Here is a 70,826-nt window from a genome sequence, read left to right as displayed (position 1 = left end):
CTAGGAAGGAAGGCACAGAGCCCCAGTGCTCCAGAGACTGATGAGAGGCAGCCCTGGACATTCCATGGGCAGCCAGACCTGTCAGGTAGCCCCTGGGAGGCCAAGCCAGCCAGACCTGTTCCATGTGTGATAATTGATAAAAGATTCGTGTCAATCATAAAAGTAGCTGGGTTTGTATAAACCAGAATACTCAGGTCTGAAATGAAGCATGGACATTAGACAGAGAAAATACATATGATTAAATAATTTTGTTTAAATCCCCCTATTATGAATATTATGATTTTTTTATTAAATTGTATCTGATACCAGTTTGTAAAACGGGGGTTTCCCACGGCCTGAAAGATATTGCAAAATCAGATTTCCTGCATTTGTATAATCAATTGCAGCCTAAAAGATTTTGCACTACCAGATTTCCTGCCTTGGAAATTGCAATCAATTGCAACTTAGCTGTTAAGACAAGACCCCCATGTCTACTGTTCCTTATCTACCAAGACCACATGGCTGCTTGGCAAACTGTCCCGAGACTACAAGGAAAACCATCCTATAAAAAGGAGCTGCAAACCAAGCTGCAAACCAGTGGGCGCTGACCCCTCACGTTCCCCAGCGCTGCTTGCTCCGTCTACACCAAATAAAGCAATGTAAATTTTGCTAAATATCGAGACTTTGTTTCTCATTTATAATAATTTGGTGCTGAAACCTGGGACATCCTTGGAGCCTTGAGAGGCACTTTGTCCTGGTTTACAGTACAAGATACATATTCTATAACCATCTGAGAAGGGTGATCATCCTTATCTCTGTGGAAAGTATCTTCTGTTAATGGGCCTTTGAGTCCTACTGTGTAACTGATGAGATTACATCATCCCATTGGGAGATGCTCCAGCCAGGAGGATGAGCCTAGCCTTTCCTACCTAGATATAAACTGAGGTTTAGAACGCCAAAGGCAGCCTTTTTCCACTGGATTCCAGAGGAAGAACCAGGCTTTTATCCCCATCATTGCTGGACCCTTTGGAGGAAAACTGCACCAGCACCCTGACTGACAGGGTATCAGGTTGTATTCCGACTCTGTCAGTGGTTTTATTTTTATTATTGCATGTATTTTTTTTTCCTTTTTTTCTCTTCCCTATTAAAAATTGTATTACTGACTTGAAGTCTCACTGGTTTTGCTGTTCAAACCAGTACACACTGTGATTTCGGGGAGGCACCCCGCTCCCACGGCCCTGGTTCCTCAGTGGTTCTCAGGACCCATGGACGTACCTCACGATATAGGCTGAGCAAGGAAAAAAACTCCCCAGAAGACCACGGCAAAATCACCTGTCATTCTTGTGCACGCAGACCCAGACAGGAGCGTCGAAGCCATAAGTGACTGTCTGGTTTGGTGGAGGTGACTGTGTGCTTGCTGAATGAGATGTGGATTTTTCCATGAAGCAAGAGTGGAGTCCTTCTGACCGTGGTTCTGGTTTCCTGCGAGGGGCCCGGCTGGTGAAGGGATGAAGTGAGTGCTGCTTTTCCCATCCTAACCCAGGTAGAGGCCAGGTTCTTTTCCTGTCACTATCTGTGGGGTTTCCTGAACTGGAGATCACCCACAACAGGACATTTAGGTGGTTTAGAGTTCAAGTTTTCCCAGCTCCAGCACCGAAGAAGAATTAGGAAGCCGTTTTCTGTGGTTTCCAAGGTTGTTTATTCTTTCTTATCTAAGAAATTCTTTAACTAACAGAGGTCTGTGTAGTAGCTTGATCCAAGGCACACTCTCCATGCCCTTGGGGCAGGACGTATCTTTTATACTATAAATTACATACCTAATGTTTACAATTACTGTCCAACACATGACACCTTTATTACACTGTCCAACTTTGTCCCAAACCAATCCAGTAATGCCATCCTGACTCAGAAGGTGGATGACATGAAGAAGAAGAAGAAAAGACATACCATGCCCAAAGTCCTCCATCTTAGCTTTAAAGCCCCTAATATAAACATTTCTAAAAATTCACTTTTCTGCCTTCTAACAATCTAATTTATACTCTACTTAATTTATGTGACTTGTAATTCTTCCTGCAATGTTGGTAATTTTTTCCAGGGACTAAAATCCAGTCCCCAGGGGTCTTGGGCACTATACCAAGCTCTCTGAGCCCCCTGCCTGGTGAGTCTCGAGGCATCCAGGGAAGCCAGAGGAACACTCTGGACTCCCACATTTTTCCCCCCACTATTTGCTGTTTGCACCAAAAACTCCTCTTTTGCAACCCTGTTCATGGCTCGCTGAATGCACTGAATGTTGCACGGCAGAATGAGCAGAAGAATTACAAGTCCTACTAATATGTAAAACCCTACTCTTAAAAGTTCTTTCCACAATGGCGAAAGATTTAAAAAGTCAAACACACCATCCAACCATGATCCACTGACTTCTCCATGTTTTGTCACACCCTCTTGCAACTGTCTTACGTTCTCATTAATTGATTTGGAATGATCTGACAAGTTCATGCGGCACATTCCTTCAAATTCTTCACACCCATGTCTGTGAGTCAGCAATAGATAATCAATTGCTGCTCTGTTTTGAAGAGTGGATATTCTCATACTGTTGACATCAGTTCAATGCAAGAGAAACAGCTTGCTCTCTTCTCTCTATGTTTTAACTTTCTTAAGATTTTCAAATCAGATGTTAACAATGAAAGTCTTCCAACGCTGCATGGACCTCCTTTGATGTTTGCAGGTATAGCAGGCCAAATTCTGTCCCCACAAATTAAAAGTGTCCCTTGTGGCAATTGCGCAGGAACTTGGAAGGATGGTTTGTCTGAAACCTTAGTATAATTACACCACGATGAAGCATTTTTATACACATCATGATTCAGAGTAACATATATTGTTTTGTTCTCTGTCACTCCCAAAGAATTAAATTCGATAGAGAAATCCATTCTTGCTGAACCAAAAATTTACAATTCTTCTGGTTCAAAGGAGCCACAGGGAGAAATTGAACCCATACATGCCATCTGTCCACAGGAGTTGACACACCCTGTAACACCTTTGGAAGGATGTTCTCTGGAACTGGCCATTCTTTCACTGGCAATTCCACCAAATGTTCAAAATGGCTTTTTCGGCCTGGAGTGTGTCAAAGAAACTGTGTCTAGACCTGCTGCATAAGCTAAATTTTCCCAAACATTCTCCCTTGGCTGCATCATGGGTAAATCTGCCCCATCACTTAACACAATTGACAAAAAAATTGAACACAAAATTATCTGAATATACATTTTCATTTTCATTTCTTGAGTTCTTTATGTGTTGCTCGAAGAGGAGTTCATGATCTTTGTCTCTGACTCTGTCTGTGAACTCGCCTCTTCACTTCCAGGGTTGGCATCTGCTTGCTTTTGAGCCCGATAAGGCTTCATGCATCTTGCTGGCAACCCACTTCTGTCCTCTCTCTGTGGAGACACAAGCAAAACCCTTTCCCCAAGTGATTAATTTGAAAGGCCCTTCAATTTGACCTGTCTCCAGGTTTCTGATTAAAACCAAAGGAGTCTCCTTCAGCTTTGCCCTTGTATTGTTAGTAAAGTGTCTTATAATCGGTGGAGTTGGCTCTGAAAAAGAACCATTCAAAAAATTCAATATATATAAAGCTTTATTCAATTGCATGTGAGGCGTAGCCTCTGCCTCCCCTATTTTTTGTTTATCTAAAAGTGTTTTTAGGGTATGATGTATCTTTTCTATAATTGCCTGACCTGTGGAAGAGTGGGGAATGCCAAAGGTATGTCTGACACCCCACGTTTTTTAGAAATTTGTCCAGAACCTTTCCAATATATGTTGGACCATTATCTGTTTTGACTTCCTGCAGTACTCCTAAAGATGCAAATGCTTGTAAAAAATGTCTTCATGCATGCTGTGCTATTTCTCCTGTATGTAGTGATGGAAAAATTGCCCCTGAAAAGATTTCAACTGGAACATGATTATTTTTCAGTTTCCCAAAAGATGGATATTTTGTAACATCTGTTTGCCATAATTGAAGACTTTGCAGTCCTCTCAGGTTGACTGCTCCCATAGAAACTGGTGGCTGTACCATTTGACAATCTGGACAGGACTGAATAATTTCTTTTGCCTGGCTTTTCAAAATGTGAAAGGATTCCATCAATGCTTGTGCATTTTGATGGAAAAATGCATGGCTTAATTTCGCCTGCTCAAAGATATCTGGTAAAGTTTGCAAAACTGACATGGTTAATTTATCTGCTTGTGCATTTCCTTCTGCTAAAAATCCTGGGAGTGATGAGTGTGCTCTAATGTGTGTGATGAAATATCTATGTGTTCTGCTTTCCAGCAGTGTTTTCATACATGATAAACATGAATACAGAATTTCATTGTTTGTCTCCCTCAGAAGTGATCCTTCTAATCTTTTAACTACCTTAGCTACATATGCTGAATCTGTGTTCAAATTGAGAGGCTGCTGAAACAATTCCAAAACTCTGACCATTGCTGCTAATTCTACAATCTGTGGTGAACCTTGCACTATTTTCACATCTGACTCCCATTTTCCTATAGCTGAATTTTGCCATGTAATTACTGATTTGTGAGTCTTTCCTGAACCATCAGTGAATACTGTGATTCCATCCAACGGTTCCTCTCTTATTTTTGGTTTCTCTCTAAAACTTAATTTTGCTTTTAACATCTTGTGACTTGGATAATGAATTGTACAAACACCTGTATAATCTAACAATGCAACTGCTAAATCTTGTGATTTTTGATTTGCCCAGTCAAAGTACTGCTTTTTGAGAGGTAGATACATTATTGAAAAATCTCTGCCTGCCATTGTCATCAACCTTGTCCTCCCTTTTATTATGATCTGAGACATCATTTCCAGGTTTGTGAGAATCGTTTTCAGGGACCCGTAAGATAAAAAAAATCCACTCTATGATTAAAAGAGGGTCTCTCTGAGACTCGTCTCATTGAAAAATCAAACCATATAGCTGTGTCTCTTCTCAAAACACCGCTAAACAAAAAGGTAGTAAATCTACATAATGATGTGCCTGTCTTTGTTGTATGATTTCTGCAACTCTCTCCCGAGCTTTCTGTGCTTCTGGTGTGAGAGTTCTGGGAGATTTGATACTATTGTCTTCTCTCAAAAGATTGAACAAAGATGAAAGATCCTCAGTTTTGATTCCTAAAATTGGTCTCATCCATTTTATCTCTCCAAGAAATTGTTGTAGATCTTGTAAATTGTTGATTGTTGAGCTGATTTCTATTTTCTGAGGCTTTATTGTCTGCTCCATGATTTTCCATCCGATGTATTTCCAAGGTGCAATCTCTTGAATCTTTGAAGTGCTGATTTCCAGTCCAGCCTTTTGCACTTCTGTAATCACACAGTCACGAGCTTCTTGTAGCTTTTGTTGTGTCGATGCCGCAATGAGCAAATCCATGTAATGAATGATCCTCACTTCAGGATACTTTTCCTTGCTGGAGCCAAAGCTTGCGCCATGTACCACTGGCAAATTGTTGGCGAATTCTTGAGGCCTTGTGGTTAAACCACCCAATGATATATTTTCTAAGGTTCTTCTCTGTTTAAACTTGGAACAGAGAATGCCATTCAATGAGCATCATCTGGATGAAGTGGTATGCTAAAGAAACAATCCTTGAGATCAATGATCACAAGCGGCCAATCTCTCTGAATCATCGTGAGAGAAGGAAGTCCTTGTTGAAGTGGTCCCATTTCTTTCATGATTTCATTCAGCTTCCTGAGATCATGACACAGTCTCCATGAACCAAAAGTCTTCTTCCGAATGACAAACACTGGAAAATTCCAGGGACTATTTGTTGGCTTGATATGTCCTTTTTGCAACTATTCTTTGACTAAACTCTTCAAAGCACTCAATTTCTTCTTCTCCAAGACCCACTGATCCACCCAAACAGGTTTATCAGTCTTCCATGTCAAATTCAGTGTTGTGAGTGCCACAGTGAGCCCCACTAAAAATCTACTTTCAGACTCACGCCCTATTGTGCCAAAAGGTCTCTTCCCCATACTGTAAATGGCTTTTGCACAATGAAAGGATGAGTAATAGCTGGTTTTCCTCCTGGCCCTGAGATTACTATTGCATTCTCACTTTGCAGACATACGGCGCTTCCTCCTATGCCTGTGATTCGACCCAAAGGTACTACCAAATTCCATTCTCTTGGCCAGAAAATATATGAAACAAGTGTGATGTCTGCTCCTGTATCAAGCACTCCTGTGATAACTAGTTTTTTGTCATTATGTGTCAACTCACAAGTAATAATTGGTTTGTGACCTATGTGTTTCAGCCATGTAGTGTGAACTTCTACATGATCATTATAATAAGGATGATCTTGGCCTAATGCTGTCATAACTTGATGTTCCAGTGGGTGAGGTGGCAAAGCAATTGCTTTTGCTGAGTATTCTCTGGAATAGTTAATGGTGGCTGAAGAGCTCTAGCTAAAACTGTCAGATCTTCATTATACTCTGCTGAAATGACTGATAAATGATCAGACCAAAAATACTATTTCTGTCTCTACCTATTATCAAAAAGTCTTGCCTTTTCTGAGAAGATCCTCTGACTCCTGTAGGTATCGATCTCTGCTCTCCACTCAGGAAGCATATTATTTTGGAAGCTGCCAGGATGCATTGTGCTCTGGGTGGTAATAATTCTCGGCCACAGGGGACACCTGCAAGCGTCTTGCAGAGGGAGTCTGATTGACGTTCCCTAACAATTGTGCCGTCTGTGCTGTTGTTGTTCCCTGTGTTATTGCCATTACTTCTGTCATCGCACATTGACGACCCGCACTCTTTTCGAAGTTTCCTGGAATGGGTAATGGTTTTTCATCAACATCTGTCTGAGAGTAACACTCACTTGCAAGATGCTTTCGTCTCCTGCATCTTGGACAAAGCTCTGATGGCTTGCCAGTCTTTGCAAGCTGAGGACAATTTTTTTAAAATGTCCAAAACCCCCACAATTGTAGCATTGTCCTTCAGGGGAGTTATTTTTCTTTTTAAAATTCACAAGAACCTGCTCAAAGTTTTCATTTTGTGCTTGAAGTACTCGTTCCATTTATTCTTGTATTCTTGAAGCTATATGCTGTGGAGTGCCTACTTTATTCCAGGCTTCAACCATTTCTGATAAAGAGGGCTGACCAGGAATTGCACTAATAACTCTTTTGCATTCTTGATTGGCATTTGCAAATGCAAGACTCTTTAACAAATGTGGTTTGGCTGCTTCATCAGTGACTTGCCTGTTCACGGCTTGTGTGAGTCTGTCTGTGAATAAAGAGAAGGGTTCAGACACGCCCTGTCTGATGTCTGTATCAATTGTGTCCTGCATGCCTGCTAGTGCAATTTGCAGAATTGCCGTGCATGCAGCTTCTTTGATATCTGTTAACACTTCTCATGGAAGTCTCGCTTGCTGAGCTGGATTGTTTTTCGGAGGATCACCTGCTAATTCTGCCAAGGTGAGAGCTGCATTCGGCCCACCTTGATATCTGGTTCTCAGTTCTTGCAGAGCCCTCCTCCATCTGTTGTCCCAGATGAGTTCCTCTGTGTCTGTGAGAATCAGAGAAACAAGAGACTTGAGATCGTACGGAGTTAACTCATATATATTAAAAGTACCTTTCAAAAGCTGTTTGAAATATGAAGATCCCAGTCCATTGTCCCTGATTGCCTTAATTAAATATTTCACTACTTCATGATTCAACCTTTCTCACCTTGGATTTTGCCCTTGGACATCATAATTGACTGGCATGGCGATGTCACCTGTTCCAGTCACAGGACATTATCTTTTGCTAGATTCAGCCTTATATGTGCCCAATCTATTAATGTCTGCGCTGCAGGTGGCTGTGCTTCCATGGAAATTGGCCTGTAAAGAGGAGCCATCTGATGTGTTTGTGTCCACGCTGCAGCTTTATTCACGGGCCTCACTGGTACCTGCACTCTTTGTTGTGTTGTTCCTGGTCCTGGCTGAGGAACGAGCATCTGTGACTCAAGAGTCGCCTGAAGAGTCTGTAGAAAATCTGCCCTCATCTTTGGACGACATTCCAGAGTTGTTCCCATCTGCTGTAAAAAAGCCTAAAAAACATCTTTTGGTATTGTAACCAATTGTCCTTGATTTGCACTGGCATCTGCTGTCCACGCCAGAATCCCCTCCGACACTGTAATATATAATGTATCATCCCGTTGCTCATGAGGAACTTCCTGTATTTTCTTTTTAAAAGACGATTTTTTATAAGAAATCGGAAAAAAGTCTTGTAATGTTAGGGTTCCGCCACTAGATGGAGCTGCTGCCTACGTTTGTAACAATCTACTTTTCTGTTGCCGTTGCCATGGCAACCGAGGCTCGACCAAGTCTGTGTCCATGGAAATACCTTTTGCTTGGGCACGCCCCGGCTCCACTCGCAGAGCCCCGGGGGTGTGGCCACTCCTGTCCCGACCGCGCCTCCTCTCTGCCCAGAAGACGCTGCCCTGCTCTTGGACATGCCTCCTCTCCTATCGTAATCACTATCGCTGTCACTGAATTCATGCCCTTCCGAGCTTGATTGGCTCTCATCTGAGCGGTTTCTTTGTTTTTACCACGCCCTATACGGCGTCTCTCCGTATCTGGGTTCCCGGTCCCTATCGCTGACACTTCCGAGTTTCGAGTCTCCCGCGCATGCTCGCCGCGTTTCGCACGCACCGCGCAAGCGCTATCCACTGCCTGTGTTACTATCACCGCGCATGTGCCGCTCCCTGTCGCGCCCGCCGTTACCGGGGCCGGGGCCGGGGTCTCCATCCCCGTCGCTGCACTTGGGGCCGGGACCGCCGCTGCCGCGCTCGCCGCGGTCTGGGCCGCCCTTCCCGCCGCCTCCGGGACCGGGACCGCTCTGCCCCCCGCCGCTGCCAATCCGCGCGTCTCGGTCGGCGCCGCGGACGGCTGCGTCCCGCCTACCTCGGCAATGCCGCGCACCGAGCCCGCTCCGCTCCCCGCTGTTTCCGCGGTATTATCTGCCTTTCTCGCGCTTCCCGCCTCCCCCCTTGTCCCCCCTGCCTCCCCGGGAGTCGTCTGCAGCTCCCTCCCGCTTTCTGGGGACAAGGTTTCTGAAGGGCTAAAGAAAAGAAAGTCTAGGTGCTCTAACACGCTGGGAAATATTTCTAACTTAATTTTTCCCGGCTTTGGATAAAGTACTGTGGGTAATTCAGGGAAAATGGGTGATTCTGGAGATTCTAGTAATTCAGGGCATATACCTTGACCTTCCTCAGGCCCTTCATCTATATTAATTGCACCTTGCTGGTAGCAAGGTTCGTCCACTGGCTGATAACCAGTAACGGTCTGCTGCTGGCTAGACCATTGTTGTTCCACTTGCTGATGGCAAGACGGTAAAAAACCTCGCTCCCCCAGCTGATGGCTAGGTGAGGACCTTAGATTGCCCTCTGACAAATGGATAAGCCCGCATTTCTGCGAGATAGGACTTTTAGCATTATCCTGGCAGGAGACAAAAGCTTTATTGCCTCCCTGTCTCTTAGAGTTGCTAAGTGAAACAAAGAACGATTGATTTCCTGCCAAAAACCTGGCTCAAATAACAAATTTATTTCAGCATGTGGATACCTTAGTCTGACCCACAAAAGTAAATTCTTAAGTTCTTTATCTGAGATGGGGATGGGATGAGCAGATGCCACACCTTTTAAGGTGGATAAAAGGCTTATTTGTTCCTGACTGAGTCCACCCCCCATAGTTTCTGAATTTTGACCTGTCTTACCCAAAGGCAAGTCTTCAAAGTCGAGCTGGACGGTTTTTCCTGATCTCTGGCCAGTCGGGCACAGGGGTGAGGAGTTCCCGGGTTTCCTCCCTTCCGAGTCGAATCTGGAGCTGGCTTTCTCTCAGCAGAGGTCAAAATTTCTGCAGTCTTCTCCAGTGGTGTGCCTCTCTCTGTTATTCAGGGTGTGTGGTCACATTTGTGAGCCATGCCCACCCAGGGACGCCAGATGTCACTGTCTGTGGGGTTTCCTGAACTGGAGATCACCCACAACAGGACATTTAGGTGGTTTAGAGTTCAAGTTTTCCCAGTTCCAGCACCGAAGAAGAATTAGGAAGCCGTTTTCTGTGGTTTCCAAGGTTGTTTATTCTTTCTTATCTAAGAAATTCTTTAACTAACAGAGGTCTGTGTAGTAGCTTGATCCAAGGCACACTCTCCATGCCCTTGGGGCAGGACGTATCTTTTATACTATAAATTACATACCTAATGTTTACAATTACTGTCCAACACATGACACCTTTATTACACTGTCCAACTTTGTCCCAAACCAATCCAGTAATGCCATCCTGACTCAGAAGGTGGATGACATGAAGAAGAAGAAGAAAAGACATACCATGCCCAAAGTCCTCCATCTTAGCTTTAAAGCCCCTAATATAAACATTTCTAAAAACTCACTTTTCTGCCTTCTAACAATCTAATTTATACTCTACTTAATTTTTGTGACTTGTAATTCTTCCTGCAATGTTGGTAATTTTTTCCAGGGACTAAAATCCAGTCCCCAGGGGTCTTGGGCACTATACCAAGCCCTCTGAGCCCCCTGCCTGGAGGGTCTGGAGGCATCCAGGGAAGCCAGGGGAAGACTCTGGACTCCCACATTTTTCCATCCCATCTCAGGCAGAGGTGGGACTTGGGGGGGAAAAAGGGGGGAGAGCAACACAGGAGTCAGAGGGGCAGAGGGAAAAAGCTGCTTTTTCCCATCCCAAGCCCAGGTAGAGGCAGAATTCCTTCCCATCCTGACCCATGGAGAGGCAGAATACAAGGGGGAGCACAAATACCTCAAAACACTCCTTTGAGGTAAAAATAGGACAAAGAAAGAGTAAGGTTTTAAGTCCAAACTACCCATGAAGGGGTCAAAGTTCTTAAATTTAAAAAACAAAAAAAACCCGACCAGTAGGTTGCCAGAAATACCACCGGGCAGCCCTTTGGGAATGACGTTGAGACACAAGGGAATTATACAAATGAAAAAGTAAAGAAAAATTGATTCAATATTTGTTTAATAAAGTGGACCAAAGAAATGATCCGTAGAGATAATCTGTATTGGGCCATGTTCAGATCGTTTGAGGGGTGGATTTGTCGAGCATTAAACACATATGTTGCTTGTAAAGAACCATTTATGAGAGAGGAATGTGACTGTGCTGCTCTGTGGACAGAACAGCATAAACCATTCTCGGGATGTGCGTTCAAGGAAAAAGAGGATGAGGATAACAAAAAAGGTTACCTGGGAATTCCTTGATAATCTCCCACCTCCATATAAATACAAAAAATACAGGAGACACCCCCCCACCCTCCCACCCCCCCCCCACCCCCCCCCCACCCCCCCCCCAATGTCTCTGCTCCCTCCCCTTCTGGTACTCCAATAGCTCAAAGGACTCCCTGGAGTCAAAGAAATACCAGGAGCGATAGGATCAGCAGAGAGGAGGGAGATAATGACACAAAGGCTCCCCTTTACCCCCTGAGGGAAGTCCCATTAGCGGGACAACAGACTGAATTAACTGGATTTGTAAATGTTCCCTTGAACACAGGGGAGGTAAGAAACTAAAAAAAAGAGATGGGAAAACTATTGGAAGATCCTACAGGGGTATCTGAGAGACTAGATCAATTCCTCAGACTAAGTAGGTATAATTGGATGGAATTACAATCTATATTAAATATCCAATTCACCAGGGAAGAAAGGGGGAGGGAAACCACCCTGTTAGCGTGGAAACACATAATCACAGGATAATTATATGCAGGTGCATTTATTGAAAAGCTCTGGGAGCTGGGCTACAAACCCAAATCTGACTCCGACATGGATTTGAGATGAACATGATTTTATACCCTTTTAATTATGTAACTGTATATTAATTATTAAACTCATATTGTTGTATACATTGATCTTATCCAAGCATGAATTATTGTACTTTTCATCAGGTCCCCCAAACACCTTTTCTTGTGATTCTTATTACAATTAAACAACAACTATATTCAACTACCATACAGTCGTATCATTTATCATATGTTGATTACGCAGGTGCAGTTTCACCTGATCTAATTTGTTCCCAGGGCCTAGTTCCCATTCCCAGGCCTACCAGACCCAACCTTTCTTACCATCACCTGAATCTATACAATTCCCATGATTTTGGAAACATTTTTAACCCTATGCTATCATTTCCCCCCTTTGAAAGTATTTTTACTTCACTATAATAAGTGCAAATGCTTTCACTTGATACAGTCCTCTTGGCTTCCGAGTTTTTACTTGATGTTCGTCTTCAAATCCATGGTTGTTGTAACCATGGTCATGGATGTTGTCACAAACCGAGGAACCTGAAGATGATGGGTGTGGATTTCTGTCCTGTGTCAGTGTCTTCATTATCTTTCAGTTCCAGGATATCCTTTTCTGTATTTCTCTTTTCAGGATTCTGTAGACTAACCAAATCACTAAGAACATAATTAGTAAGATTACCAAATTCTCAATGATAGACCTAACCCATGAACTCACATTCCATCCTAACCCTTTGAAGATTTTGTCTAACCAGCTCGTAGTCAAGTCCTTTTGTTCTTCTGTGCCTAATACCTTATTTGTTTCAACTGATTGATATAATATTCTACATCTGCAGTTATGTTTGGGATGTGGATTCAGCAATGATCAATTTGTCCATTTAAAAATCCGCATGCCCCATGCTCTTTAAGGAGTAACGTATCTAAGGCCAATCGGTTTTGTAAAGTCATTTTTGTGGTTGCTTGTAAGTGAACATTTAGTTCTTCAAATCCTTCCTGGGTGACTCTTTCTAGTGTATCTACTTGACCTGTAAGTTTATATAACATTTCTCTATTTTGGTAGTTTGTTATAGGACCGAATAAAGACTCTAGGGCCCACCCAAATTCCACTCCACTGGAGGGTTCTTGCCAAGTTTCATCCTGATCTGGAACTTCTCATCTTGTTCTTATCTGCAGAAGTTCATGTTTTCCTTTAAATGGGGATTTTTTCCAAACTGGACATAAAGTAGGCAGGCCCAGGTAATTTCTTTTACTTTCCCAAATCTACAGGCAGATGTGTTGTCCAGGTACCATCACTTGTTGCCCATACAAATTGTCCTGGACTTTGGATTGTGCTCTTGCCACATCCCACTATTATCTTATAATTCACTTTACTTCGTTTGTGTTTGATCCCTCTGCAGGCACAACCAATTTGCAAGGCTACTGCTAGTGGTGGCATTTGTTTTACCTTTATGTTGTCAGAAGTGCAATCATAAGTTTTATTACATGCCCACCAACTCACTATTTCTGCCTTTATTCTACTGCTAATGGCAGTGTTCATCACTGCTGGATCTGTTTCATTCTCAGGTCCTTCCCATTTTAATGCACCAAGGGGTATTTGCCGTATATTGAAATTTCTGAAGTATACTCATGGACCACACACTGTCCCAGGGTTCTGTTTGACCTTTCCAATCTTTTTCCTCACACTTCCATACAAGAGTGGTCTCTGTGATATTCTCTTTAATCTTTTTGTAGCGTGGCAAGAAGCATTCCCAGTTTGCAAGGTTTTGATCTTCAACCCACTATTCTATGATTTGTCCTACCTTTCCATGACTTGAAATACAGTCCTGTTTTCTCAAAGGCCTCGTCCATTCCCCTATTACTTTCCAGGTCTCCTTGATTATTTGCCTCGACTGTGGTACTTGTTTACATGCATTGTTTTGTTCTTTTGTACTTCAGATAATTTTGATGTTAGGATTCCCCAGCTTATTAGGTCTCCCGCTGCCTTCGGTATTGGTGTTTTGCATTGTGGCAAAGTCTTTGACTAATCCAATCATTACATTCTCAGCCCAAATTGCATTGGAAACTTTTATCACCTGAGTTTCTGCCTGGACCTCCCTCTTCATTCTGGAATGAAGAGTGGTCAGTTGATCCTTTTGCATTCCATATCCCAAAGTAACATTAATTCCAGCTGGTGACATTAATATTAATAACCATAAAATGAGCATTGGCACAATTCCTGACATCATTTAAAACAATTAAACACATCTTATCTGCAGCTTTGTTGGTCCTACAGCTTGTGCAGTCCACAGTCCAGGACAGACTTTCTTCACTCAGGTATAGTGTATCCAGGGATCCACTCCAGCCACCTTGACTGCTGTAAAAGTGGTCAACAGCACCTGGTAGGGTCCACTCCACCTTTCTTTTAATGGTTCTTCGTCCCAAGTCTTAATGTACATGTCGTCTCCTAGATTGATGTCATGAACTGGATTCTCAAAGAGTCAGTGGCCTATTCCACATGAGGGCACTCGAAAGCTGAGCTAAAGTTTTCCCAAGAGACAGAACATAATTATGCACTTCCTGCTTCCCTGTGACATATACATTTGGATTAGGTTCGGGAGATTCATATGGTTTCCCATACAATATCTCATAAGGACTGACTAACATCCCACTTCTAGGCTTTATCCAAATCCTCAGCATTGCTATGGGTAAAGTTTGTGGCCATGGCAGTTTGGCTTCTTGGCATATTTTACTGATTTGCCTCTTTAATGTCTGATTCATCCTCTCTACCTGTCCACTTGACTGGGGTCTCCATGGTGTGTGGATGTCCCAGGTTATTCCTAGCAACCTACTCACCTCTTTTACCACTGTGGCTATAAAATGTGGGCCCCTATCTGATGATATCCCTATAGGCACCCCAAATCTGGGAATGATCTCTTGTAGTAACCATTCAGCTGTTTCTTTTGCTTGGTTTGAGTGACAGGGAAGGGCTTCTGGCCATCCAGAAAATGTGTCAACCCCCATTAAGAGATATTATCGAGTATCCTTGAGGTTCTCGTAACTCTACAAAATCTACCTGCCAATAGTCTCCTGGTTCTATCCCTACCTGAATTCTTCCTAGCTGTGTCTGTTGTCTAGCCACTGGGTTGTTTCTCAAGCAAATCTCACATTTTGTCATTACTGATTTTGCCATTGTTAACATTCATACTGAGATTAAATTTTGTTTTAGCAATTTCACCAGTGCTTCTGCACCCCAATGACATTCACTACGTTTAACTTGTAAAATTTCTCATATTATTAAGGGGGGGGGGGGGGGGGGGGGGGGGGGGGAATACCACTGTTTGCCCTTGTGTAGTTACATACCACCCTTCTGAATTCTTTTGTGCATTCAGCAAACGTCCCAGTCTCTTGTCTTCTGAATATTTTGGTTTTGGAGGCAAATTGAATTGAGATACATTAAGTTTTAAAGGTATCAATGCCATTGCTGTTTGCACCTTTTGAGCAACCTGTCAGGCTGCCCAGTCTGCCTTTCGATTTCCCTCACAAATTTTAGAACCTCTTGACTGGTGTGCTTTACAGTGTATAATTGCCATTTGCTCAGGTTTTTGCACTACTTTTATTAGTTGCAGGATTGTGTCTTGATGTTTAATGTGCATACCCTGAGAAGACAGCAGTCCTCTTTCTTTCCACAGTGCTCCATGCACATGTACTACTCCAAAAGCATATTTTGAGTCAGTCCATATGTTCTCTTTTTTCCCTTCACTCAATTCTAGTGCTCTGGTTAAGGCAATCAGTTCTGCCCTTTGGGCAGATGTGTTTGGTGGTAATGCTTCTGCCTCAACTACTGTACTGATTGTTGTTACCGCATATCCAGCGTATCTGATTCAGTTCCCCATGAAGCTGCTTCCATCTGTGAATAACTCCCACTCTGGTTGCACTAATGGGACATCTTTTAGGTCTTCTACACAGTCATGCTCTAATGGGCCTTCTTCAGTTGTGGTACCTAGGAACCAGGCTAGATTCAAAAAGTTAGTTGTCTTTAATGTGACATCATCCTGCTTGGTCAGGATTACCTGGAATTTTATCATCCTGCTTGGAGATAGCCAGTGTCCCCCCCCTTTTGCTCTAAAACAGTGGTTACCGTGTGTGGCACATAGACATCTATGTGTCTTCCCATCGTGAGTTTCCTGGTTTCTTGTATCAACATTACAGTGGTTGCAACTGCCCGCAGACATGAAGGCCATCCGGCACTTACATTGTCAAGTTGTTTGGAAAAATAGCCCACCAGCCTTTTCCAGCTTCCCAAACATTGAGTCAGGACTCCCAGTGCCAGGTGAAGCCTTTCATGTACAAACAGCTGAAAGCCTTTAAACAGATCAGGTAACCCTAATGCTGGAGCAATTGTCAGTGCTTCTTTCAATTTTACCAAGGCCTCTTTCTGTGGTTTGCCCCAAGTGAAGGGCTGTGTCTTTTGAGCTTCATACAGGGGTTTGGCAATTAGCTCATAGTCCTTGATCCACAGACTACACCACTCTGCCATTCCAAGGAAGATTCGCAGCTCGTGAAGATTCTGGGGCTCTGGAATAGCACAAATAGCTTGGATATGGTTAGTACCTAGTTTTCTCTGTCCTTGTGAGATTTCACATCCCAGGTAAATTACAGTCTGTTGGGCAATTTGTGCCTTTTCTCTAGACACTTGGTACCCTCCCATTCCCAGTGAATTCAAAATCTCAATTGTTCCCTTCATGCAGGTTGCCTTTTCTTCTATTGCTATCAGTATATCATCAACATACTGCAACAAAAGGTATTGGTCTTTCAGTACTTGCCCCTCTTTGGTCCAGATCTCTAGTTCCTTTGCCAGTTGGTTTCTGAATAGGGTCGGACTGTTCTTAAATCCTTGGGGTAGTCATGTCCAGGTGAGCTGGGTTTTTCTTCCATTTCCTGGATTTTCCCACTCAAAGGCAAACAGTTTCCTACTTTCTTTGTCAAGGGTATGCAGAAGAAAGCATCTTTTAGATCAATTATAGTAAACCATTTATATATCTCTTTTACAGATGTCAACAATGTGTACTGGATAAATGTCTAGTTATTTTATTTATTGCCCTTAGATCCTGTACTAGCCTATAATCCCCATTGGGTTTCTTTACTGGGAATATTGGTGTATTATATTCTGATTCACATTCTTCTAGAGTTTGATATTATAGAATTTATCAATAGTCTTTGCTATTCCTTGCCGTGCTTCTGTTTTTATAGGATACTGTTTGACCTGTACGGCTTTTGCAATATGCTGTTTGCAATGGGCACTGATTCAAGCCCAACCCTTGCATGACTGACCCTCTGCCGCCCTTGCCAAACCCACCCCTCCCCATAGTTCTGCCTCAGCTGCTTCTAGCACCTCCCCTTGAATTTCCTTGTACTATTGCCAAGAGATTCTGCTCCTGCTGCTTGTTAACCTCTTTTTCTCTATTGTTATAAACGTCCAAGCTACCTCAAGCAACCTGTCCAAACTTCTTAACTCACCCCCCCCACCCCCCATCTCTGCAACTCCCTCCCAATGTCATCCCATGATTGGCCAAGAAAGACAAGAGCAAGCTGAATTTTCACCTGTTCTGCATCTACCTGGAGGTCAGTATATTTCCTGGCTGCTTCCCCAAGTCCTTCCAGAAAGGCAGCTGGAGACTCCCCCCTTTCTTGCCTGATCTCATATAATTTGGACCAATTCACAGTCCCAGGCATGGCACCCTGAACCCCCCCACCTACATCCACCCTCGATATTTCCTCAGCCCCATCATATCCACTCCAGGTGGGCTACTAGGATGCCACAATGGGTCCACAGTAGGAAAGTTATAATCCAAAGTCCCATTGCAAATTTCTTCTCTCACCCTTTCCCTGGCTGCACTAACTACTATTTCCTTTTGGTAGAGGCCATTAGAGTATCTAATATAACTTGGATGTCATCCCAGTCCAGATTTTGAGTTTTCAGAATAATTTTCACTACTCTGGCCACTTTATCAGGGTTTTCTCTGTAAGTCCAAGCTGACTGCTTCCAAATTACTAAATCTCCTGGGGAAAAGAGTACATTTACAAAAAACGGTCTGTCCACTCCCGCTCATTGTCTCAAAGGGGCAACTACAGTTCTCTTTTGTTTGTCTGATGTTAATAAACCCTCTCTTGTTTTAGACCAAGCCGGGGCTAATTTTAATCATGTCCAACGAGCAATAGGGGTTAGTGGTTTATCTTCATCGCTCCCACTACTATCTACTCCTTTTGCACCCTCCCCATATCTCTGTATTACAGTTACATCTTGGTCACTTTCTGGGGAAGGAGGGGCAGGTGAAGACAGCAAAGAGGGTACAGGAAGATAGGAGCAGGTGAAGGAGGCGTTGGAGGGAGAGGAGGGTATCCCTGAGCAGGAGTAGGTGAGGGAGGAGGGTATCCCTGAGCAGGAGTAGGTGAGGGAGGAGGGTATCCCTGAGCACGAGTAGGTGAGGGAGGAGGGTATCTTTTGGCAGGGGGGTGTAAGTGGGTCAGGTGAAATAGGGTCAGGTGAGGTAGGGTCAGATTCCCTTGATGCCGTGAGGGCTACCAGCAATTCACCATCTATATCATTTTTCCAATATAAACTTTCATCCAATGCCAGGTGTTCTAAACAACGCTTCCCTTGGACACAACCCATGCAATTATTGTTTTCAGGTATTTTAACAATCATTAACCCACACTGAGCCAGCCACTCTGGTTTTTCCTGCAAACAGGAAAACAAATCAATGTACAGAACTTCATCCAATCTCCTCTCCTGTTTACAAAACATCAATAACTGTGAAATCATGTCATATTGCAAAGAACCGTTTTTCAGCCACGTTTTCCTTTTTTTTTCTCTCTTTTTTTAACCTTTTTTAATTTTTTATTTTATATGCAAGACATATTTTGGCCACCAAGTGTTGCAATAATCAATCAACTTACCTTACGTAACTCGTGCCCAAAATTACCTTCCTTCCAATGTGCTATTAAGCACCCCAAAGGATAAGTGTGTAGTATGGGGGCATTGCCGCCCAAAATCCATTTGAACTTCTCCATGTTACAGCTATAATAGACCCCTGATGCTGAACCTGCAATGCTTTTGCGATTGACTGACAGACGGTGCCTAGGCAATACCAGGAATTCCTTAGCCCAACAACACACAGCTTTCGCTGCGTCTAACTGGCAGGCAACCAGACCAGATTAAAAGAACCTTACCTTTCTCCAGGGGACGTTGTCAGCGGTGGGGGGTCCTGGTGCCGATGGGCTCCCCGAGAATCCCTTGGTGCCGGCTGGAGCGTGATCAGGTCATGGGGTCATCAGCAGCACTCACAAGGTCCCATCTGGGTCACCAAAATGTTAGCGTGGAAACATATAATCACAGGATGATTATATGCAGGTGCTTTTATTGAAGAGCTCTGGGAACTGGGCTACAAACCCAAATCTGACCCCAACATGGATTTGAGATGAACATGATTTTATACCCTTTTAATTATGTAACTATATATTAATTATTAAACTCATATTGTTCTATTGTATACATTGATCTTATCCAAGCATGAATTACTCTAATTTTCATCAGGTCCTCCAAACACCTTTTCTCATGATTCTTATTACAATTAAACAATAACTATATTCAACTACCAAACAATCGTATCATTTATCATACGGTGATTACACAGGTGCAGTTTCACCTGATCTAATTTGTTCCCAGGGCCTAGTTCCCATTCCCAGGGCCTAGTTCCCCAGGCCTACCTTACCATCCACTAAATTTATACAATTCCCATGATTTTAGAAACATTTTAACCCTATGCTATCACCTTCAAGGTGGTTTTAAGCAGCCCATTGCACCGTTCCACTTTCCCAGCCGCTGGTGCGTGATAAGGAATGTGGTACACCCACTCGATGCCGTGTTCTCTGGCCCAGGTGCTTATGAGGCTGTTCTTGAAATGAGTCCCATTGTCTGACTCAATTCTCTCAGGGGTACCATGTCTCCAAAGGACTTGTTTTTCCAGGCCCAGGATGCTGTTGCGGGCAGTGGCATGAGGCACAGGGTAGGTCTCCAACCATCCAGTGGTGGCTTCCACCATGGTCAGCACGTAGCGCTTGCCTTGGCATGTCTGAGGCAGTGTGATGTAGTCAATCTGCCAGGCCTCCCCATACTTATATTTGGACCACCGCCCCCCATACCAGAGGGGCTTCACTCGCTTGGCTTGCTTGATGGCAGCACACGTCTCACAGTCATGGATAACCTGGGAAATACTGTCCATGGTGAGATCCACCCCTCTATCTCATACCCACTTATAGGTGGCATCTCTGCCCTGATGACCTGAGGCATCATGGGCCCATCGAGCCAGGAACAATTCTCCCTTGTGTTGCCAGTCTAAGTCTATCTGTGACACCTCTATCCTTGCAGCCTGATCTGCCTGCTCGTTGTGTCAGTGCTCCACATTAGCCCAACTCTTGGGGACATGGGCATCTACATGATGGACATTAAATATGTTAATGATTTTGGGAGAAAGTATTATAATATGTATCTTCATTCCAGGAAAATCAGTGAATATGTATATAAAATAGAGTATAAAAACAGAAGCATTTTCTATTATCACTGTGTGAGTTTGCTGGAGTTATGCCCCACACATCCAGCCAAATAACGCCTGCTTTCTACAGGAAAACACAGGAGACTGCTCCTCAAACATAGGGCTGAAATGCACAGAAAGAGAATGCTCACAAAATTGCACCAAACTGTTTCCAAGCCACCAAAATCCCTGAAATGTAATCAGACAGTTTAATTTAAACAGCAGAATGGGACAGACTCCTTTGCTTTGCAAAGAACAAGTACAATATATCTACTTAAGACAATTCCTTCTGGAATAACACATTCCTCAACTTCTCCTGAAACTGGGATTTTATACTAAATACAGACATGACTAAGACTTTTTTTTTCCAACCTGACTTTCACGGCAGTCCACTTTTGCCCTGTGAGTCTCACCTTAAAGAGCTTTTGTAAAGATTGTTTTATCTGCAATGACTTTGTGCCTGTATATGGGAAGTATTTTTAATTATTCTTTTAACCATTGCTGCCCTCAGAGTGGGTTTGCCTGAGGAGAATAGAAGCTCAGACATGCGGGTGTGAGCAGGCTGCTTCCCCTGGAGTAATCAAAGTATACACAGAGCTCACATCTGGGATTTGAGAGGTCCCAGCTGGCTGGAATCTGGCAAATGTACAAATGTCAAGGAGGACAAGAAGGGGGACCCCAGACACTCCAGGCCAGTCAGTCTCATTTCAATACCAAATAAAATAATGGAAAAGTTTATTCTGGGAAGTATTGAAAAACACCTGGAGGACAATACAGGCATCAGTCAGAGTCAGCATGGCTTCATGAGGGGAAGGTCCTGCTGGTGAAGTCTGATTTCCTTCTACAACAGGGTAAAACACATCAGTTGATGCAGGAAAGCCAGCACATGGAATCTTTCTGGATTTCAGCAAAGCTTTTGGTACTGTGTCTCCCAGAATGCTTCTGGACAAAGTGTCCAGCACACAGCTGAATAAACACATTGTGGGATGGGCAAGCAACTGGCTCAGGGGTCAGGCACCAAGGGTGGCAGTGACTGCGGTGACACCACACTGACAGTGGTCACCAGTGGGTTCTGCAGGGCTCCACTGCCAGCCCCGGCTCTTCAACATCTTCCTTAAGGACCTGAACACAGGGCTTGAAGGGATAATCAGTGAATTTACTGATGACACTAAACTGGGAGGAGCCGTCACCTGCCTGGAGGTCAGAGAGGCTCTGCAGAGAGACCTCACAGCTAGAGATGGGCAATCACCAACTGTGGAGTTTAACAAGGGCAGTGTCAGATTCTGCCCCTGGGATGGGGCACCCCTGCCTTGGTGTATGGACCAGGAAGGAGAGGCTGGAGAGCAGCTGTGGGGAGGGACCCAGGGGTCCTGGCCAAGGGCAAGTGGAACATGAGTCAGCAGTGCCCTGGCAGTCCAAAGTGCCACCATGTCCTGGGGCAGCAGGCCCAGCATCAGCAGCCGGGCCAGGGAGGGGATTGTCATGCTCTGCTCTGCACTGGGGTGGCCTCACCTTGAGGGACAGCACAACATAGAGAAGACATAAAGCCATTGCAGAGTGTCCAGAGGATAATAGCAATCTCTTCACTCTCATGAGCAGGGACAGGACTCGAGGAAATGGCTGGAGCTGAGTCAGAGGAGGCTTAGGTTGAATATTAGGAAAATCTTTTTCACCTAGAGGGGCTTGAGCACTGGAACAGGGTCCCCAGAGAAGTGGTCCCAGCCCCAATTCTGTCTTGGGACAAGAAGCATTTGGACAGTGCTCTCAGGACCATAGTGGAATTGTTGCGGTGTCCTGTGCAGGGACAGGAGTTGGACTGAATGATCCTGATGGGTCCCTTCCAACTCAGCACATTCTCTGAAATTACTTCAGCATCCAGCACTCAACTTCCACTCCAGAATAACTCACCTGCCCTGTAGAGGAGATGAATCTCTCTGCAAACAGCCCTTCAACAGTCCCCTGGAACCTCCTTTGAGATAAGAAAAACTACTTGCTTCGAATGACTCATGTTATAAAAATGCAAGCTCTTCCTATCTTTTTAGAATATTACTGGTTGGGTTTGGTTCTTTATAATTGGTTGTCCCAAACAAAGAAAGATAATGTAGTTAGCCAAAATGTGTTTACCCTGTTTTCCATTGGTTTACTTGTGATCCCCCCAAAACCTATAAAAGTACATGTGTGATCCCCTATCTTTGGATTTGTAGCCTGACCCCTTCACGGACAATAATAAAGCCTGTGGAAAAAAGTCTGAGCTGCTCTCCCGGTCTTTTTATGCCGGCTGGAAACTACAGGTTTCTGTGAGAAACCATGAAGCTAAGTGCCTGAAAGGCCAGCGCTCACAAACCTTGTCACTTTCCCCTGCCCAACAACACGGCAGGGGACACAACAACAAGTTACACTGTCCCATCCTGTGTCCCCAGCTCTGCCCTGGCACTGCTGTCGCCGTGTCCCCTCCTCCTGCCCACAGGGCGCAGGTACAGCTGCAGGGATGGCCTTGTCCCTTGTGTCCCCTCAAGACCCCACGGCTCCTTGGGCACCTTGGAGGGGACAGAAAACACCCTCTGGATCAGCGCCCAGTGCACGCTGCCCTTGGGGACACCCCTGTCACCAGCCCTGTCGCTGTCGGGGTGGCTGTAGGAGCGTTTCCAGCCCTGCAGCCGCTCCCAGCGCTGGCTCTCCAGGGACCCCCCGCCCCTTTTGGGGTCCCCTCCTGGGGTGGTGGCGGCCACAGTGTGCCACTTGTAGTCTTCAGTAGTGCGGGGGGGGCTCAGGGGTGTCCGGGGGGGCTCACACCTCCATGTGTGGTGGCGGGGAGTCAATTTTGGGGGGTTCAGGGGCTGCATTTGCTGGCGGCATCATGCGGGAAGTCATTTTGGGGGGACCAGGGGTTGGATTTGGGGCTGGTGGGATGGGGAGAGGAATTTTGGGCTTGGATTTGGGGTTGGTGGGACAGGGGAGGCATTTTGGGGACTGAATTTGGGAGTGATGGGGTAGGGAGAATAATTTGGGTGGGTCCAGGAGCTGCATTTGCTGGCGGCATCATGCGGGAAGTCATTTTGGGGGGACCAGGGGTTGGATTTGGGGCTGGTGGGATGGGGAGAGGAATTTTGGGCTTGGATTTGGGGTTGGTGGGACAGGGGAGGCATTTTGGGGACAGATTTGGGAGTGATGGGGTAGGGAGAATAATTTGGGTGGGTCCAGGAGCTGGATTTGAGGGTGGTGGTGGGAAGCATCCCCAGCCTGGAATCCCCACCTTGAAGGGTCCCAAATTTCCTGACCACCCAGGGGTTCCAAATTTTTGGGTTCTCCTGCCCACCCATGCCAGCCTCCCGCAGCCTCCACCCCTGCTGGGGACAGGGTGACAGGTGTCCCGCTACCCCTGTGCCCCAAGTGCAGGAGGGACTGGAGGCATTTCTGTTGCGCCCCAACCACACTTCCCTTCCCCCCTACACCTTGGGGATACCCCTGACCACCTCTTTATCACCCTGGGGTGCCCCTCAGTCAGGGGGTGCTTGGTCACACCGCAGGACCCCCTCTCTGTGCAATCCCCGAGGTGGGGGTGGTGGCAACATTTTTGGGGTCACTCCCGACCATTTCCTTTTCCCTGCATCATCCTGAGGATGCTGCACCACCCCACATCACCCCCCCCCCCCCCAAACACTGCCCCTGCCACAGCATTCCCTGAAGGGACCTTGGGGACTGTCCCCATGTCCTCCCCTCCCCCCTGACCCCCCGTGGTACCTCCACTGCTCCACCTGTGCTTGGCCCCAGTTCCTGTCGCGACCTCCCCATGTAAACGGGCAGGAGTTTCAGTCACATCCTCACCTCCTCCTCCTTCTCCTGCGGTGGACTCACTGGTGACACCAGAAGAACACCACGGGTCACCCTTCGAGGGGACTGCAGAGTCACGGTGGCTCCTGGAGTCCCCCTGGTGTGACAGCTGAGGGGCCTGAGATCCTGCGGTGACAATCTGGGGGTTGGGTGCTTGTTTTGGAATCTCCAGGGTGGATCCCTAGGTCCTGAAGTCCCCTCCCACCACCATACTCACCCCCCCCAGCTCATGCCTCAGTTTCCTCCTCACTCTGCAGGGACTACCCAGAGCTGATGTTCTGATACTGGGTTTATTTTGGGGTGTTTGGGGTTGGGGCAACTGGAATGGGCTGGTGGACCAGTGAGGCTGGCCAGGGCGTTGCCAGGCTGGTGATCATCTGTGCTGGGGGCTGGCCAGGCTGGGGGTCTGCAGGACCAAGGGTTGTCCAGACCAATGTCCAGCTGGGATCTACCCAGAGCATTGTCCATCCAGAGTGGGATCCATGGCTCTGGTGTCCATCTGAACCAGTGTCCAGCTGGTATCCATGGCTCTGGTGTCCATCAGGACCAGTGTCTAACCTCTCCTGCCCCCATCCATCCCAGACTCCCTGGCCAGGGATACTCCTCACTGCAGAGTGGACAAGACCCACGGTCAGTCCCAAGATGACCCCAAACTCCCTCCCACCAGGAACTGCATTGAGCAGCACTTTGCCATGGCCAAGATGAAGGTGCTGGTGGCACTGTGGTGGCACAAGTGGTGGCATTGATGCCATCCCAGTTCATGTCCCCATCCACGTCCCCCCATATCCATATTCCCCATGTTCCTACTCATGTCCATGTACCCTCATGTCCATGTCCCCTTACCCAGGGCTGTGTCCTTACATGTCCTCACACATCCCCACCCATGTCTTTGTCCTGCCACGTCTCCATCCATGGCCATGTACCCATCCATGTCCACGTCTCCCATTTCCCCACCCATGTCATTGTCCACCACGTGTCCTGATTCATGCCTTAGTACAATGACTTTACCCCGATTTTGGGTGTTTTTAACGATAAAGAGAAATGAAAGAAAATCTAGGCCACGAGGAGCCAGGAGGATGTGGAGCCCCCAGCCAGGTGCCTTCTCAACATAGATGAGTGGCAACACAGATCACCGGAGCTCTGCCCACTGGGGGTCACTGGGGATCATCCAGCACAGATCCTGCCATGGGGGATGGAGCTGGAGCAGCACATGAAGCTTTTCCCACACTCGGGGCACTCACAGAGCTTCTCTTAGTGGAAACTCTGTTGGTGTATGATCAAGTTAGAGTGCTGTGAGAATCTCCTCCCACACTCCCCACACCCGTAGGGCGTCTCCCCGGTGTGGATGCGCCGGTGCCTGACGAGGGTGCAGTTTTGCTTGACGCCCCTCCCACAGTCAGGGCAGCAGAAGGGCCTCTCATCCATGTGAATGCGATAGTGCTTGAGCAGATCAGAACTGCTCTGAAATCTCTTCCAGCACTTATCACACTCAAAGGGCCTCTCCCCTGTGTGGCTCCTTTGGTGGACAGTCAATTCTGAACTTATCCTGAAGTTCTTTCCGCATTCCCCACGTTCATAGGGCCGCTCCCCCGTGTGGATTCTCCAGTGGCAGATGAGGTTGGATTTCTGACTGAAGCTCTTCCCAACTTTTGAGCACTTGTGGGGCTTCTTCCCATCATGAAGCTGCTCATGGACCACCAGCTCCAAGCTCTGGCCGCGTCTTTCCTCCTGGGATCCCCGTGATCTGCACTTGCAGCCCCTCCTCATGCGGGATCTCCAGGGCTTTTCCTCCCCGTTGGATTGCTGCACCGTGGAGCTGCTCAAAACGGCCTCTTCCACGAGGTTCTGCTGCGGGGATTTGTCCTTCCTGGTCTCCTTCCCCTGCTCCATCGGGCCAAGGTTGGGGAATGGGAAATCCTGGTTTGTGGGAAAACAAGGTCTGAGCACGCTGGGTTTGATGGTCCCTCTGCCCGAGGGCAGCTGGAGAAGCCAGGGCCCCTTGCAGCCTCGGGGAGCCCAGAGCCCGCTCAGCACCAACCTCCCGCACCCCTCCAGGCTGCCGGGGGTCCCCCGGCTCCGGGTCCAGCAAGATCCCTGCCCTGCAAAAAACCCCTCCCGGAGACCCTTCCGCCGACTGATTTGGGACGAGCTTCCCCTCCCAGCTCACCTGCGGAGTCCGAGGGGGGGTGATGCTGCCGCAGCCGAGGGAGTTGCTGCCTGAGGGGAAAACTGCGTGTTTCTGCGGCTGCTACTCTCCCTCCCGTTCTGCCCTGGGGGATTCCAAAGCAGCTGCGCCCGCGGGGCACTGGGAGCGATACTAGGAGCACTGGAAGCGATACTGAGAGCCCCAGAAAGGAATTGGCAGCGCTATCCCTGCCAGGACCGCTCTTACTGGGAGCACTGGCTGCAGCCGGCGGTGGGCGGGGCCACATACAAGGGCATGGTTATGCAAATCCAGAGCGATCGCGCGCTGTAATTGGTCGGAGGGAGGACCGCGGGGTTTCCCCAGTCACGTGAGGATCGACGTGGGGGGGGCCGGGGATGGCGGCGGCGTCGGGTGAGAGGGGACGGGAACCGGGAATGGGGACGGGGAATGGGAACCGGGTTCGGGAACGGGAAGTGTGACTGGGAATGGGGACTTGGAATGGGACGGGGAATGGGACCGGGAATACGGGACAGGAACCGGGAATGAGAGCGGGGATGGGAATATGGGAGCAGGTCAGGGAATGTGGGAGCAGCAAGCAGAGAGAGAATATGGGATGGGGATTAGTGTTCAGAAGTGTTCCAGTGAAACACCCCGGGGCTGTGAGCTCTGCAGCTGGGCCTGCCCTGGGCTGCTGCGGCCCAGGGCCCCAAGGCTGGAGCTGCAGCCTTGCTCCTGTGTCAAGAACAGGAGCCTCGTGCAGGCCCATGGCCCTTGCATGGCCCCACTATGAGGGAGGGCTCTGAGGCACAGGGGTGCTGGCAGGATGGGCTGCTGTGGCCAGCTGGGGGCCTCTGAGCAATGCCCAAAGCCTTGTACTCTCTGCAGCTGGCCAAGGAGAGCAGCAGGGCTGAAGGGTTCATGTGGCACGGCAGCCCCAGCTGTGAAACCCTCGGCCCCCATGGGAGAGGCGGCCCTCAGGAATGGGACTGGGAATACAGGACAGCACTGGGAATGGAACTGGGAATGGGACCAGGAATGGGGACCAAGATCTGGAATGAGACTGGGAATGGGGGTGGGAACTGAGAAAGGGCACCGGGGAACAGGGACTGGAAATAAGGACAGCGACTGGCAATACAGGAATGGGACCGGGAATACAGGGCTGGGACTGGGATTGGAGACAGTGACTGGGAATGGACCCCAAATACGGGACACAAGCGGGAATGGGACCAGGGATGCAAACATGGGTATGGGACAGGGAATATGGAAAGAGCAACCAGAGAGAGAATATGGGATGTGGATTAGGAAGATTGGGAACCTGAGTACGGGAGCAGAACTAGGAATGTGAACTTTGGAACAAGACAGGGACTATAGAAATGGAAGTATGGAACTGGAGCAGAACTGGGAATATGTCAGTGGGAACAGGACAAGGAATATGGGCCTGGGAATTTGGGAAAGGCAACCAGACAGAGAATTCAGGACACTGACAGGGAATGAGACCTCGAATGGGATCCAAACTGGCATGGGAGCAGGAGTGGGGTGACTTGGGAATGGGCTGGGGGCAAGGGAGCTGGCAGCAGGGACAGGGGGATCCTGGACAAGGCACACCAGGGACCAGGATGGGGGGACATGGGGACAGTTCCAGGGCAGGGGGTCCTTGGTCAGCTGCCCCAGAAACTCTGCCAGGGTGTCCCAGTGCCGACAGAGCTGCTGGGCCTGCAGTGCCCAAAGCCCTGAGCAACCCCCAAGTCCCTCTGAGGAACCCTGAAGTCCCACGAACCCAGCATCCCCCACATCCCCTGGAAGATCCCCCCATGTCCCCTTCCACATCTTAGTTCAACATCTTTATTTCTGCCCCAGTTTTGGGTGTTTGGAAAGGACAAAGAGAAATGCAAAGAAAATACAGGTAACGGGGAGCCAGGAGGATGTGGATCCCCCAGCCAGGTGTCTCCCCAACACGGATCAGTGGCACCACAGATCACCAGGACTCTGCCCACCCAGGGGTCACTGGAGATCATCCAATGCAGACCCTGCCATGGGGGATGGAGCTGGAGGAACACAGTCTTGGTTTAAAGACAGGTGTCTGCTGAGGAAGGCAGGAGCCTCTCTTGAAATGGAAAATGTAAACTCTCTCTCTCTCTGTTATAACTTTGAGATTAAGGAGCTCTCAGGCAAAGATATGGGAATAGGAATATCAGATTTTTACTGGGAAAATTAAAAGTATAGTAATATTAAAAAGAAAACACTGATAGAGTTAGAATGCAACCTGACACCCTATTGGTCACAGTGTTGGTAGCAGTCTGATTACATGCAGGCTATAGTTTTACTGGAGTGACAGATGTGGTTTTGTTGAAGCAATGATTTTGGAGAAGGGTGTGTTCTTTTTGATTTTTTTTTTTTTAAGATTTACTGGTGATGAAGATGGGCCTGGTCTTTCTGGTCTTTCTCTAGGAATTTAGTGGGAAAAGGTTGCTGTGATATTTCAAATTTTAGATTTTATTTAGGTAGGAAATGCTTGGCTCTTCCCCTTGGGTGGGGCATTTCAAATGGGATGATGTAATTTGATTAATCATGCAGCGAGACTTAATGGCTTATTAACAGAAAATACCTTTGTTATAAATGAGAAAGAAAGTCTCCATATTTAGCAAAATTTAAGTTGCTTTATTTGATATAGACGGAGCAAGCAGCGCTGGGGAACGTGAGGGGTCAGCGCCCACTCCACGCTCTGTCAAACCTTGGTTTGCAGCTCCTTTTTATAGGATGTTTTTCCTCGTAGTAATCAATAACTGTTATTTTTTTTGTTGTCATAATTCTGCCAGGTAAGCGGTGGTGGTCAAAAAAACATCCATGGGACCGCTTGTGAAATCTCCGGACAATTTGTCAAGTAACCATCTGGTTTTGGTAGATAAAGAACAGCAGAAGTGGGAAGTCTGGTCTTAGCAGATAGGTTGCAATTGATTACACAAAGGCAGGAAATCTGATTTTGCAAAATCTTTCAGGCTGTGGGAAATCCTCATTTTGCAAACCGGTATTGAATACAATTTACTAAAAAACACAATATTCATAACAGGGGTATTTAAAGAGAATGATTTAATCATATATATTTTTCTCTATTTTTCTCTATCTAATGTCCATGCTTCATTTCAGACCTAAGTATTCTGGTTTATACAAACCCCACTACTTTTATGATTGACACGAATCTTTTATCAATTATCACACCTTCCTGGACAAAGGATGGGTCCTGAAAGGGGTAAACAAAACTACCCCACCTGGCTTTAACAGCTGGCCTATTAACAGAAGATATTTCCCCCTGCCCCCTGGAGTTATGATGGATGGGTCATGGAAGAGAGAAGGAACACTGCTCCACCTGCTTTTAACAGATGGTGATAGAATATATACTTGTGGTTAACATCTTACATTGCAACCTTAGACTGGCACAAAGCTCTTCTTGCACTCCGGGCACTTGCAGGGCTTCCCTCAGTGGTGCATCTTGGTATCTGGTGAAATGAGAGCTCTGTGAGAAGCTCTTCCCACACTTGGGGCACTCATGGGGCCTGAGACATCACAAGGGGCAGGGCTGTGATGTGCTCTGGTACCTGTGACTGAAGGCTGGTAGGGGGTCTTTTGAGATTCAATGCTTCAGACCCAGGAAGCTGCCAGCCTTCCCAGAGAGAGAGAGTCCTGCAAGGAACTGCCTTCTAGGGGATCTTCTGTCTGTTCTCCTGGCCACTGGATAAGCCTCAGGAAGGGGTAGCTGTGGCCACAAGTCATCAGCTCTGGTCAGTGATTTAATCTCAGCGATTCCAGCTCTGCTTGCAAGGCTTTCCCAGGCTGCCTCAGGGACAGAGAGACGGGAAGCGTCTTATGGCAAATTCCACAAAGATTCCTTTATTATTCAGCAGCTCTGTGAAGGGAGCCAGGAACGACTGCTCCCTAGAGAACTGAGGGAAATAACTGAGGTTTTTATGGGAGAGAGCAAGGGGGAAAGACCAATTGGTTACAAAGGATTAACATGGATACTAGGGCATGGTGGGATAAGAGAAGCTATTCAGTAGCTCACCATGACAAGAAAAGGTGTGCTAACCTAATGAGCATCCTTCTAGGAGGGTTGAGATAAGCTAATCACAGCCCACTCAAGGGAAATTCCTCTAAGGCAAAGCCATGGGCCTCCACATTTGACATCACAAGGAGCAGGGCTGTGATGTGCTCTGGAGCCTGTGACATCACAAGGGGCAGGACTGTGATGTGCTCTGGTGCCTGTGACATCACAAGGAGCAGGGCTGGCTGTGATTTGTTTGGTGCCTGTGAAATCCCAAGGGCAGTGTCACAGTGGGGGCAGCTCTCAATGTCCCCACAGGTCACTCTGTCCAGTGCAGCCGTGCCAGCGGTCACTGCGCACTCGGGGGAGGCTGGGCTGGACGGGGATCGGGGCAGAGACGCCGCCCCCGGGACTGGAGTCTCCCCCTGCCTCTGGGCCCAGCCCCTGGTGGGAGCGCCTTGGGCACAGCACGGGGCTGCTGCTGGGCCAGGGGGAGAGCCCCTGCCAGCTGCCTGGGCCCTTCTGATGCCTGTGCCACATCCCTGTGGCTCCTGTCCCTGCTGCTCCCTGCCACCTTCACTCCCTCCATCAAAGCACCACTCAACCTCTTCACAGTGACCTGTGAAAAGAAAGAGAGAAAGAAAGAATGAGAGAAAGGAAGTGTTGTCAGATGACCCTGGCTGGATGGCCGACACCCACCAAAGCTGCTCTCTCACTCCTCTCCAGATACGGACAGGAGACAGAAAACAGAATGAAGGCTTACTGGGTTGAGATAAGGACTGGGACATATCACTTAGCAAATGTCACAATGGGTGAAACAGGTCTGAAATTGGTGATATTAATTGAATTAACTGCTCTCCAAATCAGACCAGGAGAGTGAGAAGTAAGATAACTGTATCTTCTGCCCATCCCTCCCTCTTTCCCAGCTCTGCCTCCTCCCCCAGTGGGTGCAGGGAGATGGGGAATGGGGGTTCTGGTCAGTTCATCACATGTTGTTTCTCCTGCTGCTGCTCAGGGAGAGGAGCCGTTCCCCTGCTGCACCATGGGGTCCCTCCCTGAGACGCTTCTCCATGAACTTCTCCAAGGTGAGTTCATCTCAGGGACAGCAGTTCTTCATAAACTGCTGCAATGTGGGTCACGTTCCTATGGGCTCGCAAGTCCTACCAGGACCCTGCTCCAGCGTGGGCTTCTCTCTCCACGGGTTGCTGGTCCCTGCCAGGTCCCTGCTCCAGCACGGGTTTCTCATGGGGTCACAGCCTCCACTCAGGCGTCCCCCTGCTCTGGCACGGGCCCCTCCAGGCGCTGCAGGTGCACCTCTGCACTCTGTGCCCTCCATGGGCTGCAGGGGCCCAGCTGCCTCACCAGGGACTGCACCACAGAATCTCAGGGCAATCAGCTCCAGCACCTGCAGTAGCTCCTGCCCCTCCTCCTGCCCTGCCCTGGCTGTGTGCACAGTTGTTCCTCTCATGTTCTCGCCCTGCTCTTCCCTGGCCACAGTTACAACTGCACGAGAACTGCTTTTCTTCAGTCTGTTTTCCCAAAGGTGTTCCCACCATTTCTACCTGGCCCAGCCTTGGCCAGCGGCTGGTCCGTCCTGGAGCCGGCTGGCGTTGACTCTGCAGGACATGGAGGAGCAGGTGCTTCCAGCAGCCTCTCACAGAAGGTGCTTCTAGAGACCCCCCATACCAAAACCTGGCCTGGCAAACCTAGTATAAGTGTGGTAGGGTTTTTATTACCATGATTAATTCTTATTATTGCTATTAGCTCTATTATTGCTATCAATAGTACAGTTATTCTTAGTTGTGTTACAATTAGTACAGGTATTTTTAGTCTTTTTGACTATTAATCATTGCTTTATTAGACATCAGAATAAAAGTTCTTAATTGCAAGTAGAAGGTAGGAGTTTGGCAGCTGCTCTCCCTGCCCTATTCTGTGTCATTGCTGCGTGTGAAGCGGCAGCTGCCAGGACCCCCCATTTCCCTGGTTTGGGAAATTGGATGGCATTGCTCACATGTCAGAAAGAGAGGCCTGATTCCAATTAAATGCATTGCCTGAGCTCTTGTAGTCGCAATGCTCAAAGCTTGTTTTCTAACGTTGCTGACTTGCTCAGCTTCTGTTCATATTTGCGATTTTGGACCAAAATGTTGTCAGATGTGATTTTTGCAAGGTTTTCTGTAATGAGCTATCTGTTTTGCTCTTGGATTTCTTAATGGTGGGTCAGAACGGAATGCAGCATTTTGGGTGGGAGCCCTTCAGTCTGATCTGGGACTGTCTGAGCAGCAGCTGGTTTTGCACCTGTAAGCAGAGATAGCAAAGATTGCATGAAGTGAATATTGTGCCCGGTTGCGGAAGCCGTAGCGCCTGGCGAGCGCGGGGCAGCTGCCGGGATCTTCGGGGCACGGAGGAGCCGCAGACGGACGTTGCAAGTGGCTCCTTCGGGGCAGGATTTTGTCCCGATGCGGGGGAATTGCCGCGGGCTGGGCGGGCTGGGGCCTCTGCCGAGCGCCGCCGCCTTTCCCCGGGAGCCCCCGGGCAGAGCTCTGTGCTCAGGGCCGAGGGCCAGGCACCCGCTCGGCGGCTCCGAGACGGCAGAGTTTTGGGGGTGCCGCTGTTGGGGGCAGTGCCGGGGGAGTTGCCCCGGGCTGGAGACTCAAGGGCGCCGAGGATGGCGAGCACCCAGTCCATGTGGCATGGGACAGCTGCGGACATGCCTGGGGGGCAACCTGTGTGGGGGCTGAGGAGGTTTAAGAAGTCGGAGAGGATTGGAGGAGGGGGAAGGCACCCAAAAACGTACCAGAAGCAAGAAGGTGCCTGAATTTAGGGGAAAGGATGGAAAATGGGGGAAAGGATCCAAAAGATGAGGAAGGGAAGCAAAATAAGGGGAAAGGAAACAAAATAAATGGTAAATACTCAAAAGAGGGGGAAAGACACAAAATAGGGGATAAAGTATCCAGAATAGGGAGAAAGTATCCAAAATAAGGGGGGAAGACCCAAAATCCAAGGAGAAAAGGTTTCATGGGGTGTCATAACTGTCATGGCGTGTCCCTACGTGTGCTGGGGTGGGTGCAGACACTCAGCACCAGGAGCAGCCACGGAAACATCCTGAGGGACACAGGGAGACTCTGCAGGACATGGGCTGGGGACCTTGGAGTATCAGGCCCCACCAGGGGTGGAGGACAGGAACATAGGAGGAGACATGGGGGCACCTGGAAGGGGACAGGGACACACAGAGGTAATGGCCACAGTGGAGGATGAGGACAAATGGAGGGGAAGGGACACAGTGCCACCAGGACACACAGCAGGGGACAACATTGCCACACCTGTGGGGACACTGCCACTAGGACACCACTGGTGACACCCTGCATGGGACACTGCTGGTGGCACTGACATTTGCGCTGTCCTCAGAGGTGGTTGGGCTCCCCTGAGGGTGGTGGCCCTGGTACACTGTGGTGGCTGTCACTTGCTTCCACACCCCTTGTCACCAACTGAACAAGCCCGGACAACAACTTGTCGACAACCCTCCCGCCCTGGTGGATGGTGACATTCAGCTGGGATACTGCAGCAGTGATGGTGGGAATGTGGTGGCAGGAACTGCATTAGGCAGTGCTTTGCCATGGCTGAGATGAAGGTGCTGGTGGCATTGATGCTGTCCCAGTTCGTGTCCCCACCCATGTCCATGTACCTTCATGTCCCCAGCTAGGTCTGTGTCCCCATCCATGTCTATGTCTCCATGAAAGGCTGTGTCCCCTCACGTCCCCATCCATGACCTCACCCATGTCCTTGTCCGCCACATGTCCCCATCCATGCCTTACTTCAACAAAAATAAATTAAATAAAATAAAAATTTTAACCCCATGTTGAGGGTTAGTTCTTTCTATTTTTTTTTTCCCTCTGTGGAATTTTCCCCATTGTCATGCTAAGATACCTGTTGACTGGGCCCTGGTGACAAGGGGGAGGGGACGGGAGGGAAGAAGCAAGCCCCGCGAGATTCAAACAGCCAGAAGAGGAAGAGGAAGGCTGGGCCTCGGCCCATTTCCCCCGCGGAGTTCGGACGAGAAGGACGATCGCCGTCTGTGTCCCATCCCAGCGTCGGGAAACCACCATCGGACCCTGCCCGGCTGTCTTCTCGCTGTGAACTACCACCATCCAGCACTCTACTGAGCACCGGGACCGACACCGTGAGCGGAGAGCTCTCTCTCCATCTCTCTCTCCCCCTGGGACAGCTCTGCCATCACCCCCAGCCCTCCTGCAGCTCTGCGGGAGCCGCCCGCCCCCAGCACCGGGAACTGCAGCTCAGGGAAAAGGTGCCTGCAGCCAAAAAACACTGGGACTGAGTTACTGTTCTGTTTGTGGGTAATTTCATAGCTGTTGTTGGTCTTGTTAAATATACTAGTAAAGAACTGTTATTCCTACCCCCATATCTTTGCCTGAGAGCTCTCTTAATTCCGAAATTATAATAATCGGAAGAATCATATTTTCTTTCAGTCCAAGGGGAAGCTTCTGCTTTCCTTGGCAAACACCTGTCCTTCAAACCAGGACAGATTTTGGCGCCCAACGTGGGGCCCGAGGGCATTGAGAGAAAAGGGTGAAAAAGGAATAACAGTTCTTGAGTTACCTCAGTTTTGTGTTAGGTGGCATCAAGTTGTCCAGCTTACCGTGGTTTGGGCTCCATGTGGCCCCAGCTTTATCTCTCCCATTTGCAATCCCTTACTTGAACATGGGTCCTATAACTCAGGCTGCTGTAACTATTATCCAGTTCCTTTTGTGGGCTGATAACGTGAGAAATTCATGGATTTTTAACTTCCTCTGGAAGGTGGGCACATGGATTCGGAGCTATCACACTCTAACTGTATGTTTTTGGGGCTACTTTAATAATGGTACATACTGTGAGGATATGACACCAGGGAAAATTTTGTCCCAACCCCTTACACAGTTTTTTGGGTCTGCTCCACCAGCTTTTGAGGGGTTCAAATCTCTTCTAAGCAGTAATATCATACAGTGGCTGACATTGCTAATAGGCCTTGTAAACCTGTTCTATTTAACATTCCGAGATGAGGGGAGATTGACTTGGATGACAACCCTGATACGTCCCCCAAGGAATAGGGATCCTGCCCCAGAGCCTGGCCCTGCCCCAGAGCCTGGCTCTGCCCCAGAGACTAAGGACTCTGCCCCAGAGCCTGACCCTGCCCCTGCCCCAGAGACTAAGGATTCTCCCCCAGAGACTAAGGATTCTGTCCCAGAGCCTGACTCTGCCCCTGCCCCAGAGACTAAGGATTCTGCCCCAGAGACTAAGGATTCTGCCCCAGAGGTTAAGGATGTTGCCCCTGAGCCTGATTCTGCCCCAGAGCTCACCTCAGAAAGGAACCATCCAGAGTGGGTGGGGTTTCTAGTGAAGGAGATGGGCCAAATGCTGAAGGAGTACCTTTCCCCAGCTCTTGAGAAACTCTCCCTCTGCCTTAAAGAGGGAGAACCTGATGGTGCAGCAGTGGAACCCACAAATGTTACATCTCTCCAGGCTCCAGCTGAACTGCAAGGGCACTCACAGCCAGCAGCAGTTGCCCCCGTGGAAACTAGAAAGTCTAAGGTGAAAACAAAGCACCTAGATAATAATGATCAGAAAGCAGGGCCCTCACAACCAGCAGGGGAGCCAGAGGTTGAGATCGTCACAGAGTCCCTGTCATACGAGAGTCTCCGTAATCTGCGTAAAGATGTTGTACGAAGGGGCCGTGAGGCTTTTACAACGTGGTTACTGCGGGTCTGGGACCTTATGGGTACAGGTGTGCAGCTGGATGGTACTGAGGCAAGGAATTTGGGACCCCTAACCCAGGACTCAGGTGTGGATCACATATTCGTAAGGGAACGAGGCCCCCTTTCCCTCTGGGAGCGGCTTTTAATGAGTGTAAGAGAGAGGTTTGTCCATAGAGAGAGAATGCAGGAGCACCACCATAGAATGTGCTGGAAAACCGCTGAGGAGGGGATCCAACAGCTGAGAGAAGTAGCAATACTGGAAGTACTCTTTGGGACGGGTGGACAACATGACAATGACCCCGACAAGGTCAGGTGCACAGGGCAGATGTTGTGGAATCTGGCACACCTGGGGCCATCTCAATACACCACATTCATTGCAGCCATTAATGCTGACACCAACCACGAGACAGTGGGTTCTGTTGCCGATAAGCTCAGAAATTTTGAGAGTATAATGAATGGCCCAATGCAGGCTCAGGTCTCTGCCGTGATTAGGGAACTCAGAGAGGAGTTCAAGGAGGAGATAAGAGGGGTGAGGGAGGAGATGAGGAAGGTCAATGCAGCACCAGTGCAAGTCACAGATCCCAGAGTTAGAGCCCAACGTCCCCCAGCTAAGGAGAGAGGATACACCCCACGAGCTGACCTGTGGTTCTTTCTGCGTGACCATGGGGAAGACATGAGGAGGTGGGATGGGAAACCCACTTCTGCCCTGGCAGCATGGGTGCGTCAACTCAAGGAGGGAAACACTAACCAAAGGAGCTCCACTAAAGTGAAGGTAGCCTCAACTTCCCATAACCAAGATGCAGGGTATTACAAAAGGGAGGATGATTTGTCAGATCCCCTTGAGGGAACCTCCAACATGTATGCCCAGGAAGGAAATAATAACCAGTGCTAGAGGGGCCCTGCCTCTAGCCAGGGAGAAGCACGGGAAAACTGGGTCTTTTGGACGGTGTGGATCCGATGGCCTGGCACATCAGAGCCACAAAAACATAGGGCCTTAGTTGATACTGGTTCACAGGTCACCCTAATACCATCAGAACATGTGGGGGAAGAGCCTGTTTCTATTGCTGGGGTGACAGGGGGATCACAGGAATTGACTTTGCTGGAGGCTGAGGTGAGCCTGACTGGGAAAGAGTGGCAGAAGCATCCAATTGTGACTGGCCCAGAGGCACCGTGTATTCTAGGCATAGACTTCCTGAGGAATGGCTATTACAAAGACCCAAAAGGGACTCAGGTGGGCTTTTGGAATAGCTGCTGTAGAGGCAGAAAACATTAAGCAATTGAACACCTTGCTTGGACTGTCAGAGAACCCATCTGTAGTGGGACTCCTGAAGGTGAAGGAGCAGCAAGTGCCAATTGCCACCTCCACAGTGCACCACCGGCAGTACAGGACAAATCGAGATGCCGTGATCCCCATCCACAAGATGATCCGTGAGCTGGAGGGCCAAGGGGTGGTCAGCAGAACCCACTCACCCTTCAACAGCCCCATCTGGCCTGTGCGCAAGTCTGATGGAGAATGGAGATTGACTGTGGACTATCGTGCATTGAATGAAGTGACTCCACCGCTGAGCACTGCCGTGCCGGACATGCTGGAACTCCAGTACGAGCTGGAGTCCAAGGCAGCAAAGTGGTACGCCACCATTGACATTGCCAATGCATTTTTCTCCATTCCTCTGGCAGCAGAGTGCAGGCCTCAGTTTGCTTTCACCTGGAGGGGCGTGCAGTACACCTGGAACCGACTGCCCCAGGGGTGGAAACACAGCCCCACCATCTGCCATGGACTGATCCAGGCTGCACTGGAAAAGGGTGAAGCTCCAGAACATCTGCAATACATTGATGACATCATTGTGTGGGGGAACACGGCAATGGAAGTATTTGAGAAAGGAGAAAAGATCATCCAGATTCTGCTGGGAGCCGGTTTTGCCATCAAGAGGAGCAAAGTCAAAGGTCCTGCCCGAGAGATCCAGTTCCTGGGAGTAAAGTGGCAAGACGGGCGGCGCCAAATCCCCACTGAGGTCATCAATAAGATCACCGCGATGTCTCCACCAACCAACAAGAAGGAAACACAAGCTTTCCTAGGTGCCATAGGCTTTTGGAGAATGCACATTCCTGAGTACAGCCAGATCGTGAGCCCTCTCTACCTGGTCACCCGGAAGAAGAACGAATTCCACTGGGGCCCTGAGCAGCAGCAAGCCTTTGCCCAGATCAAGCAGGAGATCGCTCATGCTGTAGCCCTTGGCCCAGTCAGGACGGGACCAGAGGTGAAGAATGTGCTCTACTCTGCAGCCGGGAACAAGGGCTTGTCCTGGAGCCTTTGGCAGAAGGTACCTGGTGAGACCCGAGGCCGACCTCTGGGATTCTGGAGCCGAAGTTACAGAGGATCTGAAGCCAACTACACCCCAACAGAGAAGGAGATCTTGGCTGCTTATGAAGGAGTTCAAGCTGCCTCAGAAGTGATTGGCACAGAAGCACAGCTCCTCCTGGCACCCCGACTACCAGTGCTGGGGTGGATGTTTAAAGGGAAGGTCCCCTCTACCCACCACGCCACCGATGCCACATGGAGCAAGTGGATTGCCCTCATCACACAGCGCGCCCGTATCGGAAACCCAAATCGCCCTGGGATTTTGGAAATAATTACAAACTGGCCAGAAGGTGAAAATTTTGGTCTTGCCGATGAAGAGCAGCAAGAACAAGTGACCCGGGCTGATGAAGCCCCGCCATACAACCAACTGCCAGCAGATGAAACTCGCTACGCTCTTTTCACTGACGGTTCCTGTCGCATCGTGGGGATGAACCGGAAGTGGAAAGCAGCCGTATGGAGCCCCACACGACAGGTTGCACAAGCTACTGAAGGAGAAGGTGGATCAAGTCAACTTGCTGAACTCAAAGCTGTTCAGCTGGCCCTGGACATTGCTGAAAGAGAGAAGTGGCCAAAGCTTTACCTTTACACTGATTCATGGATGGTAGCCAATGCTCTGTGGGGCTGGCTGGAAAGATGGAAAAAAGCTAACTGGCAACGTAGGGGAAAGCCAATCTGGGCTGCTGATGAGTGGAAAGACATTGCCAGTCAGGTAGAGAAGCTACCCGTAAAGGTCCATCATGTAGATGCCCATGTCCCCAAGAGTCGGGCTAATGAGGAGCACCAACACAATGAGCAAGTAGATCAGGCTGCAAGGATAGAGGTGTCACAGATAGACTTAGACTGGCAACACAAAGGAGAGTTGTTCCTGGCTCGATGGGCCCACGATGCCTCAGGTCACCAAGGCAGAGATGCTACCTATAAGTGGGTATGAGATAGAGGGGTGGATCTCACCATGGACAGTATTTCCCAGGTTATCCATGACTATGAGATGTGTGCTGCCATCAAGCAAGCCAAGCGAGTGAAGCCCCTCTGGTATGGGGGGCGGTGGTCCAAATATAAGTATGGCGAGGCCTGGCAGATTGACTACATCACACTGCCTCAGACACGCCAAGGCAAGCGTTACGTGCTGACCATGGTAGAAGCCACCACTGGATGGTTGGAGACCTACCCTGTGCCTCATGCCACTGCCCGCAACAGCATCCTGGGCCTGGAAAAACAAGTCCTTTGGAGACATGGTACCCCTGAGAGAATTGAGTCAGACAATGGGACTCATTTCAAAAACAGCCTCATAAGCACCTGGGCCAGAGAACACGGCATCGAGTGGGTGTACCACATTCCTTATCACGCACCAGCGGCTGGGAAAGTGGAACGGTGCAATGGGCTGCTTAAAACCACCTTGAAGGCACTGGGTGGGGGGACTTTCAAAAACTGAGAGATTAATCTACCAAAGGCCACATGGTTAGTGAACACCCGAGGTTCCACTAATCGAGCAGGCCCTGCCCAGTCTGAGCCCTTCAGAACACCAGATGGGGACAAGGTTCCAGTGGTGCATATGAGCGGTATGCTAGGAAAAACTGTTTGGGTGAACCCTGCCTCCAGCAAAGACAATCCAATTCGGGGGGTGGTTTTTGCTCAAGGGCCAGGGTGTACCTGGTGGATCATGCAAAGGGATGGAAAGACCAGATGCATACCCCAAGGAGACCTTGTTTTAGGGTGAACTACCTACAATACTGTGCCTGTATCTGTAACTGTATGGATGTCTATAATTTGAAGATTTTTAATTTGAATTGGCATGATGGTAGGGGAAAATTCGGGGTGGATAATGTTGAGGGTTAGTTCTTTCTTTTTTTTTTTTCCCTCTGTGGAATTTTCCCCATTGTCATGCTAAGATACCTGTTGACTGGGCCCTGGTGACAAGGGGGAGGGGACGGGAGGGAAGAAGCAAGCCCCGCGAGATTCAAACAGCCAGAAGAGGAAGAGGAAGGCTGGGCCTCGGCCCATTTCCCCCGCGGAGTTCGGACGAGAAGGACGATCGCCGTCTGTGTCCCATCCCAGCGTCGGGAAACCACCATCGGACCCTGCCCGGCTGTCTTCTCGCTGTGAACTACCACCATCCAGCACTCTGCTGAGCACCGGGACCCACACCGTGAGCAGAGGGCTCTCTCTCCATCTCTCTCTCCCCCTGGGACAGCTCTGCCATCACCCCCAGCCCTCCTGCAGCTCTGCGGGAGCCACCCGCCCCCAGCACCGGGAACTGCAGCTCAGGGAAAAGGTGCCTGCAGCCAAAAAACACTGGGACTGAGTTACTGTTCTGTTTGTGGGTAATTTCATAGCTGTTGTTGTTCTTGTTTGTCTTGTTAAATATACTAGTAAAGAACTGTTATTCCTACCCCCATATCTTTGCCTGAGAGCTCTCTTAATTCCGAAATTATAATAATCGGAAGAATCATATTTTCTTTCAGTCCAAGGGGAAGCTTCTGCTTTCCTTGGCAAACACCTGTCCTTCAAACCAGGACACCCCAGTTACAGGGCTTTCAAAGGAATGAACAGAAACCTTTTTGTTTCAAGGCCAAAACAAAAGAATTTATGTGTCCCTGCTGGCAAAGCATCCACATGCTTGGCTGGGTGGGAAGAACCCTTTTTGAAGGGGTTTCCACCCCACCATCTCCAAAATTGTGGGGTTTGCCCCAATATGTTCCCATTTGGCTGTGGAAGATGCCCATGAGCCAGAAAGGATTAAAATGATGGATTTCTATTGGAGAAGACCTCCAAGGCCATTCAGTGTTGCTTGATGCCACCAGAAGATGCAAAGAGTGAGATTTTTCTCGGGTCAGAAGTCGACAAACGTGCTCTTCACAATGGATTTCTGATGTTGATCTGTGGATATGTCCAGGTGCTCAAGGGAAGCCAGGAGGATGAAGAGCCGCCCAGCCAGGTGTCTTCCTAACATGGATCACCGGGGCTCTGCCCACCAGGGGTCACTCGGCATCATCCAGCACAGATCCTGCCATGGAGAATGGAGCTGGAGCAGCACATGAAGCTCTTCCTGCACTTGATTTGCAGGGCTTCCCTTAGTGGTGCCTCCATTGGTGTTTGGTCAGGTGAGAGCTCTGTGAAAAGCTCTTCCCACACTCAGAACACTCATAGGGCCTCTCCCCAGTGTGGATGCGCCGGTGGGTGACGAGGTTGGAGTTGTGCCTGAAGCCCTTCCCGTAGTCGGGGCAGCAGAAGGGCCTCTCCTCTATGTGAATGCGCTGGTGCAGGAGGAGACTGGAGCTGGTCAGAAACCTCTTGCTGCATTTATCACACTCATAGGGCTGTTCCCCTGTGTGGATCCTTTGGTGGACAATCAGTTCAGAGCTTGTCCTGAAGCACTTCCCACACTGCCCACACTCATAGGGCATCTCCCCAGTGTGGATGCGCCTGTGGGAGACAAGGCGGGAGTTGTATTTGAAGCCCTTCCCACAGTCAGGGCAGCGGAAGGGCCTCTCTTCTGTGTGAATCCGCTGATGCATGACGAGATTGGAGCTGGTCTGAAACCTCTTCCTGCGTATGTCACATTCATAGGGCCTCTCCCCAGTGTGGATCATCTGGTGGCGGATCAGTTTGAATCTCGTACTGAAGCTCTTTCCACACTCCCCACACTCATAGGGCCGTTCCCCCATGTGGATTCTCCAGTGCCAGATCAGGGAGGATCTCTTGCTGAAGCTCTTCCCACAATTTGAACACTTGTGGGGCTTATCCGCATCATGAAGATGCTCATGGAACCCCAGCTCTGAGCTCTGGCTGCAGCTCTGTCCGGTTCTTTGGCCCTGGTTCTCCTCCTCGGATACCCAAGAACTGTGTTTGCAGCCCATCCTCATGTGGGATCTCCCGGGCTTTTCCTCCTCGCTGGTTTCCTGTGCAATGGAGCTGCTCCAAACAGCCTCTTCCACAAGGTTCTGCTGCAGGGATTTGTCCTCCCTGGTCTCCATCCTCAGCTCCTTGTCTAGAGGGGGAAGGACAAGGAGAAGATGGGATTTGCCTCTGTTCCAGAGGGAGGGGGAAGGAGATCCCGCCAGCACGTCCCCAGCAGGACGGCGTTGGCAGCGGGGCTGTCCTGCAGCCGGGGGCCGTGCTGGGCTGGGAGATGGAGCAGGACAGAGGGTGAAAGGGGCAGGGACTTCCTCCTCACCTGCCTGGGGCTCCGGGGGCATGTTCTTCTTCCTCACGGCCTCCTCCTCCATCGGGCCAAGGTTTAGGAATGGGAAATCCATTTTTGGGGGAAAAGAAGGGTTGAGCGCGTTGGGTTTATGTTCCTGCGGGCCAAGTTCAGCTGGACAAGCCAGTGCCCCTTTCAGCCTCAGAGAGCCTGGGGCCGCTTATCACCAACCTCCCACACCCCTCCAGGCTGCCGGGGGTCCCCCGGCTCCGGGATCGCCCCTCTGCGCTCTCCCCGCTCCGGGGTTCCCGTATTCCCCCACGGCTCTCCCGGATATCCCCAGAACCGATCTCGCCCCCTCTCCGCCAGAACGAGCGATCGCAATGTGGGACCCGCCAAGATCCCTCCCGGGGCATTTCCGGCTGAGCTTCGGGGTCCTGCAAGATCCAAACATCTCCTGCCCCACAAAGAAACCTCCAGGAGACCTCCCCACGATGGATTTGGGGCGAGCTCCCCCTCCCAGCTCACCTGCGGCTTCCGGGGGGAGGGGTGATGCCGGGGAAGTCGGGGAAGCTGCGGCCTAGAGCGGGCGAGCGAGTGAGCCGCTCGGTTCTGCTGCTGCTCTTCCTTCCACTACTCTTCTTCCTTCCGCTCCTCCTCCCCCAGCCCGGCCCGGCCCGGTGCCGACGCGCAAAAGCAGCCGCGCTCCGCCCTGGGGGATTGCAAAGCGGTTGCGCCCCGCGCGGCACTGGGAAGTGATACTGGGAGCACTGGTAACGATCCTGACAGCACCTAGAAGCAACTGGGAGCGCTCTCCCTGCCAGTACCGCTCTTACTGGGAGCACTGGGAGGGAACTGGGAGCAAACTGCGCCTAGACCCGACTACAGCCGGTGGTGGGCGGTGTCGGAGCAGAGGGCGTGGTTATGCAAATCTAGGAGCGATCGCGCGCTGTGATTGGTGTGTGGAAGCAGCGCGGGGTTCTCCCTGGTCACGTGAGGGCGGGAGCGGTGGGCAGAGCGATGGCGGCGGCGTGCGGTGAGAGGGAACGGGAATGGGAGCGGGAGTGGGAACGGGGACTGGAATGGGGACTGGAATGGGGACAGGGACCGAGAATGGAAACAGGGAATGGGGACAGGGACCGGGAATACAGGACCGGGAATGGGGACAGGGACTGGGATAGGGACAGCCCCGTGTCATGCCCTGGGGACCGAGGAGGGGACAGGGACAGGGGAGGAGCCAGGGACTGGGCTGTCGCACCGTGACCTTGCTGAACTGGGAGCTCGTGTGTCTCATTTTCGGGGCTCCTGCCCCCCACCTCCCCCCCCCCCCCCCCCCCCGGGGGTTCCTCTCGTCGTGTTCTGGGGGGGAAGCAGTCAGCACCCACAGTACCCCTCCAGTAGCTCCCAGTATCCCCAGTAACCTCAGTGCTGCCAGACCAGTATGGGGGCTTAAGATAGATCCTGGTTTGGTGTCCAGTTCCAGTGCCCAGCCCCAGACCCGGTGTCCATTGTCTAGTCCCAATCCCCACCACGTTTCCAGCTGCTGTGTCATGATGCCAGGCATTGTCCCAGGTGGCTTCCAGCCCCAGTGCCAGTCCCAGTTCCCAGGGCCATGATGCCAAGATTGGGCTTGGTGTAGGGCCCTGGGCATGACTGGGGCACAGCGTGAAGGGTTTCATGGGACATGGGACTAAAGACATGAAACATGGGACATGGGGCATATAGGACATGACACAGGGTGCAGGGTGTGGTATAGGACACAGGACATGACCTTGAGCATGGCACAGGACATGGAACAGGACACAGGGACAGGGGACATGATTTTGGAGCATGGTACCTGCCCCAGCCCGTGATGCATGAGTTCCTGTGCCCACATGTGCCCCACACGTCACCTGCCACCCCCCCTGCGGCACCACCATGTTCTCACCGGTGTCCCTCCTGCCTGCTGGGTACAGTTTGGTGGCCTCGGATGTGGCCTTCCCAGTGTGGGTCCTGCTCTGCCACAAGCCCTGGGGACATCATCCCTGCCCAGTGGCACCAGGTGTCCATCCATCGGCGATAACTGGGACAAGTCCCACACGGTGGCATCAGGTGGCACCTGTGCCACTGGCAGCAGAGATGTCTACAAGGGGGTAACTGAAGGGACAGAACAGGGTGCAGGTGCCCACAGTGTCCCTGTCATCCACAGGGGGTGGTGATCAGGGGTGTCAGGATGAGGTGGTCATAGAGGTGCCACCAGGGGTATGGTGATACCAAGGCACACATGGCCATGGAAGTGCCGCCGCAGGTGCTGGAATGCCCGTGGAGATGCCACCACGAGCACGGCAGTGCCAGGGGACACATTAGTCTATGGTGTGGCAATGCTGGTGGGCATGGCAGTGACAGGCCAGGCGTGGGGCCAGGCTGGGGTGGCTCCGTGCCCACCCCATGGGTGGCCCTGCTGGTTGCAAGCCGTTTTGGTTGGTGTCTGTGCCAGTGCCTGGCCCGGTGCTACCGTTAATGCCAGCCCTGGCACAGGGACATGCACAGGTGTGGGAGTGACAAGGGGGACTGGGCACCCCGAGGGCTGTGCCAGGCCAGCACCTCCCACCCCATGCCTTTGTCCTCAAGAAGGTGGCACACGGACACTGAAAGGGGTTAGAAGAGTTGGGGACACAGTGGTCATCTGGGGACATGAAGGACCTCAGCCTATGGAGGTGATTTGGGACACTGGTGTGATTTGAGGACGCTGAGGTGCCCCAGTGCTATCCCCAGCACTGTTCCCTGTCCCCACAGTACCTGGCTGTCCTCAACAAGACCCTGGGCCACTACCCCTATGCTGGCACTGCAGGTGTCACCAGAGATGGCACCAGGCACAGCACTTCTTCCGCACAGGGGACATTGACCCTGGTAATGACACCTTCGACATTGCCTCCAGCATCATCACTGGTGGGGACACTTGGGGTTTGGGTTTTAGAGTTAGGGTTGGGATTTGAGATTTGGGATACTCTAAAGGCATTTGGGATGGTCCCAAGAGGTTTGGGAGTAGGGTTTTGGTTTGGGGTTTGGGGTTTGGGTTTGAGGTGCAAGGTTTGGGATGGTCCTGGAGTATATGTGATTCAGGATTTGGGAAGTCCCAGGGTTTCTGGGCTCTCAGCATTCCCTGACCCCAGTCCCAAGCCCACAGAGTGCCTGGGGGTGTACCCTGGAGACCCCCAGCTGCTGGTGCTGGACTGCACTGACAGCAATTTCACCCTCCAATTCCACAGGTAAATCCCACAAGTCCCACCCAGGGAAGTTTCCCATCCCTAAAATCCAAGTGTTGGATTTGCGACCCCTTTTTCCGAATTCCTGTGTGGGATTATGGGATGAAATTTTCCCTTTCCCAGGGTAATTTTTGGGGATTTTGTGGCCAAGTTTTCCCTTTCCTGATGTTTTCTGGGGGATTTTGGTGCAGAATTTTTCCTTTTCTAGAATGTTTTTTTTTTGTTGTTATTTTGGGAACTCCTGAGGTTTTTGGGGATTTCAGGTGGAATTTTCCATTAGCATTGGATTTTTTGAGATTTTGGGGTGGAAATTTTCCTTTTTTTTTTTTTTTAGGATTTTGGGGTGGAATTTTAATTTCTGGGGGATTTTTGGGGTCAAATTTTTCCTTTTCCAGGTTTTTTTTTTGAACTTGGGGAACTCACAGGGTTTTTTGGGGATTTATGGGCAGATTTGTTCTCTTTTTTGGGGATTTTTTGTGGCGGAGTTTTCCCTTTTGCATTGGTTTCTTTGGGATTTTGAGGTGGATTTTTTCCTATTTTATTTTTTAGTGATTTTGAGGCCTCTTGTGGTGTTTTTTGTCCCCTCAGGCTGATCAGTGTCATCATGGAGTTCCAGCTCAAGGCCATCAACATCCAAACGCTACTAAAACAGAAAATCCCCGACTGCTACACCTTCAGTGATATTGTGAGTGTCCGCAAGTGTCCCAGTGTCCCCTGAGTGTCCTTCTTGTATCTTCTCATGTCCCTTTTGTGTGCCTTATGTCTCTCCTGGTGTCTCACTCATGTCCTTCTGTCCCACATCTATCCATCTGTCCCCTGGCTGTTCCCCAGTACCTCTGCGGACCCTGGGGAGCAGCCAGTGAGTGCTATGACAGTGATGGTGATGGTGACAGTGACAGTGCTAAGGACAGTGACAGTGACAATAACAGTGACAAATGGCAGTGGCACTGACAGTGATGGTGACAATGACAGTGAAATGCCAATGACAGTGCAACCCAGTGTCCCCACATCACGTTTGACAACTCTGTCCATAGCAGGTGAGTGCAGATCCACCTGGACACCCATCCAGGAGTGCCACCACCCCTTGCTGCCCAGCAAAAGGGACAGTGGGGTACAGTGGATGATGGGAGACAGGGGGACACAGTGACAGGGTAACAGGTGCCATGTCCCCCTCGTGCTCCGGACACCGGCAGGACTGGATGCATTTCTGTTGCGCCCCAACCACACTTCCCCATAAAACCTGCTCCCCTCACACCTTGGGGACACCCCTGACCCCCCCCCTTTGTCACCCTGGGGTGCCCCTCAGTCAGGGGGGTCTTGGTCGTGCTGCAGGACCCTCTCTCTGTGCAATCCCCGAGGTGGCACCTGCGCTTTTTGTCACCGCCATCTGCCAATTTGTTACCAGCACCCCAAAGAAGGGGGCGGCCCACATGTTACAGGAGGAGGTGGTGAAAACATTTCTGGGGTCACTCCCAGCCATTTCCATCTCCCCACATCCCCCTGAAGATGCTGCTCCACCCTGCACCCCCTCCCCCCCGCCCCCACCACAGCATCCCCTGAGGGGACCTTGGGGACTGTCCCCATGTCCCCCCCCCAGTCCCCATGGTACCTCCGCTGCTCCACCTGTGCTTGGCCCCCGTTCGAGTGGCGACCTCCCCATGTGAACGGGCAGGAGTTTCAGTCACATCCTCACCTCCTTCTCGTCTTCCTCCTGCTGAGGAGGTGATGTTGCTTCTGCTGGGGACTCGCCAGTGACACCAGAGGGACACCACAGGTCACCCCTCGAGGGGCCTGGGGTTGCAGTGGCTCCTGGAGTCGCCCCAGTGTGACAGCTGGGGGGCCTGAGATGCTGCAGTGACAATTTGGGGGGTGGGTGCTCGTTTTGGGGTCTCCAGGGTGAGTCTCAAAGTCTCCTCCCATCACCTCATCCCGTGCCTCAGTTTCCCCCTCACTCTGCAGGGAGCATCCAGAATTGATGTTCTGGAATTGGGTTTGTTTTGGGGGGTTTTGGGGTTGGGGCTACTGGGATGGGCTGGTGGGCCAGTTAGGTGATACACACCCAAGGTGTGTATCAAGGCTGGTGGTTATCTGGGCTCGGAGCTGCCTAGGCTGGGGGGCTGCAGGGCCAAGAGCTATCCAGACAAGTGTCAAGCTGGGATCCATGACTCAGGTGTCCATCAAGTGTCCACCAGTGTCCAATCTCTCCTGCCCCCATCCATCCCAGACTCCCTGGCCAGGGCTGCTTCTCACTGCAGAGTGGACAAGCCCCTGGTCAGTCCCAAGATGACCCCAAACCCCCTCCCACCAACCTCACCAGGCCACCCACCCTGAGCTCTGGTGCCATCGGCATCCCCTGGCAGCCGGTCCAGCTCTGAATCTCTTGGAAGAGGAAATCCACAGTCCCAGGCCGGGGACTCAAGGGTATCCAGGATGGTGAGCACTGAGTCCATGTGGCATAGGGGGACAGTTGGGGACACAGCTGGGGAGATGTCTGTGGGGAAGGGAGTTGGGGTGTAGGGGAGTGAGGGGCGCCTAAAAGGTGCGGAGGGGGTTGGAAGGGAGGGATGCACCCAAAAATGTGCCAAAGTGAAGGCGAGGGTGCATAAAATTGGGGTAAAGGATGGAAAGAATCCAAACAAGCACAGAAAAGACTCAAAATAGGGGGCACTGAACCCAAAAAAGGGGAAAAGGACCTAAAATCAGAGGACAAGGATGTCATGGGGTGTTACAGTGTTTTCCTACCTGTGCCAGGGTGAGTGCAGATGCTCCGTGCCAGAAGCAGCCATGGGGACATCCTGAGGGACATGGGCACACATTGAGGGACACAGGGACACTACAGGATGGGTCCCCTCAGACAGCCCAGGACCTCATGGTTTTTGGCCCCATTGGGGGCAGGGGACACATGGAAGGCGAGAGGAAGATATGGTAGGGAATTTGGACATACAGAGGGGAAAGGACATGATGCCACCAGGACAGATAGCAGGGGGACAATGTCACCAGGACACCCCTGGTGACATGTAGCATGGGGCCACATGACACTGTGGGTGGCACTGACCCTTGTGCTGTACCTTGGGCCATTGGGGTCCTCTGAGCGTGGAGTCCCTAGGACGCCCTGGTGACTGTCACTCACCTCCGGGCCACTTGTCAACAGCCCAACAAGTTCCACCTCCTGCCCTGCTGGGTGATGACATCTGGCTGGTGCACTGTGGTGGTGATAGTGGGGATGTGGTGGCAGTACCTGCATTGGACAGCACTTCGCAATGTCCCCATCCATGTTCCTCACATCCTCATCCATCTCCCCCCATGGCCCCACCCATGTCTTAGTTCCTTGTCGTTATTTTTAACCCCAGTTACAGGGCTTTCAAAGGAATGAACAGAAACCGTTTCAAGGCCAAAACAAAAGAATTTATGTGTCCCTGCTGGCAAAGCATCCACATGCTTGGCTGGGTGGGAAGAACCCTTTTTGAAGGGGTTTCCACCCCACCATCTCCAAAATTGTGGGGTTTGCCCCAATATGTTCCCATTTGGCTGTGGAAGATGCCCATGAGCCAGAAAGGATTAAAATGATGGATTTCTATTGGAGAAGACCTCCAAGGCCATTCAGTGTTGCTTGATACCACCAGAAGATGCAAAGAGTGAGATTTTTCTCGGGTCAGAAGTCGACAAACGTGCTCTTCACAATGGATTTCTGATGTTGATCTGTGGATATGTCCAGGTGCCCATGGGGAGCCAGGAGGATGTGGAGCCACCCAGCCAGGTGTATTTCTAACATAGATCACGGGCACCATGGACCAGCAATGCTCTGCCCACTGGGGGCCACAGGAACATCCAGCACAGATCCTGCCACGGGGGATGGAGCTGGAGCAGCACATGAAGCTCTTCCTGCACTTGATTTGCAGGGCTTCCCTTAGTGGTGCCTTCATTGGTGTAGGGTAAAGTGAGAGCTTCTGGAACAGGACTTCACACATTTGGGACACTCGTAGGGCCTCGTCCTAGTATATATGCGCTGGTGGGTGACGACAGTGGAGTTTTGGTTGAAGCCATTCCCATTGTTGGGTCAGTGGAAGGGCCTCTCCTCTGAATCTGCTGATGCCTGAGGAGACTGGAGCTAGTCTTAAATGTCTTCCTGCATTCCTCACAATCGGCACGCCTCTGCTTTGTGTGGCTCATCTGGTGGGCAGTCAGGTCAGAGCTTGTCTTGAAGCCCTTCCCACACTCCCCACACTCATAGGGCTGTTCCCTCATGTGGATTCTCCAGTGTTGGATCAGGTAGGATCACTTGCTGAAGCTCTTCCCACATTCTGAGCACTTGTGGGGCTTCTCCCCATCATGAAGCTGCTCATGGACTCTCAGCTCTAAGCTCCAGCAGCATCTCTGGCCACCTCCCTGGCCCGGAGTGGGTCTTTCTGCTTTGGATCACCGTGATCTGCATTTGTAACCCCTCATGAGGGATCTCTGGGGCTTTTCCTCCTCCTTGGATTCCTGCACCATGGAGCTGGTTTAAAATGCCTTTTCCGTAAGGTTCAGCTGTGGGGATTTGTCCTCCCTGGTCTCCATCCTCAGCTCCTTGTCTGGGGGAGGAAGGACAAGGAGAGGATGGGATTTGCCTCTGTTCCAGAGGGAGGGGGAAGGAGATCCCCCCAGCACGTCCCCAGCAGGACGGTGTCGGCAGCGGGGTTGTCCTGCAGCCGGGGGCCGTGCTGGGCTGGGAGATGGAGCAGGACAGAGGGGGAAGGGGGCAGGGACTTCCCCCTCACCTGCATAGGGCTTCTGGGCCATCTTCCTCACGGCCTCCTCCTCCATCTGACCATGATTTGGGAATGGGAAATCCTGGTTTTGGGGAAAAACAAGGGCTGAGCACATTGGTTTTGATGTTCCTGCGGGCCAAGGGTAGCTGGAGATGTCATCACCCCTTTCAACCTCAGAGAGCCTGGGGCTGCTCATCACCAACCTCTTGCACTCCTCCAGGCTGCCCGGGGTTCCCTGGCTCTGGGAATGCCCCTCTGCGCTCTCCCCTCTCCGGGGCTCCCGCATTCCCCCACGACTCTCCTGGGGATCCCCAAACCCCATACTGGCCCTCTGCCCACCAGTACTGGGTGATCACCACGTGGGACCTGCCAAGATCCCTCCCGGGGCATTTCCGGCTGAGCTTCGGGGTCCTTCAAGATCCAAACGTACCCTGGCCCCTCAAAAAGAAAACCTTCCAGAGACGCCCCCGCTGGTTTTGGGGCGAGGTCCCCCTTCCCGCTCACCTGTGGGTTCCGGGGGGGCAGGGCGATGCTGCCAGAGTTGGGGGAACTGCAGCCTGAGCGGGCGGGCGGGGGAGCCGAGTGGTTCTGCTGCTGCTCTTTCTCTTGCAGCTCCTCTTCCTCATGTTCCTGACTTTCCCCTTCTTGTTCTTCCCGCTCCTCTTTCCTTCCTCCCCCTCCTCCGCTCCCAGCCCGGCCCAGGTCGGTGCCGACACTGAAAAGCAGCCGTGCTCTGCCCTGGGGGGTTCCAAAGTGGCCGTGCCCTGCACAGTGCTGGAACCAATACTGGGAGCACTCGAAGCGATCCTGAGAGAACCCGGAAGGAATTGGGAGCGCTTTCCGTGCTAGGACCGCTCTTACTGGGAGCACTGGGAGGGAACTGGGAATAAACAGCGCCCGGACGCCGCTTCAGCCGGCGGTGGGCGGGGTCAGGACCGAAAGCGTGGTTATGCAAATCCAGGAGCGATCGCGCGCTGTGATTGGTGGGCGGAAGCAGCGCGGGGTTCTCCCTGGTCACGTGTGGGCCGCGGGGGGGGCCGGAGCGATGGCGGCGGGGCCTGGTGAGAGGGAACAGGGAATGGGGACAGGGAATGGGAACGGGAACCAGGAACAGAAACAAGAATACAGGACTGGGACGGGGAATACAGGACACGAACTGGGAATGGAAATGTGGGAACAGGACAGGGAATACAGATACAGCAACTGGAGAGAGAATATGGGATAGGGATTAGAAAGATGGGACCGGGATTAGAAATAGGGCTGGGAATGGAAATACGGAAATGGGACAGGAAATACGGAAATGGAAATGCGGGACCAGCATGAGGACTGGGAATATGAGAACGGGAACAGGACAGGGAATATGGGACCGGGATTATGAGAATGACAACCAGACAGAGAATACGGGACAGGGAATGAGACCAAGAATGGGATCCAGACTGGGATGGGAGCAGGGTGGGACCAGGAGCGAGGTAACATGAGAATGAGCAGGGGGCAAGGAGAATGACAGCGAGGAGAGGGGGATCCAGGACAGGAGAAACCCAAAACTGGTACAGGGGATATGTGGACAGTTCCTGGGCAGGGGATCCTTGATCAACTGCCCCAGAACCTCTGCCAGAGTTTCCCAAAGCAATTAGAACTGCTCAGCCTAGAATATCCAAGACCCTGAGCGACCCCCAAATCCCTCCCAGGAACCCTCAACCCTCTTGAACACAGCACCCCCCACATCCCCTGGAAGATCCCCCCCCATGTTGCCATCGTTGTCTTAGCTCAACATCTTTACCCTGGGTTTGGGTATTTTGAAAGAACAATGAGAAATGCAAAGAAAATTAAGGCAGGAGGATGTGGAGCCCTCAGCCAGGTGTCTCCCCCACATGCGTTGTAGAGGAGACAAATCCCTCTGCAGATATACAAGGGACTGCAAGGTCCCTTGTTCCCATGAGGCCTTGCAGTGTCACAGGGGTCTCCTTGGTGATGCAGTGTCACAATGGACCCTTGGTTCTGTGGGGACTCACAATGGCAGAATGGTCTCCTTGGTTCCACGAGGCCCTGCAGAGCCCCTTGATTCAACGTGGCCTCAAAGTGTCATCATGGTCTCCAGAATTCCATGAGGCCCTGCTGTGTCACAGTGGATCTTTGGTTCCATGGGGTCCGCACTGTTCCATGAATCCTTAGTTCCATGGGGCCCTGCAGTGTCACCATGGACTCCTTAATTCAATGGTGTCACACAGTGACACAATCACCCCTTAGCACAAGACCCCAGAGTGTCACAATGGTTCCTTGCTTCCATGAGGCCTTGTAGCGTCACAATGGACTCCTTGGTTCCATGGGGCCACAAAGTGTCACAGTGGCCCCTTGGTTCAGTGAGGCCTGTCATGGCATAAGATTTTAGCCTTTATATTTTTGAAATCCTGTTATGCATCAATGCATAACTCTAAACTCCATAGAAAGTATTAGTTAACTATCTTCACATTTTGGTCAGACAAAAAGATTCCTCTGAAACTCAAGGACACCCTACAGCCTCAGGTTCCAAATACAATAAACAAAAGTGAATTGGGAGGGGGGAGCAAACTGAGGGAATATGACTTCATTAGCGGAAGCTGTAATTGGAGGATTAACCCCTTATATGCAAACAGACCAAACTTATATCTGTCTGAAAAAGTCATGACCACCATCCACCTTGGGTGTAGCCTCTGGGAAGCTTTTCACTGTCCAAGGTGTATCTATTGAAGGCCTTTAATAAGCACCGACTTTATTCCCTTAACCTTGTCTAGCCTGTGTTCTAGGTAGCCACTCCAAGACATCACCTGCAGTGCCACAATAGTCTCTGTGATTCGTTAAGGCCTGCAGTGTCAAAACAGACCATTGATTCCATGACACCCAAAGTGTCACAATGGCCCCTTGGTTCCACTGAGTCCAACAGTGTCACTAGGGTCCTGTTTGCTCCACAAGGCTCTGAAGTGCCACCATGGCCCTTTGGTTTCACAAGGCCTCAATGTGTAAAAATGGCCTCGATGGTTTCGTGAGGTCCTGCTCTGTCACAATGCACCTTTGTTTCCATGGTGCCCCATAGTGTTACAATGGTATCCTGGGTTCCACGGTGTCAGAATGAACCCTTCATCCTGTGCAGACCCACAGTGTTCACTGCCGTGCCCTTGATTCCATGAGGCCCTGCCAAGCTGTAACAGTCCCTTGTTCCAGTGGGTCCCAGAGTGTCAGAATAGTCTCCAATGTTCCATGAGGCCCCGCAATGTCACTGTGCTCCCCTTGGTTCCACAGGCTGCACAGTGTAGCAATGGACTCTTGGTTCCATGAGGTTCCTCAGTCACAATGCTCTTGGATCCCCAGTGTCAGTGTCAGTGTCAGCGTTAAGGAGAGAGAGTTCAAAGTGCACCTCATGATTTTTGGTTTTAATCAAGTGAATATTTTTTTTAATTTTTCAATTCAGAGAAGAGGTGACCGAAGCATTCCCCAGGTGATCTTGATGATGAATGTCACCTTAGAAGGTCTGGGCACAGAGAAGAATGATCCCTTTCAGGGTTGACCCTATTTGGACAACCTGCTTCTCACCTCCAACCTCACCATGTCAGACATTGCCCACCTGGGACTGACATCCTAAAACATAAAAAAAATCCCTGCATGTTTATTATTATAATTATATATTAATAAAATAATAAAATTGCAAAGATGTTTTTCTTTTAATAATAAAAATAATATTTTTATTACCTAATTTTTCATTTATGTGTTAAAAAATCTATACGGTTTTAGCAATCATAAAAATTCTTGGTGATTGGTTCTAAGTAACACAATTCCCTTCATTAATTAATTGAAAACTACTGGCTATTGCTTTCTCCTTCTGTATGATAAGTAGACTTTTTTCAGTCCTTCTGTAATCCTTGTTATCATTTTCTCAGACAGGGTAAAAGGGGCCACTCTGGAGTCCAGGGAGACATTTCTGGGGTACATTTGGGGCAGTCTTGGGTCTACACAGGGAATTTAGAACTTGAGGGTATGTAGGACACTTCAATGGGCCGGGTGGGCACTGGGCAGGGCACTGAGGGATTCTGACGGACACCTCGGAGGCTGGGAGAGCTCTTGGGGGTCCAGGGCGAAAACTTGGAGGTCAGGGAGGGGAATGTGGAGCGCTTCGGGGTCCGGGCGGGCACCTGGGGGGCTAGAACGGGGCTCTCTGGGGCGCGGGGGATGATGGGAATTGTAGGCACGGGCATAATACGATTGAATACAGCCGCGGAGCATCACAGGAGGGCGCATCCGCATTGTCTCTTTGTGGGTCGCGGTGCCTGATGGGAGATGTAGTCATGGCTGGAATAGCACTCTAACGGGACTGCGGAGCATGGTGGGAGCTGTAGTCCCGGAAGTGGCTCGGACGAAGCATTTGGGGTCCGGGAAAGCACCTGGGGGACACTTTTGAGTCCGAGCCGTGACTTGAGGTCCCCAGGGCAGAACGCATGTGGTTCTGGAGCACTTGGGGGAAGCTTGGGGGGCTCTAACCAGGCTTTTTGGGCACCGAACTTTGCAGGTGTTTTTGGTGCCGAACTGTATTATGAGGGGCTGTGAGGCTGTGGCGGATGAGACACTGTTCCCTGTGTCCCCAGTTGGTCCCACTATACCTCGTATCACTCACAGTATCCTCAGTTTGCTACATTATTGCCCAGTATCATTCCCAGTATGTCCCAGTATGTCCCAGTGGGTCTCTGTGTACCCTCACAGTCCAACCCATCTGTACTGGATCAAAAGCAAAACCAGTGAGACTTCAAGTCAGTAATACAATTTTTAATAGGGAAGAGAAAAAGGAAAAACAAAATACATGCAATTAAAAAAAAAATACAACCACTAACAGAGTCAGAATACAACCTGATACCCTGTCAGTCAGGGTGCTGGTGCAGTTTTCCTCCAAAGGGTCCAGTAATGATGTGGAAAAAAAGCCTGGTTCTTCCTCTGGAATCCAGTGGAAAAAGGTTGCCTTTGGCGTTCTAAGCCTCAGTTTTTTATCTAGGTAGGAAAGGCTTGGCTAGTCCTCCTGGCTGGAGTATCTCCCAATAGGATGATGTAATCTCATCAGTTATACAGTAGGACTCAATGGCCCATTAACAGAAGATACTTCCTACAGAGATAAGGATGATCACCTGTTGGGGGTTGGTTCTTTCCTTTTTCCCTCTGTGGAATTTTCCCCATTGTCATGCTAAGATATCTGTTGACTAGGCCCTGGTGGCAAGGGGGAGGGGAGAGAAGAGGGAAACCCCCCGAGATTCAAACATCCAGAAGAGGAAGCGGAAGGCGGGGCCTCGGCCCATTCTCCCCTCGGAGTTCAGAGGAGAAGGACAATCGCTGCCTCTTTCCCATCACCGCCATCCCAGCGTCGGGAACCATCCTCACTGCTGTCGGACCTTGCCCTGCTGTCTTCTTGCTGTAAACTACCACCATCCAGCACTCTGCTGAGCACCAGGACCGACACCGTGAGCGGAGGGCTCTCTCCATCTCTCTCTCCCCCTGGGACAACGCTGCCATCACCCCCAGCCCTCCTGCGGCTCTGCAGGACCTGCCCGCCCCCAGCACCGGGAACTGCAGCTCAGAAAGGACTGGGACTGAGTTACTGTTCTGTTTGTGGGTAATTTCATAGCTGTTGTTCTTGTTTGTCTTGTTAGGTATACTAGTAAAGAACTGTTATTCCTACCCCCATATCTTTGGCTGAGAGCTCCCTTAATTTCAAAATCATTATAATCGGAAGGAAGGAAGCATCACATTTTTCAGTCCAAAGGGAAGCTTCTGCTTTCCTTAGCAAACACCTGTCTTTCAAACAAGGACAGCCAGGGACCTGATCCTTTATGTGCAATGTGTTACCGAGGATGTTGCAAACACCTGGGCTTTTATGTGGCAATTTTTATGGAGGGTGTTGTTCCAAGGGAAATGGTGCTTCACATGTGAAGTTTTGCTTTTCTGTCACAAAGCCTTGGGCATGCTCGGGGTGGCAGTGTGGGATATTTGTCCTCTGAAATGGGTCCTGTTTGGTGTAAAATACCCATTTTTTTTACTGGTTTTTGGTTTTTTTGTCCCTGAGGAGTATGAGGCTGACCAGTCCGGTTGGTGTCTGGGAATGGGGGGGGGGGGGGGGGGGGGGGCGTTCTGGGTTCCAGCAGCACTCCCAGGGCTGCTGCTTTGAGATGTAATATGGAACCCAGCAATCTCTGTGCTCTGCAGATGCGGGAAGGAGTGGAACAGCAAGTGGCAAAGCTGGGCTTTGCTCCTTAAATCCCAGAACAGCTGGGTTTAAGTTCCATCAGCCAGGGGAGGGAATGAATCCTGGTGCCAGCTGTTGGGGGGCACTGGACTGGTGTTAGCATCTTCTCTCTTATTTTTTGCATGATGTGATTGTCCCTTGATGAGAGAAGTCAGAAAACGAGGCAGGAGGGGGAGCTCATTTTGTTTCTGTGAACTCCAGGCTTGGGGCAGCTGCAGAGCACTTTGGTTTCAAATAATGCTGCCCAAACGCAGTGAACTTGAACCTCTCTTGGGCACTTTGGGATCCCTCTGTGCCACTCTTCCTCAGATCCTTCACCTGCGAGGTGGGGGCTCAGAAACCCCTGCCCCTACTTGACAGGTTTTTACATGTACAAATTGATTTTCTTAGAGAAGCCATCAGGCATAATGAGAATCTATGGAAAACAGGGGGTTGGTACACTAGCTGATAGTAGGTCTTGGGCTTTTCTTCTTTTCTTTAACTTGTTCTTAAAAGGACCCCTCCACTGGAAAACTGAATGGGGAGGGGAGGGAGTTGCTTTTCATTTTTGGAAGTATTGCTTTGGATTTTGGTATGTCAAGTGACACCACCAAAATAAGATTGGAAGAACTGAGCTTCAGGACTCAGCACTTAATTATTTTAATGTGTTTGCGTGAGTGCAGGAAATGCCAAATCCCAAAGCAATTCTATTATCTGTAACATGAAGTGCAATAACAGCTTTAAAACCAAGTGCTCGGTGTGGGGTTTTCACATATGTTTTTATGGTCTAAAGGCTTTTCTTGTGCCCCAAAAGCCACAAGGAACCTGCCAGAAGCCGGCCTGCATTGAATATGTGGGATTTCATTTTGCTCTTGGATTCTTCCCTGCAGTCTTCTCTCGAGTTCTTGTTCCAGAGGGGCTCTTACTCCAGAGCCATACGCGGGGGGGGGGGGGGGGGGGGGGAGGGGGGGGTGCGTTGCCTTGATAAATGGGAATGAGATTGCCCAAGTCTGTCAGGAAAGCAAAACCATGCCCGAGGTTTGTTTGGCCAAAGATGGACCATGAAGACATCCGTACTGGCACTGGGTGTGAGCGCTGATGCTTTTGGGTGGTGTGGTGCCTCTGGCCCCTCAGAAGTCAGGGCGAGGCTGAAGGAAGGAGGGAAGCTGCCACAGCTGCAGGTGAGGGCAGTGCTGGCTGTTTCCAACTGCTTGGTGCAGAACTGGGAGAAGTGGGAGAACAGCTTTCCTCCTTCTTTCTCTCCATCACTGGGCAGAATATTAGGATGAAGCTGCACTAAGCTATGTCAACAAATGTGGGTTGTTGATTGGTTATTTTTCTTCTGGCTCTTTTATGTATTTCCAAGTGATCCAGTGAGGAGCAAGTTGCTGGCTTACATGATTTCTGAGTGACCTGTCACGGAAACGGGCATCTCTGTGTGCACGTGCTTCCTGGCAAATCCAGATGAGACATGGAAATCCTAAGGGAGGATTTCCAGCCTTGACCACACGTGACACAGGCTTGTGAAAATGGAAGTGACCTTGACAGAATAGCAGCTGTGAAGTGAAGCAGAACTGAAATCCACATAAGCAGAAAAACCAAGTGAAGTGGTACTTCTCGGTCATGCGTGCACCTCGTGCCTCTGCCTGCTGCCAACACTCGGTGGTGCAGCTCGACAGAGTCCCTTTCAGTGTTTGTTGGGTTTGATTTTTGTGGTCAGTTCCCATAAACAACTCCCCTCCTTTAGTGGATACATCCCTGGAGTGGGACCAGACTCACCTTTAGCCTGGAGGAATTCTCTGCTCCCCTGGTGTTTTAATGCACATTTATGTTTTTGTGTTGCACTGAGGATGGTTCGTTCTGTTTCACTCTCGGTTTGTATCGTGGTTGTCCCCTTCCCTTAACCCCTCCCTTTCCCCTGGCCAGCCCTGAGTGGCTGTGATACGGGATTCCTCCGCCCCTGAGTTGGGATTGAAAATACCCCGTGTTTCCCATGCTATCTCTCTTCTCCCTGGAACCCTTCAGGACAATAAACTTGGATCATCCCAGGAAAGAGAGCCTCCTCTCATCTTTTACCTTTGTCCATGTCAGATAAAAAATCCCCCATCTCTCTGACCCTGAGCTAGCCGAGGCAGGTCAGAGAGACCAGGGGGAAGATCTGACACCCTGGAAAGGGGGTGAAGCCAAGGCTTATGAGTAAAGGGAAGACAACCACAGCATGGGCATTGTGTCCTCGATGCATGCAGCACCACGTGTTTTCCAAGTTCCCAGCACTGATGAATGTAAACAAGAAAATACCTGTTCCTTCAAGTGTCCAGCTCTCCCCCGCCACCTCCCCTGCTTCCCCTGCTCTTATCCCTCGCTTGCCAAGGTCCTGCATCTCCCTGCTCTCCAGCTTCAAGTCACCTTGTCCTGCCTGTGGCTGAGAAAATACGGGCCTGAGGTTCTTTTAGCAGCAATCCATTCATTTAAAGAGCACAAAGAGCATAAAGTGCAGAAGAGTCTTTAGACATCCAAAGAAGGGACTCTGCTTTTCCTGTAGTTCTCCTTCCTGTTTTCACATGGGCCGGAAGGATGGGCATGGCCAGTATTTATCATATGAAAGTGATGTTACTAAATTTGTCAGGAGTTCTGATTATTATTATTATTATCATTATTATTATTCATTTTCTGACAGAAAACATTCTCATTTTGCCTTTCCCACATTGTTTACAGGTGCTGCCCAGGGCGGACATCTGTGGCTTCAGACAGCAATTGCCTGGGAGGAAGGGGAGCCTTTGCACAGCTCACCTGCACAGCTCAGGTGGATAGGACAGGGTTGGTGTGGCCTGAGAAGGCATGAACAGCCGTCTGTGTTCTGGAGTGACTTGAAACCTTTCTCTGTCAGGTTTTGGAGGCATTTCTCTTTGGGATTTCTTGCAATGCAGCACCCTGGGTGTCCCTTTGTGCAAAGTCCAGTGGAGGGCTCCCGGTCCTGCCTGTGCTGTGAGGTCAGTCAGAGGATACAGGGTTCCCCTTTTCCTCCCTGCTGGGATGAAGTGCCTTGGGAATCTGGAATCTGGGTGAAACTCCAGCTCTGCTGGTGTCCAGGGATTCGAAGTCCGGGGGACTGGGTTTACCTGTGGCTTTCCAGGTCAGCAGGAGCAAGAGGAAGTGGAGTGCCAGAGCCGTGTCCCATCAGGCTGTGTTTCCCTCTGAGGACAGAGAGTCCGGGCTGAGGTGAGGTTGCCAGGAGCGCTTGGGTGGGCAATCCAGGGAACGGGGAGCTTGGAATTGCAGCTGCTGCTGGATCCATTGCCTTAGGTCTGCTCCGTTTTATCTGTGCCAATTGGGATTTGTGCTGAGGAGAGAGGTGCTGTGGTGAACGAAAGGTGGAGTAAATCCTCTCTGGGGATGTGCAGTGAAGAACTAAGCAGCAGGGAAGGAGAAGATTTGTAAACAATACGACTGTTTCTGCCAAAAGTGGGGTGGAGCAGTGATGGGGTGGTTGGGTTTGGCCTGGGTCTGTTATTCTTTGTGCAAATTTTAAATTCTGTAGTATGATTTACTGTCCGGGATCTTTCTAACAAAAGCTGACGGAAATTTAGGTTTGCATTAGAAGTTGGGTCCATTCACGGCAGAAACTTGCTGAGGCTGGAGGACTGGAGTGATGGCTACTCACAGGAAAGGTCACTTGTATTAATACTGTCTCAGATTTCCCTCGGTGGCTGCCAGCCCTGAATGGCTGTGAGTCTGTGCTCTTCTCATTGGGGAATTGGAAATAATTTCAGTATAATTAGAAATTTTAGAAAAATCCAGCTAAAAATTTCACCTTGGTCCCGCCTAAGAACAGCTGTAAATTCAAAGGCAGAGAGAGAAGATGTACCAGCAAAGGACAGGAAAGGGGAAAGTTTTCAGAAAGCATTTCTGTGGTGTAATTAATGACAATTTCTGACGACCAAGGGAGAAGAAGATGAACTCCCAGCCATTCGGGCCTGACAGTCCCCTGCAGCGAGAGCTCAGCACATATCCCCAGAGGCAAGTCCAGCATGTGAAAGAAGAAAAAATATTATTTCTTTTGCTTCAAAGTTATTTCAGGTTCTTAAAGGCCAACCAGCATTTGCTCTTGATTGTGGTTGGGTGACCCATGAGCAGTAGGCGGCACGGGTCATGCCATTGATTTAGCTGAAAGCCCCGGTGTCATTTAGAGGGGAGACAAGAAGTGTTTGTGTAGGAAAATGCGAGGGGATGTCCAGGGCAGTGAGGAGGCATTTTTGAGGGGATTGCTGAGGTAGTTGAAGGGAGCCCGGCAGGCGGTTCCTCTGGGAAATTTCTCCGAGGCCCATGGGGAGCGCAGCCAGGACTCTCCAGGGCTAGCAGGCAGGGCTCAGCCCTCGGGACTCTGTGTCCTCCTTCCCTGGCAGCAGCCGGCAAGAAAGGGAGGAGAGGCTCCGTGTAGGATGAGGCCCGTGGGAGAGAGCAAGCAGAGGAGCGGCCTGGGGCTGGAGAGGGGCAGGAGAAAGGCAAAGGGACCTTGCTGGGGTCACTGGGGGAACAGAATGGACACTTGGATGACCAGTGGAGGTGAAGAGTGGATCTGAGTTCACCTACAGGGAAATAAGGAGGGGATCTTTTGGAGGGAAAAGCTGAGGTGATGAGTTCAGTGACCTTGGCACAAGTTGTGTTTGCAAAAAGTGGGACCAGAGGTACAGGCAATGCAAAGCCAACCCTGCTTGACCTCTGAATTCCGGGATAGTCTGTCAGCACACCAAGCTAGGAACTGATGGGAAAAATAAAGCAGCACTACCATTCTGGACCTCTGCATGGTATTCACCCAGAACTTGCTTCTCAAGGACTAAAATGGAACAAAAGCTATAAAAGAAATGTAATTCCAAGAGGGAAAATGGTCTGCAAGAAACAAATCCACGTAGGCCTGGATGCTGATCCCTATTGCTGGTCCATGAGAGCATCTGACAGGTCAGATTTCAAATGGTTTGATTTGACAGGGAGCTGGTTTGTTCCTTCTCATGAATAGGATCATTGGCTTGGCATGGGCCAAGCCACTTGACCTTTTCCATCTAGGTAAAGAGTTAGGGAACTGTTTGAAAACCTGGTCCTGGATGTAGACAGCTTGGCTCGGTATTGCTGTGTAGAAATAGGAGAATATCTCTTCTGATTTTTCTCTCATCTTTCTTGCACAGCTGTTTTTGTATTCCTGACTTGCGTTCGCGTCAGGGCCGTGTGGCTTGGAGCTCGGGAGCCGGATCTGTTACTTACCCACGTCAGATTGGTCTGCACTGGTGCAGGAGATGAACTACAGGCTGACTTGGGAGCTCGGAAACAAGGAGAAGAAGCTCTTTTGTCTCTCTGCAAAATGGTTTGGCTCCATCCGGGCATTAAGTCAGGGAACTAACACTTCATTTTTAATGTTCTGTGCTCTGCCATCATCGCTGTGAGCCCTGAAAGCCTCCTGAGCTGTTCTCATACAGACCTAACTTATTTGGTCCAAAAAAAAAATCTTAGTTTTGTTTGTTAAAAAAAATGCTATTACTGTGTGCAAACTCAGGGAGAAGATTTTATTCAACACCTCTCATTAAAGGGACATTAAAGCTCCGTTTTCCTTTTTATTGAACAGTCTGAGACACATTATTGCTTTATATCATTTTTATTACAGGCGTTTTTAACTTTTTGAAGAGCCAGAAAGACAGTTTGTGCATATGTGTGTCACTCATATGCATCCTCTCTCCAATGTAGGATGGAAAAAAAGGCTGCAGAGCTTCCTGCAAGGGGCTGTAAGTGCAAATCAAGAGGAGCCAGAGGTTTAGATGCTACAAATTACCATTTCTTAAAAGAACCCTATGTATTTCATGCTATCAAAACCAGTACGAATAGGAGACTGAACTCGGGCATTGTGATGATCTCCTTGGGTTTTAAAAAGCTTTAATGGCCTTAAAAGACATATCACACTTAGTTTATTTTTAATACCCTTTCATTAAATTTAACAAAAGCCCTGATCCATCACTGCTGTTGTGATGTGTGACAAAAGCCCATCTTCCCTGCATTTGGAACAGGTGAGAGATGGAACTAAACCCCAAGAGATTTTCTGCTCCCGGACTGTGAGTTTTATTGGATGTTCTCTGCCAAATCTGGTCAGTTGTTCGTGAATGTGTCCATGAGGGGAGATGAACATGCCAGTCCAGATAGGCAAGCATGCAGTGCCAGAAGGAGAACCCTTGAAATGTAAACCGGGATTTATTCAACTGACTCACAGGTGTGTGCTGAGCCCAGGCCCTGTGTACAAACGGAGGGCCGAACGTACCCTACAAAAAGACATCAGCATTGTGGGCTCTTGAGTTTGGCTTCCTGGGGGAAAGTGCCACCTATGTCTAGCTCTAGGTTTCAGGTTAAGTTTAGGTTAATGTTATTATTAAGCTTAGGCTTAGCGTTAGAGTTAGGGTGCGGGGTTAGGTTTAGGGATGAGGTTTAGGGTTAGGGTTAGGATTAGTGTTAATATTACTCTTAGGGTTAGTGTTGGGTTTAGTGTTAGGGTTAGCGTTGGTGTTGGGGTTAGTGTTCGGGTACAGGTATGGGTTACGTTTAGTTTAGGGAGAGGGATAGGGATAGGGATAGGGATAGGGATAGGGATAGGGATAGGGATAGGGATAGGGATAGGGATAGAGTTGGGGTTATGGTTAGGGTTAGGGTTCGGGTACGGGTTAGGGGTTAGGGTGACGGTTATGTTCTGTCAGAGCTTAGCAAGAGAAGCTGTCCTAGAGCGGGCTTTACATGAGATAGTTGCCCAATTCCTGAAATTCTCTCCATTCCTTGGACAGAATGGAGTGACACCACAGCAAACTAGCACGGAAGTTAGTTATTAGAACCTGGAAGTAAAAGGCAGGGACAAGAAATCAAAGACGGTGAAGGGCAATACCTTCCTGCTTGGCCCGCGTAAGTCGCATCACACCCACCAGGTTATTTTGTCTTTTCCTTATTCACTGCATCTGCCGAGGAGTTCTTTGCATTTCGAAACCTAATGGCAAAGCGCTTCCACGTAAGGCTCAGAGATGTCTCCCAGAGAAAAATGTTCAGGCGGAGAAACTTGCCCTGCTATGTTTCCTCCTCGTTTCCCACATGCTGTTGTTGTGGTGATTGCCTTGGCCATGGAAACGAGTAATCCAGCAAGTACTCCTCACCGGCCACTTCTCGCTGGTCGGCAGTTACGTGGCCTACGGGAACAGTGCCAATTAGAAAACACAGCAGTGGAGCTTAAAGGCAGGAGAAAGCATGCACGACTCGCGGTATTCCTGTATAGTGCCCTCCGTGCTGAAACGCGGAAAAGCTAAATGCCCTGCCCGAGCTTCACTTATCGATGTTTCACAGAAAGCCAAGAATGAAGCGACAGAAAACACAGATGGTTTCAGCAGCCTCCGGAACTGCAAAACTGCAGCAATATTTCTATCAAAGCAGTACTCAAGCGAGAATGCTTTTGCAGCTTGGCAAAGTAAGGTGCAGCTGTTGACAAGATGTGCCCGCAGCGATAAGCGACTCCTTACCCATATACTGTTGAAGAGGTCTGAAACAAAAACAAGCACGCTACCTCTCCCTTATAGGCTTTCTCCCAGCAGACGTGCAGCACCGCCTACATTCTGCACTCTGGCAGCCTAGTTGCCAGCTTTCGGCGGCTGCTGTCCTAGCAAGGAAGCTCAGGGAGTCAAAGCCAGTGCCGGGCGGCACCTTTCTGCTTTGCCCGCCTAAGCGGCGTCACGCTCCCTCGGATACTGTGTCCTTTCCCTCTGCACTGCGTCTGCCGAGGTGCTCTCTGCCTCTCGGAGCAGAAGGGCAAAGGACAATGTTTTCCACAGCAGGGTAGAAATGGCATTGCTAGCAGGAAAGCTAGATGCCTTGGAACTGTCCCCTTAGCCCTTGCCACTCACTTCAGGCTCGTACGCTGAGCAGAACAGCCTGCTGTTCTGAAGCTTCGCTGGCTGCCGTTCGTGCCCAGACGCGATTTCCTTCCCAAGGAGGCGAAGCGCCGTCTACTTCTCGCAGCGAGCACGCTGCTCCTGGCTTTCGCTTCTGCCGCAACGAGCTCGCTACGAGCACTTTTCTTCTCAACCCTCTAGACCATTGCGTTCTGCTTTTCTTGTCTCGTGAATGGAGACGGAAAGCTTCTCGGCTACAATCTCGCCTAGAACAACTGCGGCTACACATTAAGCTCGCCCGGAACGCCCTGCTGAAACTTGCCTTCTGGCACCCCATTCGCGGGGCAGCCGTCTTTCTTCGGCCGCCTGCCAAGTGGCCCCATATCGCCGCGCTCGTTGCACTCCGCTTGTCAGATTGGCTTCCCGTGGCGCTGATTTCAGCCTGGCCAAATACTAGCGCTGCGGAGAGCTGTCTCGCAGACAATCCTGTTCCAGCATAGAAATTTGTCCTGCAATGTTCCCCCCTCTTTTCCCCCATGGTGTTGCTCTGATGAATGCCTTGAGCATGGAACGACTTAAGCCAGCAAGTATTCCTCGCCGGCCACCTCTCGCTGTGCAAGAGGTATGCCGTGGACCCTTGGAACGCTGCCAAGCAAAAAGCAGAGCAGTGACCATAAAAGCGAGGAGAGAGCATGCACGAAGCACACTAGTTCTGTCTAGTGCTTTCCGTGCAGAGAGGCGGCAAAGCTGAATGCCGTGCCAGAGCTTCACTTCTCGCTGGAGCACAGGAAGGCAAGAATGAAGAGGCAGAACACAGCCTTGGTTTCAGCAGCCTCCGGGGCTGCAAAAGTTCAGCAATAGCTCTGTCAAAGCAGAACTCGGCTGAGAATGCTCTCGCAGCTTGGGCAAGTTAGGCGCAGCTGTTGACCAGCTCTGCCCGTGGCCACAGGCTGCTTCTTCCACCTTCACTGTGGCAGAGCTTTTGCGGAGCAGAGAGGGCATTCTTCAAGGGCGTGTTCTCCAGGGTGCTGTGAAACAGAGCCTAGCACGCTGTCTCGCTGATCCTGGCTTTCGGCAAGCAGGCGTGCCAGACCGCCGACATTCTGCACTCTGGCAGCCTAGTTGCCAGCTTTCGGCGGCTGCTGTCCTAGCAAGGAAGCTCAGGGAGTCAAAGCCAGTGCCGGGCGGCACCTTTCTGCTTTGCCCGCCTAAGCGGCGTCACGCTCCCTCGGATACTGTGTCCTTTCCCTCTGCACTGCGTCTGCCGAGGTGCTCTCTGCCTCTCGGAGCAGAAGGGCAAAGGACAATGTTTTCCACAGCAGGGTAGAAATGGCATTGCTAGCAGGAAAGCTAGATGCCTTGGAACTGTCCCCTTAGCCCTTGCCACTCACTTCAGGCTCGTACGCTGAGCAGAACAGCCTGCTGTTCTGAAGCTTCGCTGGCTGCCGTTCGTGCCCAGACGCGATTTCCTTCCCAAGGAGGCGAAGCGCCGTCTACTTCTCGCAGCGAGCACGCTGCTCCTGGCTTTCGCTTCTGCCGCAACGAGCTCGCTACGAGCACTTTTCTTCTCAACCCTCTAGACCATTGCGTTCTGCTTTTCTTGTCTCGTGAATGGAGACGGAAAGCTTCTCGGCTACAATCTCGCCTAGAACAACTGCGGCTACACATTAAGCTCGCCCGGAACGCCCTGCTGAAACTTGCCTTCTGGCACCCCATTCGCGGGGCAGCCGTCTTTCTTCGGCCGCCTGCCAAGTGGCCCCATATCGCCGCGCTCGTTGCACTCCGCTTGTCAGATTGGCTTCCCGTGGCGCTGATTTCAGCCTGGCCAAATACTAGCGCTGCGGAGAGCTGTCTCGCAGACAATCCTGTTCCAGCATAGAAATTTGTCCTGCAATGTTCCCCCCTCTTTTCCCCCATGGTGTTGCTCTGATGAATGCCTTGAGCATGGAACGACTTAAGCCAGCAAGTATTCCTCGCCGGCCACCTCTCGCTGTGCAAGAGGTATGCCGTGGACCCTTGGAACGCTGCCAAGCAAAAAGCAGAGCAGTGACCATAAAAGCGAGGAGAGAGCATGCACGAAGCACACTAGTTCTGTCTAGTGCTTTCCGTGCAGAGAGGCGGCAAAGCTGAATGCCGTGCCAGAGCTTCACTTCTCGCTGGAGCACAGGAAGGCAAGAATGAAGAGGCAGAACACAGCCTTGGTTTCAGCAGCCTCCGGGGCTGCAAAAGTTCAGCAATAGCTCTGTCAAAGCAGAACTCGGCTGAGAATGCTCTCGCAGCTTGGGCAAGTTAGGCGCAGCTGTTGACCAGCTCTGCCCGTGGCCACAGGCTGCTTCTTCCACCTTCACTGTGGCAGAGCTTTTGCGGAGCAGAGAGGGCATTCTTCAAGGGCGTGTTCTCCAGGGTGCTGTGAAACAGAGCCTAGCACGCTGTCTCGCTGATCCTGGCTTTCGGCAAGCAGGCGTGCCAGACCGCCGACATTCTGCACTCTGGCAGCCTAGTTGCCAGCTTTCGGCGGCTGCTGTCCTAGCAAGGAAGCTCAGGGAGTCAAAGCCAGTGCCGGGCGGCACCTTTCTGCTTTGCCCGCCTAAGCGGCGTCACGCTCCCTCGGATACTGTGTCCTTTCCCTCTGCACTGCGTCTGCCGAGGTGCTCTCTGCCTCTCGGAGCAGAAGGGCAAAGGACAATGTTTTCCACAGCAGGGTAGAAATGGCATTGCTAGCAGGAAAGCTAGATGCCTTGGAACTGTCCCCTTAGCCCTTGCCACTCACTTCAGGCTCGTACGCTGAGCAGAACAGCCTGCTGTTCTGAAGCTTCGCTGGCTGCCGTTCGTGCCCAGACGCGATTTCCTTCCCAAGGAGGCGAAGCGCCGTCTACTTCTCGCAGCGAGCACGCTGCTCCTGGCTTTCGCTTCTGCCGCAACGAGCTCGCTACGAGCACTTTTCTTCTCAACCCTCTAGACCATTGCGTTCTGCTTTTCTTGTCTCGTGAATGGAGACGGAAAGCTTCTCGGCTACAATCTCGCCTAGAACAACTGCGGCTACACATTAAGCTCGCCCGGAACGCCCTGCTGAAACTTGCCTTCTGGCACCCCATTCGCGGGGCAGCCGTCTTTCTTCGGCCGCCTGCCAAGTGGCCCCATATCGCCGCGCTCGTTGCACTCCGCTTGTCAGATTGGCTTCCCGTGGCGCTGATTTCAGCCTGGCCAAATACTAGCGCTGCGGAGAGCTGTCTCGCAGACAATCCTGTTCCAGCATAGAAATTTGTCCTGCAATGTTCCCCCCTCTTTTCCCCCATGGTGTTGCTCTGATGAATGCCTTGAGCATGGAACGACTTAAGCCAGCAAGTATTCCTCGCCGGCCACCTCTCGCTGTGCAAGAGGTATGCCGTGGACCCTTGGAACGCTGCCAAGCAAAAAGCAGAGCAGTGACCATAAAAGCGAGGAGAGAGCATGCACGAAGCACACTAGTTCTGTCTAGTGCTTTCCGTGCAGAGAGGCGGCAAAGCTGAATGCCGTGCCAGAGCTTCACTTCTCGCTGGAGCACAGGAAGGCAAGAATGAAGAGGCAGAACACAGCCTTGGTTTCAGCAGCCTCCGGGGCTGCAAAAGTTCAGCAATAGCTCTGTCAAAGCAGAACTCGGCTGAGAATGCTCTCGCAGCTTGGGCAAGTTAGGCGCAGCTGTTGACCAGCTCTGCCCGTGGCCACAGGCTGCTTCTTCCACCTTCACTGTGGCAGAGCTTTTGCGGAGCAGAGAGGGCATTCTTCAAGGGCGTGTTCTCCAGGGTGCTGTGAAACAGAGCCTAGCACGCTGTCTCGCTGATCCTGGCTTTCGGCAAGCAGGCGTGCCAGACCGCCGACATTCTGCACTCTGGCAGCCTAGTTGCCAGCTTTCGGCGGCTGCTGTCCTAGCAAGGAAGCTCAGGGAGTCAAAGCCAGTGCCGGGCGGCACCTTTCTGCTTTGCCCGCCTAAGCGGCGTCACGCTCCCTCGGATACTGTGTCCTTTCCCTCTGCACTGCGTCTGCCGAGGTGCTCTCTGCCTCTCGGAGCAGAAGGGCAAAGGACAATGTTTTCCACAGCAGGGTAGAAATGGCATTGCTAGCAGGAAAGCTAGATGCCTTGGAACTGTCCCCTTAGCCCTTGCCACTCACTTCAGGCTCGTACGCTGAGCAGAACAGCCTGCTGTTCTGAAGCTTCGCTGACTGTCGTTCGTGCCCAGACGCGATTTCCTTCCCAAGGAGGCGAAGCGCCGTCTACTTCTCGCAGCGAGCACGCTGCTCCTGGCTTTCGCTTCTGCCGCAACGAGCTCGCTACGAGCACTTTTCTTCTCAACCCTCTAGACCATTGCGTTCTGCTTTTCTTGTCTCGTGAATGGAGACGGAAAGCTTCTCGGCTACAATCTCGCCTAGAACAACTGCGGCTACACATTAAGCTCGCCCGGAACGCCCTGCTGAAACTTGCCTTCTGGCACCCCATTCGCGGGGCAGCCGTCTTTCTTCGGCCGCCTGCCAAGTGGCCCCATATCGCCGCGCTCGTTGCACTCCGCTTGTCAGATTGGCTTCCCGTGGCGCTGATTTCAGCCTGGCCAAATACTAGCGCTGCGGAGAGCTGTCTCGCAGACAATCCTGTTCCAGCATAGAAATTTGTCCTGCAATGTTCCCCCCTCTTTTCCCCCATGGTGTTGCTCTGATGAATGCCTTGAGCATGGAACGACTTAAGCCAGCAAGTATTCCTCGCCGGCCACCTCTCGCTGTGCAAGAGGTATGCCGTGGACCCTTGGAACGCTGCCAAGCAAAAAGCAGAGCAGTGACCATAAAAGCGAGGAGAGAGCATGCACGAAGCACACTAGATCTGTCTAGTGCTTTCCGTGCAGAGAGGCGGCAAAGCTGAATGCCGTGCCAGAGCTTCACTTCTCGCTGGAGCACAGGAAGGCAAGAATGAAGAGGCAGAACACAGCCTTGGTTTCAGCAGCCTCCGGGGCTGCAAAAGTTCAGCAATAGCTCTGTCAAAGCAGAACTCGGCTGAGAATGCTCTCGCAGCTTGGGCAAGTTAGGCGCAGCTGTTGACCAGCTCTGCCCGTGGCCACAGGCTGCTTCTTCCACCTTCACTGTGGCAGAGCTTTTGCGGAGCAGAGAGGGCATTCTTCAAGGGCGTGTTCTCCAGGGTGCTGTGAAACAGAGCCTAGCACGCTGTCTCGCTGATCCTGGCTTTCGGCAAGCAGGCGTGCCAGACCGCCGACATTCTGCACTCTGGCAGCCTAGTTGCCAGCTTTCGGCGGCTGCTGTCCTAGCAAGGAAGCTCAGGGAGTCAAAGCCAGTGCCGGGCGGCACCTTTCTGCTTTGCCCGCCTAAGCGGCGCCACGCTCCCTCGGATACTGTGTCCTTTCCCTCTGCACTGCGTCTGCCGAGGTGCTCTCTGCCTCTCGGAGCAGAAGGGCAAAGGACAATGTTTTCCACAGCAGGGTAGAAATGGCATTGCTAGCAGGAAAGCTAGATGCCTTGGAACTGTCCCCTTAGCCCTTGCCACTCACTTCAGGCTCGTACGCTGAGCAGAACAGCCTGCTGTTCTGAAGCTTCGCTGGCTGCCGTTCGTGCCCAGACGCGATTTCCTTCCCAAGGAGGCGAAGCGCCGTCTACTTCTCGCAGCGAGCACGCTGCTCCTGGCTTTCGCTTCTGCCGCAACGAGCTCGCTACGAGCACTTTTCTTCTCAACCCTCTAGACCATTGCGTTCTGCTTTTCTTGTCTCGTGAATGGAGACGGAAAGCTTCTCGGCTACAATCTCGCCTAGAACAACTGCGGCTACACATTAAGCTCGCCCGCAACGCCCTGCTGAAACTTGCCTTCTGGCACCCCATTCGCGGGGCAGCCGTCTTTCTTCGGCCACCTGCCAAGTGGCCCCATATCGCCGCGCTCGTTGCACTCCGCTTGTCAGATTGGCTTCCCGTGGCGCTGATTTCAGCCTGGCCAAATACTAGCGCTGCGGAGAGCTGTCTCGCAGACAATCCTGTTCCAGCATAGAAATTTGTCCTGCAATGTTCCCCCCTCTTTTCCCCCATGGTGTTGCTCTGATGAATGCCTTGAGCATGGAACGACTTAAGCCAGCAAGTATTCCTCGCCGGCCACC

General features: G+C 50.5%; 1 protein-coding gene and 2 long non-coding RNA genes across 3 annotated transcripts; 1 reads left to right on the top strand and 2 right to left on the bottom strand.

Annotated features, from left to right (window-relative positions):
• Positions 1–39,832: 39,832 nt before the first annotated feature.
• LOC134057109 (zinc finger protein 239-like) lies at positions 39,833–43,451 on the bottom strand. Its single transcript, XM_062514133.1, has 3 exons — positions 43,104–43,451; positions 42,609–42,749; positions 39,833–42,422 (listed from the first exon to the last, which is right to left on the bottom strand). Exons 2-3 carry the CDS (start codon positions 42,688–42,690, stop codon positions 41,506–41,508), a joined length of 999 nt encoding a protein of 332 aa, XP_062370117.1. The 5' UTR covers positions 42,691–42,749; positions 43,104–43,451; the 3' UTR covers positions 39,833–41,505.
• Positions 43,452–45,490: 2,039 nt separating this feature from the next.
• On the top strand, positions 45,491–54,197 carry LOC134057107 (uncharacterized). Its single transcript, XR_009934201.1, has 3 exons — positions 45,491–46,505; positions 48,138–48,253; positions 54,014–54,197. It is a non-coding gene; the product is annotated as an uncharacterized LOC134057107 (long non-coding RNA).
• LOC134057108 (uncharacterized) lies at positions 48,790–51,454 on the bottom strand. Its single transcript, XR_009934202.1, has 3 exons — positions 51,073–51,454; positions 50,578–50,650; positions 48,790–50,391 (listed from the first exon to the last, which is right to left on the bottom strand). It is a non-coding gene; the product is annotated as an uncharacterized LOC134057108 (long non-coding RNA).
• Positions 54,198–70,826: the final 16,629 nt, after the last annotated feature.

Source organism: Cinclus cinclus, unplaced genomic scaffold, assembly GCF_963662255.1.
Source record: "Cinclus cinclus unplaced genomic scaffold, bCinCin1.1 SCAFFOLD_64, whole genome shotgun sequence".
In the NCBI taxonomy this organism is placed as follows: domain Eukaryota; kingdom Metazoa; phylum Chordata; class Aves; order Passeriformes; family Cinclidae; genus Cinclus; species Cinclus cinclus.
The sequence above is the reverse complement of the archived record's forward strand: the minus strand, read 5'-3'. Positions and strand labels throughout refer to the sequence as shown.

Coding starts and splice junctions, on each gene's coding strand:
- LOC134057109 (XM_062514133.1), bottom strand. CDS start 42,690: ATGGATTTCCCATTCCTAAACCTTGGCCCGATGGAGGAGGAGGCCGTG. Junction 42,423..42,608: donor GCCCCCGGAGCCCCAGGCAG/GTGAGGAGGAAG, acceptor TTCCCCCTCTAG/ACAAGGAGCTGAGGATGGAG.